The following is a 70,102-nucleotide window of genomic DNA, read 5'->3' as shown; positions in this document are numbered from 1 at the left end:
TACATCTAACTAACACCTCACAGCCTCATGCACCAGCCTAAGATCCAGACTCCAATGGTGGGCTGCACACACACAGGCACACAGGCGTGCAGGACAGACACATGGCTTCTGGGGGGCTCTGTGGTCTGGACTGGGTTCTCGCCAATGAAGCTGCCTCCTCAGGCCTTCTTAGGTCCCACCTCTGCTCTTTCTGTTTTGAGCATGGACAACCTGGGCAGTTGCCCTGCCCATGCAATGCCTGCCCCGGACCAGAACCTCGTGGAGAGTAGGCTCCTTGGTGGGAAGCAGCCACCTGGTTGGCCAGTGTGGCTCATGTCCAGCTGGCTCTGCCTCATCACCCTGAGCACTCCTTGCTGGCAGGGAGCAGGGACAGCAGGGCCGTGCTGGGCTGGAGGGGGCATGCTGGCTTTGCGGGCCTGTCTCGCGATCTTGGAGCCTCAGCCCTCCCTGCCCTGAGGACAGCTGACCACCGAGCCACTCCACTAGATAGGTGTGAATGGTGTGCAGTGCTGAGAGCCCCAGGCCTAAGAAGAGGAAGGGGAGGTGCAGCTGAGCCGGCGGGACGCACAGGGCTCCCTCGCTGCTGGAGCGGAGGACGCAGCACCGGGCACAGGCCCCTCTTCCCATGCGGGGACCTCTGTGCCCTTGTGGGTGCCCCTGGTCGTTCACTTGTGATTGTTTTGAAAGAAAGTCCCTCTGAGAATGGAGAAGTCACTTCAGCTCGCCTCCCCTTCTCGCCACCCAGCAGGGAGGCATTGCATCTGCCCTTCAGGGCAGCAAGGCAGAGGCTCCGGGTGCGCGAGCCCCTGTCCTGCACCCTCAGGGTCCTCGTGCCAGGCTGGCCACCTGGACCCAGAGGCGGAGTCTCCACGTGGGCAGTGCGCCCCTCGACACCCAGAGGTGCCCGTGCAAGCTCTGCTCCCAGCCAGCCTCCAGACCTGCCCCGTGGGGGCACTTCCTGTGGACTGGGATCGCCCTCCGCCTGCGGCGCCTGGCCACGCTCTCGATGCCCGCTGTGGATGCGCGGCTCTCCACTGCGTCTGCAGCCCTGGTCGCCCATCAGTGAGTGTGTGACCCCACTAAACGGCAAGACGGCAAACTCAGTGTATCCCCCGTGACAACACGTGGGACGAGGAGAGAGAGGGGCTGCTGCCCACGAGCACCCTCACCAGCAGCCCCGCCCTGGCCCCAGGAGCCGTCCCTTCCGGCTTGGTGGCTCCGCTGCTGGTGCTCTGTCCTCCACCTGCATGGCCAGGGCTGTGCTGCAGCTGCACTCGGTCAGGGGCATGCAGCGCTGGGCACCTGCAGCCCCTGCTGGTCCTCTGGTACTTGGGGCCAGGCTTCTACACACACCTCCAGCCGCCAGCCAACAGCGCCCAGGCCAAGCCCATGGCCGCCTCCTGCTCGTGACGACCCACTGCTCGACCCCCTGCCTGCACCCTGAGGAACAGGACGTACAGGCCGCTCAGAGGAGGGCGCTGACACCCAGGCCCGGCCCGTGTCCTAACAGGGACCTCTCGCCCATCTCCTGGGACAACGGCATGCACACCATGTCGCTGTCCAACCAGCGTCCACGCCCGCAGAGGAAGGGTTGCCTTCCCAGCGTCAGCCACCTGGTGGCCGGAACCCTGGACTCCAGAGTCTCAGCTCCGCGAGCCGCCTCGGCTCTCCAGATCCAGTGAAGGCTGGGGAACCACCCAACCCTCTCCCCCCGCTGACCCCCTTTCTCAGGTGCTTTCCCACAAAGGTGGCTGAGACCCCAGACACTGACCGTTCATGGCTCCAGATCCTTCCCTCTAGCTCTGGGAAACGGGCCTGTCATGCCATCACACTGTCCACCTCCATGGCCACTAGCTGTTGCTGCCGCCTGCCTGTCTTGATGGGCCTCTCCCCGCCCCTCCCACTGCCGGTCCCTGGTCACAGCCTCTGCTGCAGTCTCGCCTTCTGTGAGAGCGAGCCCGGGTTCGGTGACCAGATCCTGTGGTGCCATCTTCTCCTGGCTATTTAACGTGTATGTGGGTGGCGTGGCTTTCAACACCCTCCGTCTGCTTCAGCACTCATGCCACATTTTTTAAAAGAGAAGTAGACGTTATTAACGGTTGTAGTTTGGATGTGAGGTGTCCCTCCAAAAGTTCAAATGTGAAAAAATGCAAGAATGTTCAGAAGTGAAACTATAATATGATACAAAGCTGCTCCCCAGCCCTTTACGCCGCAGCCATTTCCCCACCTCCACCTTCTTGTCAGTCTGTGAACATCCTGGCTAGCTACTGGCTCATCAGTCAGCTTGCAAGTGTCCTTCTCCATTATTGGTTCCCTGCTAAACCGCGGAATTCCACTGCTTAAGGATAGTTACCCTGCCATTTTCTCTCCCTCTCTCCTCCTTACTTTCACGCTCTCTCCTCCATTTCACTCTCTCTCTTGCACACTCCCTCTCTCTCTTTTCCTCTCACTTTCTCTTACCCTGCAGGGAGACACTCTGCCTGTCTGCTTAATAAACCCTCTTATGTGAGTTCCCGTGTCCAGAGTGGTTTCTGGTTCTTACAGAAATGAGCAGATCGTGAGGTATGATCTAATTGGCGGGATGATCTACCTCACTGGATTAGCTGGGTGCTAACTGTGGGCAGGTAGGGCAAGGAAGTAGGCACTGGGCCTTTGGTGTCAGGGGCGGGCGCTGAGGGCCCCAGAGCCGCACCGTGGCCTGATCTCTAAGATGGCGCCTGGCAGCTTGCCAAACATAGCTGCACTCGTAAACAAGTTTTAGGAAGTAACTCTGATTGGCTGCTGTACGTGAGGCGATCCTGGTATCTGCCTGGAGACTGTTCCTTGATAGGCTGACTTTCCTGGTAGTCTACTCTCTGATAGGCTGATGTTCTCAATATAAGTCTGAGACTTGTGGAATAAACGGCTTTTTGGTTCCTGTGATCAAGAGCGTACGTGTTGTGATCGTCCCCGCGGGCGGTGGGCGATCATACTTTGGGACTTGTGTTTTTTCAGTGGCAAGAAGAGAGAGCTGTCTTTGCTTCCTGGCAGTCGTGAACTGAGCAGATTTTCATGCCCTTCCACCATGATGAGAATTCGGCCTCAACTCTGACCCAGAGCAATGGAGTTGGCCGACCACGAGCTAACCTCTGAAACCATCGACAAAACCAAACAAAGCTTGCTGAAACATTTAGAACAGACCTCAACAAGACTTCCTGGTGTTGAGTCAGGGTCTCACTAAATTGCTGAAGGTCTTATTAAATTGCAGAGGCTGGCCTCAACCTTACAATCCTCCTGCCTTAGCCTCTGGAGTCACAGGGATTGCAAGCATGCCCAACTGCACCTGGCCTCAACAAGATTTTCTGGTGAAGTCTCATTTAGTTTTGCTGCCACCTGCTCAAACCATCTGACCTCTCCTGTCTCCTGGCGTCTCCTGAGCTCCCTTTCCTAACATACCTCATCCCCCACACTTATCAAAACCTTGCTTCCTTAGTGCCCCCACCGTCCATCCTTGATCACTGATGGACACAGTCATCCAGTCTCACCATGACCAAAGTCACTTTGTGCTTCTCAATGAAAGTGTGAGAAATACCCAACACATCTTTGTAATCCATACCGATCGGTGATGGTCGCCTGCCTCTGCCTGCGTTGTCCATTGTAAAGATCTGAGAGGGCCTCCTGGCACAAGGGTCAGTGTGAGTCTCCCCACACCACGACACCTCTGACACAGGCCTGGCGGGCACGGATTGGACGGAGAAGCTGATGCACAAGTGCCCTGCTGGGTGTGCCGCAGACACGCCAGAGCCGGGGCGGGGACGGGCGGGGTCCCTTTGTTTGGGAGACGCCCACTTTTGATCCCTCATAAGAAGACAAAGGTCTCTGTTCACTAACCAACTCGCAGCCAAGGGCCTCCTTCTGCCGCTTTAGCCTCTACCCTGCTGCTCTCTGAAAGTAGATCTTGTCCAAAACTGGACTCCAGCCTCTGCCTCCGGCAGCCTCCCTCCACGAGCGTCGCTGTGCACAACGGGAACAGAAAGTCCTAGAGAAATACTTCCCCAGTCCTGCCCGGACCTGGCCTTCCTGAGTGGGATGGCGGGTGAGGTCCGGGGGGTTCGGCGGTGAGGAGCAGCTCGGTGCCAATGCAAGGACGCCACAGGCCAGCATGGCACGTATTGGGTCAGGGACCTGGGTGACCTCGCAGCTGCCCCGTCCCCCCACGTACTTCCCAGGGCTTCCCAGGACGCTCCCGCGAGATTTCAGGCGCCTGGCCCGGGCAGCTCTGCTGCCTCAGCCCAGCGGCAGGTGGAAGCTGAAGCCTGCCTTCGGCAGCCAGCCCCGCGGGCCCTGCAGCTCCTGGACAGCTCTCACGCAGCCTGGGGCGTCCCAGATGGAGCAGGACGGGACCCACGAGCCTGGGCCCTGACCCTGAACACCGGGAAATGTCCGGAAGAAAGACGAGTCGTTGGGCGTGTGTCCTGGGGGCTGGGATGTTCCCCGGAGCAGGACGGGAAGGGGGGAGGCTGGGAGGCAGCAGCAGGAACGGGCCTCCCCAGGCAGATCCAGGACCTGCATGGCGACAGCACCGCAGGGAGGCCAGCCTGGAGGCGCGACCCCGTGGGCCGGGGTGCGGCCGAGAGGCAGAGCCTATGAGGGGCTCTGTCACTGGCAAGGCCAGGAGCCCCCACCCCAACATGGCGGCACGTGAGGGCTCTCGCTAATGGCACCACCAGGGAGGGTGCAGAGAGGAGCTGTGCTCGCCCAGGGCAGGGCCACTGTGCGCCAGGAGCCACCAGGGCGCAGCTCCAGAGAGCAGAGCTGCAACCCGGCGAGCGGCCGCCCTGCCCGGGCCCACGGGGAAGGGCCCCCAAAGACCCTGCGCCTGGCTCCCTGCAGACCCTCCACAGGCCAGCCAGAAGGCACCCGGGCACCCTGGACGGTGAGCAGACGCGGAGCGGGCGGGAAAGCCAACATGAGGACACACAGGGGCACCGGGCCTCCGAGGAGGAGGTGACCCTGCCATCGGCTCAGCCTGGGGGGTGTGGGGCCTGTGTGAACAATCAGCCGGACAGGAGGAGACACACCGGAACATGAAGAAAGAGAGAACCAGGCAGCGGCCAGCAGGCCAGGGCCTGGAGGAAGTGAGGAGGGGCAGGTCAAAGGGCACAGAGAGGCAGGTCAAAGGGCGCAGAGCAGCAGATGCCAGGAGGAGCCGCCCGATGCCCTGCCGGGCAGCACGGGCTGGACCTCACCCCAGGCATGCTCAGGGTGGGCAGCAGGGAGACAGCGGGTGGCCCAGAGAGTGGACGTGCGTGGAGACCGTCCACTGTACACACACAGCGTACCCTGTGCGCTCAAGCACATGATAAAATTCAATCTGGAAGAGCTGACCTTCCTCTTCAGAGGGCCTCCCCGCAGGGTGCTGCACTCGCGTCCTTTCACTCAATGCCCTGCTGATTCTGAGCCTGTTCTCGCTGTGCAACCAACGCAACGGGCCCACGGGACGCTGCGTCGCCATCCGAACAGAATCTCGGCCCATGCCTGGCCATTCACTGCCCCGGCGCTTGACCAACGCCACCGGTCTCACCCTTGTACCAGTCCTGGAGGGCAGCACCAGGACTTCCTATGTTTGCAGGAGACACAGAGAAGGGAGGCCACCTGCCCAGAGACACACAGGCAGCGAGGGGCTGACTGGGCCTTTGGCCTCTGGGGTCTCCTGCTCCCCGGGGCCACCGCTCTGAGCTGCACTCTGACTTCGGGGCCACCCTCCCACCCCTGAAGAGTCGCCCCACAGCGTGCTGCGCCCCAGGGCTGGTCTCCCAGGAGCACCTGAATGGCAAGGCCCCAAACTCACGCGGGACCTCAACTGCCAGCCGCCCCTCGACACCGGTTAGCAGACCTTGGGGACACTCGGGGACACCTCAGGGACACCTCGGGGACAGCCTCCTCCTCCAAGGAGCAGAGCGCCTGGCTGTCTGGGCAGAAGAGCAGAGCCTCCAGCCCGGGCGGAGACGGGGGCCGACTTGACTGAGGGACGCTCGTGCAGGAAGGAGGCACAGGTTCGTTCTGGACGCCGCGTCCTCAGGAGTGGCCCCAGGAGCAGGGCACGGGCCGTCTGCAGGCTGGGTCGTGAGCCCACACCGCCTGCTGCCCAGGGCAGTGCAGGAGGGCCTTCCGGCAAGCCTGCTCTGAGGGGCAGAGAGCCAGGTCAGGTAAGGAGCCTGGCCCTCGGGGCTCGGCTGTGCATCCTGACCACGCAGAGCAGTTCCAGCCACTGTCCCCGTGCCCCCACGGAGACCCCTCGGGCTGCCACGGACCCTGCATTCTAGACCCAGCCAGCGCTCTGCGGACAGCGGGGCATCACGGGGCGTGGCTGGTCCTCAGCTCCAGACAGGGCAGTGGAGGCCAGCAGGGGTGACGGCATGAACACTGGTCTCTGCTGGACACCACCAGGGCACAGACAGGGGGCGGGGGTCAGCAAGGAATGGCCACAGGTCCAGCAGCTGACGCCACTCTGCGGTCACACCCAGGACGGGGGAAGCCGCCCACTCGGGGGACGCGAGCCCCCTGCACTCCCTCCCTCTGCAACCACCTCAGTCACAGCGAGGAGGGCAGCAGACAGGGACCAGCCCCGACCCCTGGCCAGGGAAGCGAGCTCCAGGCCGGCTCTCGGCAGCAAGCCCCAGCGTCCCAGGGCGCAGCGAGGGAGCAGGCCGGCCCTTGGCTCAGCTGGGCGAGTGGGAGCTTCCTGACCGCTCACCGTTCCGCAGGACCATGGCTCACCACAGCAGTGCTGGGGTCCCGCACAGACCCCTGCCCCACAGTGGTGAGGAGTGACACGTCCCGCCCGCGCCACTCCTCTAAGGGGGCGACTGGATCAGGAACCAAGAGGGAGGGCTGGCCCGGGGCCTGGAGCAGCCAGGCTGGACGTGGGAGGCGCAGCAGGCAGACTTGGGTCCAGCAAGCGGGGCTGAGAAGACAGCGGAGGCCGAGGCGTGCGGGGCTCCTCCAGCAGGGCTCCTCCAGCAGGGCTTCAGAGGAACGAGGTGGACAGCAGGCGTCCCTGCAGGGCAGAGGGCCAGGGCTGGGCAGTGTCCAGCTGTGAGGTTGAGAAGCTGTGGGAGTGTGAGCATGTGCATCCAGGTAGGGAGCGTGTGTGTGTGTGTGCACACCTAGGTGTGTGTGTGTGCGCCCAGGTGTGTGTGTGTGTGTGCCCAGGTAGGGAGCATGTGTGTGTGTGTGTGCGCCCAGGTAGGGGGTGTGCGTCTCTGTGCTCAGGAAGGGTATGTGTGTGCGTGCCCCCAGCAATGGGTGGGGGCACACAGAACCTCCTTTGTGAAAGTAACGCAAATCAAAACCACCGGGCAAATCATCTCACAGTTAGAATGGCATCAGAAAAGGAAGCAGTCCACGCTGGGGAGGAAGAGGAGAAAGCGGCACTCAGACAGTGCTGGCCGACACTGTGGAGAAAAGCCAGGTCCCCTGAAGAACTGAAGTAGGCCTACTGGGTCCAGCGTGGCTGCTGGGCATGTGCAGAGGGCAGGGTTGTCGTGCAAGAGGAAGCCCCACGCCCCTGCTCCCTGCTGACCACAGGGGCACAGCCCAGGTGCCCACCAGCAGAGGGATGAAGAAAGTGTAGGTGGGCTGTGGTTCACCACAAAGAAGAAACCCGCTCAACATGCGCAGCGGGGGAAGGAGACGCGCTCCCTCCACATCACGAGTCAGAAGGCGCTCTAGGGCCAAGCAGAGGCACGGAGAACGCATGAGAAGCGAGGAAGAAAACGAGGATGAGACCCTGTTCATAGCAAGATGGGTGGAGCTGGAGGACGCTGTTGGGTGAAACCAGCCGGACACAGAAGAAGGCCGTGTCCTCTCCCCGGAGGCTGAAGGGTGGACCTGAACACCCACTACTAGGGATGGGAAGGAGGTGGGGAGGGTCACAAGAAAATCACCTCCCGGTTTGGCGGCCCCCAACAGGTGCCGGCCAGAGCGGAAAGAGGGAGCCGTGCCTGGCCCACGCTACCCACCAGGGAGGACCCCGCCAGCCCCACGCCCCGCTGGCTGGGAATGCAGAAGCCCGGTGAGGCCCAGTTTCCCTCCCTGAGCAGAACACACCGCAGTGCTGGAGCTGGCTGAGGGAAATCTGAGGTGCAGGAGAAGCTGATCCGTTCCAGGCACTTGGATGGAAAGCAGCTCCAAGCACAAGAAAGACCAAGGCCTCCCTGCGAGGAGACCAGTCCTAGGGACGTGCACCAACGCCCGCATCTGGTCAGCCGGGGGCCCTGCTCACCGGGACCAGCCAGAGCGCGGTGCAGAGAGCAGCCAGAGCACTCAGTGCCTGCAGCCCCCAGAGGCTGAGACCCCGGGAGGAGAAAGCCGGCTGGGCCAGGGGGCAATGCCCCAGGGGAGCTCTGCCTGTGGAGCACAGGGACCTGGAGCCAAGGCCAGGGAGAGGCGGGAGCGCAGGACCAGGACCTTCTCTCCTCGATCCGTTTTATCACATTGCTTTTAGAATGGACTTTACGTAAAGAACCGAACCCCAACACGGAGGCGGTTTTCTTTTCCAGTGTCCTGGTTTCCCGTTGAGGCTGCTGGGCGCGGAACCTGGGGCCTCACACGCGCTGAGCTCTTGTGCTAACCCGAGCCATTCCCAACTCGAGTACTCCCCAGGTTTCTGCCCTGTCCATGGTGACTTCAGAAAATCCATTCTCCCACCATGAAAACGTCACGTGCTGACTTTCCTTCCAGTAACCAAAATTCGTCCTCCACAAATTACCTACGGAGAGGTTTTGGTTCCTCCCACGCTCCTCATGGAGCAACGGCGACCCCACCAGGGACTTGAGCACCGAGCTCCTGGCCTGAAGGAGCCAGGAGGGAAGCCCACACGTGAGCAGATGGCAGCCCAGGGGCACCTGACAGCCACAGCATGCGGAAAGCACCGAGTCCTTCCCTGAGGGGACGGCCCAGCAAAGCAGCCGCACACAGCGCGCTAGCTTTGGAGGCAGGCTGACCTCCCACTGAGCCACCCAGCTGTTCACACTGATTCCCCTCAACAGGCTCTGTTAGGGTCTCTCAGGGTCCCAACAGGCCAGGAGTCCACTCCAGGACGGAGCCGTCTGGAACTGCCAAAGCCAGTGCACAGTGGGCAGGGGACAGCCATGGGCTCCAGGAGGCAGGGGCACGGCGTGGAGCCAGAGGGAGCCCGGGAGCCCTTCCTGCTTGATCACCCCCTCCTCTCCCCACCACCTCCATGGACAGCGTGGGAAAGCCTGAGAGTGGACAATTCCCCACAGGTGTGCCTGCAAAGACCGGAAGCCGCCCAAGCCCAGGGGAACCACGGCAGCCTTCGCCCACCTCACACAAACCTGCGTTGGCTTCAGGGCCCCGTCCCTGGCCGCCCAGAGGTCGACCAGAGGAGCAGATGTAGAAACTGAAGTGTGGGAAGATGAGGTGGCTCAGGTGAGCCCACAGAGCAGGAGGGGACGTGGCCTGGCTCTGCCCCAACCCGGGTCTCTGCAGAGATCAGAAAGTCAGGCAGGTGGAGATGCAGATGCAGATGCAGAGGGGACGGTGACAATTTCCTTCTGACAGGACTCATTCTCCCCACCCTCTTGACTCATCACAGGTGCCAGAAGATGCCGCGACATGAGAAGTGACAACCAGAGCTTCTTGGGGGACCCTCCGAAGGACTTCATCCTCCTGGGGTTCTGCAGACCATGGCTGGAACTCCCTCTCTTCGTGGTCCTCCTGGTGTCCTCCGGTCTGGCCATGTTGGGAAACATTTCCATCATCCTGGTGTGCCGGCTGGATGCCCAGCTTCCTCAGCCCCCTGCCCTTCCTGGACCTGTGCCACACGACCACCACGGTCCCCCAGATGCTGGTCAACATGGGCAGCTCCAGGAAGACCAGCGGCTACAGGGCTGCACCGTGCAGTTCACCCTTTCCCACTGGCTGGGAGGCACCGAGTGCACTGTCTTGGCTGCCATGGTCTGGACCGGTACGTGGCCGTCTGTGAGCCCCTCAGAAGCCAGAATTAAGGACAGGTAGTTAGTGTAGAAATAGGAAGTCGGGTCAATTCGAGGAAATGAAGCCATGAAGCCATCTGCCTTTGGAAGTTGGAGACGCCCCTGGAAGAATGGAATGTCAAGGATCTCCGGAGCCCACTGATTACCAAATTTACCTGCCTTTATCAAGGACTGCAAGCATGGAGATGCTAATTACTGCCCCCTGGGCCCCTATCTGCCTGAATCACCTTGGCCCTCCCCCTGCCCATGGCTTTTCACTTAATGCAAAACCAGGCCTAGTCACATAGGCAGGAAAGAGAGATAAGGGGGGGAGAGAACTGGAGAACAAAAGAGAATTTAACCTATAAAAGATGTAGGGTGCGCTCACTTCTGGGGACTTTAGAACATCAGCCATGGCCCCCTTCTTCCTGCCGGGAGAAGTCTGTATTATTACCTTTAAATAAAACCTGCTTAATATGCTTGCCTTGGCTGCTTCTCTAGTGTTCAATCTTCAACATTAGAAGGAGCAGAACTCGTCACCAGTAAACAGCGGTATCAGATGTGGAGGTCCCACTGAGATTTATGATAAGGTAAGTAAGCTTCTCTCTCCACGCACCCCACATCTGTTTGAGGTGCATCTTTCTGTCTCTTTATTTTTGGAGGGCAAAATGGGCACCCGTCGGCTACTTAAATGCAGTTAGTGCAGCCGCCATTCTTAAGACTCGGGTGAGAGGTTTCCCGGCCCAGGCAAGTTTCCAATCACCTGCTCTGTAGGCATGTTGGACTCTGCTGAAGCCATTTCCTACTTTTCTGTCCAGGCCCGGAGCGCAATTGCCGCCAGTACACAGTGTCTCTAGTCCTGATCTGCCCAGGATGCGTGGAGGTGGAGGAAGGGTTGGAACAACTGCGGGGTGGCCCGGGCTACTCTTGGGTGGACCTCAAAGGTTCCTTCTCTGGACTCCCCCTCCCAACAGCCCTGAGGGGTATCCAGGCTGATCGGTAGACAACGGCACTGAGGGAAAGTGCCAATCACCTTTGCCTCCGTATGGGCCATACAGTGCACAACACTCCCGCACATCCACTCCCTCCTGGATGCTCCCCTTCCCTTGCTGGTCAGACATTAGGAATTCAAGCTGTAGGATTAAGGCCTGGGATGATTAGTATGAAAATGCCCAGGTTCCCTTTGTTCGCATAGTTAGCCTTCACTAGTCTAGATATCTAGAGCCTCCCCATTACTGTTCCTGTGCTTAAATGTGCTCACTGTGTTCTCTTTAAGCTGCAAGAGGAAGGCATTTAAAAACTCCTCCTGTGAGACCCTCCAAGCAAAGGGTGTTATACGCCTAACAACCAATAGGTGTCCCCTCACCCTCCGGAGATTCCTTTAGTCTACAGGGCAAGAAGATAGGCAAATGGCACACTTTTTACTTTTGTCATCATTTTTCATAATTAGGAGTTTATTTATAGTGGCAGGAGGAAAGCAGTAATGCCCTTAAGTCTGAATCCTCCCAGGGTCTCTAGCACAGGGTAAACTAGGACCCTACAACTTTGCCAAAGAAGGCCAGAAATAACTTTGGCAAAGCCAGGTAATGAGAGACGGGTTTTTCTGGACCGTAAGGAAGCTCAAAGTTAGGGAGACGTCCCTAATAACTCAGAAGGGAGCTTCTCTCTCAACACTATTGCCAGGTTCACCACTAGCCTGCATACTAAATTGCTAAATTGCAAATGATCAAGAAAAGTGCCTTTCATATGTTACCATGCTTGACAGCAATAATCTCTACCATGAGAGGAGAAAGCCTTGAAGAATCGCCTACTAAGGGAGGAAAATCAAGGGAACCCTCCCAACTTAAGACAGACAAAAATAAATTTAAGGAGGCTTTTGGAGGATCCTAATAAATATTGAGATGTTTTAAAACTTATGCCAGGTATGACTTCATCTGGAAAATTATGCTATTAACCATCTAGAGAACAGGCAGTTCACAGAAACCATCCTACCTGGGATTCAAATAATGAGTAGGATGCCTAAAAAACTATTATGCAGCCTTCAGGAAAGTCCTGCTATTTTCATGGAGAGACTTAGGAAAGCAATAAGAAAACACACCACTCTGAATCCTGAATCCATAAAGGGCCACCTACTTTTAAAGTATAAATTTATCATTTAGTCAGCCCCAAATATTTAGAGGAAATTACAAAAATTGGCACATGGCCCTGATCAATCCTCAGATGATCTTCTCCAGCTTGCATCTTCCATTTTTTAATAGACATCAAAAAGAAAGAAAAAGGAACATATAGGCAAGAAAAAGGACTTATTAAAGATCATTCAAACTGATAGAAACTTTTAATGCCTTGCAATAGCCCATGCAATTCACCCATTTTAGGGGTTAAAAAGCAAACTGCCTAGTCCAAAACCTTAGAATAATGAAGCAGTAATTTCCCCCACCCTGTAGTTCTTAATCCATACACTTTTATCTTGGATTCCAACTGCTGCTTGGTTTAATAAGTTAGATTTAAAAGATGACTTTTCCTGTCTATGCTGGACTCTGAATAGCAATTTCTGTTTGCCTTTGAGGAACCAGATACTGTATCTCAACTAACCTAGACAGTGTAGCCTCAGGATTTAGATGGAACCTCACCTGTTCTGGACAAAAGCTAAGGACTTAACAAAATTCAGAGATAAAACATTCTGTGATTGTTCTCCAGTAAGTAAAGTACATCCTTTATGTGCCTCCACCCAGGAGGAATATCAAAAGGCCATTGCAGAACTCCTAAACTTCTTAGCTAATAGGAATTATAAGATCTCAAAAATACAGCTTAATTATGTCATCAACAGGTTCAATACTACAGAAAATAGCCACTACAGGACAATATTCTGCCCCAGGAATATCAAGAAGGGGCCTTACTTCAAGCTCCTGTCCTCAGCTTACCTATGAAGCAAGATTTAACCTGTTTATCACAAAGGGGAAAATAAATCCTGGATAGGCAGCCATAGGCAACTCAATAACCAATGGCATATCTCAGTGAGGAACTTAGCAAAGTAGCTTCATTCTCAAAAGTAATGGAAAATAAGGTCTCATAATTTTCTTTGACGTCCAACCTGTCCTGATAGATGGCTAAAATGCCCTAGGCACAAGGTTTCTGTTAAAACCTGTTAGATCCTTTCAGATCTCAGTCAAGGCTTACATTGAAATGTAAATAAAGGAAGCATAAAGGCTCAGTAGGAGACCGGTCTCAAACCCAAGGAAAAAAAAAAGTAAAAAGAGTCTTACCTAAACTCCAGTAAAAGTAAATTTTATGATGCCTTACTAAAGTAATTAACGGCCGTATCATTTTTCCAGGACTCTTGTTTTTTTTAATTCTATATTTTTTTGAGCTCATGATTCTTTTGATCAGTTCTATTTTTTATTCAACTAGAGTTTTTGAACATCTGTTACATTGCAATGGACATTCACCTATAAAATTACAAGGCCTTTGATTTTGTGTTATTTGTATGTCGTGCTGTCTGATGTCATGTTTTGTCTCTATCAAAACTGAGCGCTCCTAAAATTAAAATTTAAAAATGGATCCAGATACTTTTAATTCATGTGACTTAAAGGTTCAATTCAAATTGGGTAAACTAATAAAAGTAAAATGTCTTTGAAAATAACTCGCAAGTCTCTAGGTGGTCAAGCTAATAAAATATTGATGTTAATAAAATGTCTAATATCAATTGTTTCTAGGACTTTTCTTCAACAGGAAAGAGCAAATACTGTTCAGGACACTTGTCTGATATCTTGGTTTTTACAGAATAAGTGAATTAGAGTTAACATGTATGGGATTACTCAAATGTGTTTGTAGAGACATCTGATTAATTTACAAAGTTAAAATGCTAATTGTTAAATAACATCAAGTACTCTTAACTCCTTAAATTCCATGGGGTATCATACTTAAACATTATTGGTGTTTTCATAGGTTGGTAAATAAAAGGGTTTAAACTTGCTTTGTGTCATCACTAAACTAAAAACAAGGTTACTAAGAGTTATGTCCTAACAAGTGCAATTCTATATGCAAAGGATCCCAAAAGTTTCAACTGTGTTTCAATTAGAGTACTATAAACAACAAAATATTTAATCTTATTAAAATAGAGTAATTTATCTAAATTCAGAAATTTCATAAGAGTTGTTTCAGAATGTGAACAAAAAGGGGTCAACAAATAGGAAAGAGAAAATAAAAGGTTCTGGGTATGGAAATATATTTAGTAAAAGGGAAAAGGAAATGTTTCTGGGTAAGAAAGTGTTTGTGTGATGAAATACATGAGGGTCTAAGTAAGTGCTAAGAAAGTCTGTGTATGTAAAGGGCAAGTTTCAACAAGTTTGCATGTAACTAAGTTGGCTGTATGTATGTGAGACAGTTAAGCTATTTAAGGTTTTTCCTAAGGTGAAATACTAATGTTCTGATATAAACCAAAGTTTAATCTATATGGTAAAATGACATGGTAAAATGACAAGGATTTGAAACACTAATTTACTCTTAACTTTGTGTCTATTAAGTTTTATTCTTTAGAACAATTAGTCTTAAAAATTGAGGCTTATACAATTATGGTTAAACAACTGTTAGAGTATTGTACTATGTTACAGAGTCTACATTTTTCTTTAAAAACTAAATTTGGTAAGATAAAAGTGTCAAGGTAATTGTGAAGTGGTCACTATTGTATATTAAATGTGTTCATATTTTTCAGGTATACAAGTTTTTAAAGCAGGGAATTTATCAAGCTGCTACTCTCCAGATTAAACTTGTCTGTAATGGTAATTTTAAACTTATAAAGAGTACATTTTAATTGGGGATTTATTTCTATCATTTAATGTTCTATTATAGGACATGCTATCAATAGGGTATATGTAAAATTTGTTACTTTTTACACTGAGATAAAGAATTTCAAATATAAATGTATTTTTAAAAGTTAGAGTCTGACTTGTTTAAAGGTTAATATTATGAAACATGAAGACATTTTGCCACTTTGACATACAAAAGTAAAGTTAAAAGCTCTCTCAGCCTTTCTTTGATTCATGTTTTAGATACAATGTTAAATTGTGTTAATTATAAAGTTTATATAGACTCAGGAAACAGTATATGCAAACTTCTTAAAATGACATTTAAAAAAGAAGCAAAGATCAACATCAAAATTAGAACACTTAAGATCTGTAAAGAGCCACGCCTTACCTGAGATACGACTCTGCCTCCCACCTTACTGTATGTTAGAGTGACTCCAAAATAAGTCAGACTTCAGCTTATTTAAAGTTATAATCAAAAGATTGGTTCTTGTTGTAAAAGTAGTGTGATCTCAAATAGGGGATATAATGTGGTTCTCAGTCAAAATTCAAGATAGCTATTATACAAGCTGAATATATTTTTACTCTTGCTAATTTCATTTTGTAAAACTGTTACCTGTTAATGTTTTGCAGAAGTAGCTGCTTCAAGAACACACAACCTAGGTAACTTTTGATAATAAGCCATCACCTATAGAACAGATAGTGGTAACTTCCAGTACTAATACAGACTCCAGCTAGATAAAAGGGTAAATAACTGTGAAGTCATGGACATTGAGTTAAAGCCCAGTACTCTTACTTTATGACTGGTGAGACTGGCTTGCTGGATGATTAAGATCAAACTTAGAGATTGGAATTAAATACAGAAGGCAAGATAGACCAGTATTTGGATCTTTTGCCCTCGGTCAGCCTGAACCCACGAACAAGAGAACTTCTCTAAGGAGTGTTGCAACTCTGGGTCACACAACCTCCTGATCAAGGAGATTGTTGAGACTAGAGGATGAAAACTCACTCAATGCATCTGCTGCAGAGGAGGGTCATGGAAAAAGGGAGACACCCCTAATACTTTCAAGGAAAGCCACCTCATCGAGAAGACCCTGCCTAACCAATGGCACTAATGGAGCTAAGAAGCTGCTCTTAAGTTCTCTATGAGTGACCCCTGTGGAAACTCAGCTGACTCTTTAACAAGACAGGAACCAGGTCAATTTGACCAGCTTGATCTTGGACACCCAGCAAAACAGTTAAAACCAAAATATAGCCATTCTTGGGCATTTAAAAGAAATAATAGTTAAATGTAACTTAAGTTGTACACTTGTATTAGCCCACTAGAATAAAGACTGGAAGCTACAAATGAAAGAAAGATTCTTCAGCAAATGTGCCTGATAACTATCAAGAGAAACTGCCAGAGTCAGAAGTTTTTAGTCAGTTTAAGGCCTGCAGACATTCCTAAGCTACACAGGTGGACTTAATCTATGTTTGCTCCTATGATTATCTATCCCTAAGTAACAGAAGTATAGAGATCTCTACTAAACACAGGTTATACCAGTAAAGGGATATTTTACAAAAATCAGATGACATTAAGTAGCTTAACTATATTTTCTGGGGATATCTATGACATTAAGAGTTAAATGTTGTGTTTACATTCCTGATAACCTGGACAATGTTAAAGTTCCCAAATAAAGGCCTTGTCCCCTCCAGCCTTTGCTAGGCCTAGTTATGGGAACAATTTCTCAGTTCTTCCACCTCCTGGTGAGAGATTGACTTCTGTCATTTTCACGATACTCAGTGGCATGTTCCAGATGCTGCAACATTTACTTAGTACTAATCTCATTTCAGTACTCATGTCTTTTTGTTCTTCTATCATAGAAGCACCCACCCCCAGATGACTTTACAACCTGCTCTTCCCCAACCAGACTTCTACCTTGGACCCCTCGATTGACCCGATTTTTAAAAAAGGAACTCTAAACTGCTTGCCCCTCGCTGCCCCCTTTCAGCTTCGAAGCAGCCAGAACGATCAGTGCCCCCTTTCTTTTCCTTACAGCAGTTAGGAGTTCCTAAAGCTAAAGGGGGGAATGAAGGCAGAATTAAGGACAGGTATAGTTAGTGTAGAAATAGGAAGTCGGGTCAATTCGAGGAAATGAAGCCATGAAGCCATCTGCCTCTGGAAGTTGGAGACTGCCCCTGGAAGAATGGAATGTCAAGGATCTCCGGAGCCCATTGATGACCAAATTTACCTGCCTTTATCAAGGACTGCAAGCAAGGAGCTGCTAATTAATGCCCCCTGGGCCCTTACCTGCCTCAATCACCCTGGCCCTCCCCCTGCCCATGGCTTCTCAGTTAATGCAAAACCAGGCCTAGTCACGTGGGCAGGAAGGAGAGATAAGGGGGGAGAGAACTGGAGAACAAAAGAGAATTTAACCTATAAAAGATGTAGGGTGCGCTCACTTCTGGGGACTTTAGAACATCAGCCATGGCCCCCTTCTTCCTGCCGGGAGAAGTCTGTATTACTACCTTTAAATAAAACCTGCTTAATATGCTTGCCTTGGCTGCTTCTCTAGTGTTCAGTCTTCAACGTTAGAAGGAGCAGAACTCGTCACTGGTAAACGGCGGTTCACCGCTGTCATGCATGCCCTCTGCCAGCAGCTGACAGCTGTGGCCTGGCTCGGCGGTTCCAGCGACTCCCTCGTTCAAGTGGTCCTGATGGTGCAGCTGCCCTTCGGTGGCAGCAGGTGCTGGACCTCTTCCATGAGGTGCCAGCCATAGCTCTCAGCGACGCCACACTGGCCGGCTGGTGGCTTCTTTGTCCCTGGCTCTCATCCTTCTCTCCTCTGGCTTCACTGCCCGCACCGTGCTCAGGATCCAGACCGCCAAGGGCCAGCACAAGGCCTTTGGGACCTGCTCTTCCCACCTGGTGGTGGTCTCGCTCTTCTACCTGCCCGCCACCCACATGTACCTCAGCCCCCCTCCCGCTACTCCCAGGAGCAGGGCAAGTTCACTTCCCTCTTCTATTCCATAATCACCCCCACACTCAACCCTTTCATCTACACCCTGAGGAACCAGGACCTGAAGGGAGCTCTCAGGAGACTCCGGGCAAGGGCCTGGAGGCCTGCACAGCTGAGGAGTCCCAAGGTGGCCGTCTCCACCACCCGGGAACACAGGCAGGTGAGTCGCGTGCAGAGCTCCCTCCACCCAAGGAACTACAGACACCGGTGAGAGATCACAGCCTCAGAACCCCCACCGCAGGACCTCGCGCCTGCCTGTGGTCCCAGCGCCCGAAACCCTGCATCTGCAGAGGAAGCCAGCCAGACGGTGATCCCAAGAGGCCCTGGCTTTGGAGGACTGTTTCCGTGGCCTGGTGTGAACCACATACGTGTTGAATGATTTAATTTCTAACTTCCCAATTCTTTCCCCTTTTCTTCTTTCTACATTTCTATTTCTCTCCTGTTTGTCCCTTTTTCAGTTTCCTTCTTTCCCCTTTACCCCTAAGCATACATAATAGGATTGTGAAACTATCTTATTTGCTTATAATAAATATAGGGTCTTCACTGATTTGAATTTCTGTAAATTTCAAAACAGTACAAGAATGAAGAGGATTACTTTCTTCCTGAGATCATGGTTTTGTTTTGTTTTGTTTTGTTTTTTTCTGTAGCTCAAATTTCCTTCTTTGTAAAGTTTTCTGGCCATTGACAGGGAACTAGTGAGAGCAAATCCACCAGGGACACTTCAGACTCCACATCAGGTTCCACAGACAGGATACAAGATGCCACGATCTCTTACAAAAGGATGTTTTCCCGCTGAGAACGCAAATTGTATGTACAACTGATGGCAAGAAAATAAAACTCCAAACAAAACTTCAAGGTGACCTACCAAATCCAACCAAGAGGACACAGAAAACCCAAACCGACCGGCCACAAGCAATGAGACTGAATCAGTAATAAAAAGCCTTCCAACAAAGAGAAGCCAGGACCAGATGGGTTCCCAGTTGAACTCCACCAGATCGTGAAAGAAGAATCCTTGCCAATGCTCCTCAGATTGTCCTGTGAAACAGAAAGGGGTGTAATGGTTAGGATATGTTGTGTCCCCAAAAGCTCCCACCAGAGCATGTTCGGAGGGGATATGATCATGAGAGCTGCAACCTCACCATGGGCTATCCAGCTAAAGGGTTGATGATTGGAAGGACTTCCGTGCTGGGTGGTGCCGGTGGCAGGCCGGTGTGGCTGGAGGGGGCGGCTGCGGGCCTGCCTCCCGCTACCTCTGCCTCCCTGGCTCATCCCCTGCTCCTGCTGCGGCTGAGTAACTCCCTCCACCACCTTCCGCTGGTCTCGGCCTCGCCTGGAGCAGCCAGTCAGCTGTTCCTCCGCCAAGCTGCTCCCCTAGGGCCTCCAGGTCGCAGCGCAGAGGCCGATGCCCGGGCACCCACGCACTTCACGAGGCCAGTACCACCGACACCCACCTGGACGGACGTGCCAGGGAGGGACAGCTGCAGACCGACACCCCATCCACGCACATGAAAAGCCTAAGGAGCGGGGTGTCTCCCAACCGTGACCTAGGAAGCAGAGGACAGCCACCTGCACCGAGAGGGCCGTGGGGCAGAGGCGTGCGCGCCCCGCCACCACGCGGATGCGCACCTGCACCGGCACGCGCACCCGCATCCACACCGCACGCGCACCCGCTCTGCGCACGCCCGCAGCACCAACCGGCTCTCAGCCCACTGCGCTCTGCGCCGAGAGCTGGACCCCGACGGCCCATGCCCGCTGCTTGGCCTGGGCAGAGAACCAGCCTCCGCAGGGTCGCTGAACAGACTGGAGCGATTCCTCTAGTGAGCAATGAAGGGCTGCCGTCCGAAGTTCAAAACTGCCGGTCACACCGACCCAGAAATGTAAATGCGTGCAAAAGTATGTCCCCGAAACTGGAGAAACCACGTGGAAATCACAACGGAACCTTCGATAAACGGAAAGCTGTTCTTAAGATATAAAAAATTTAAAATATATATATATATATATATATATATTAACTCGTGCGAGGTGAAGGGGACCTAGCAGTGCGGGCGGCCGCCAGTTCTGGCACCACACCCCAGGTAGCACGGCCACCACCCTGCTCAGAACTCACGCACCACCCCACGTAGCACGCCCACCACCCTGCTCAGGACTCACGCACCACCCCACGTAGCACGGCCACCAGCCGGCTCAGGACTCACGCACCACCCGCGTAGCACGCCCACCACCCTGCTCAGGACTCACCTACCACCCCTCGTAGCACGCCCACCACCCTGCTCAGGACTCACGCACCACCCCGCGTAGCACGCCCACCACCCGGCTCAGGACTCTCGCACCACCCCGCGTAGCACGCCCACCACCCTGCTCAGGATTCTCGCACCACCCCGTGTAGCACCCCTGCCACCCGGCTCAGCACTCATGTGGACCGTAGGGCTGTGCCTGTGGCCCCCAGTCATCTGGCAGGAAGCAATGGGAGGTCTGCCCTGCCCCTCCTGACCGCGGGGCAGAGCCCCCGCAGAGCATTCCACGTTTGCGGTGTGTTCCTTCATGTTGTGGGTTCATTCACAGTGGATTTGTTTGATATTTTCCTCCTGCCTTGTATTTGTCAAACCTAGAAAATAACAATAAATGTCTAAAACTTGCGAAAGAAGGGAAAATCAAGATGGTTTTCTGACAGTAAAGGCAAAAATAAAAGTTCACAAAGCTGTAGGGTTTGATTTTAAAATATGGGGAAGATAATAACTATTGCAGTTATCAGGACCACAAAGAATTTCTTCCACTGGATTTCCACAGAGGTGCTGGATACTCGTTCAGACTGACACAGAGGAGTGCTTAGTAAAGGCACAGGTGGGAGTCACGATTCAACAGGAGCAGCGTGAGGTGGACGCTAAGAAAGGCCGCCCAGGACCGGGCAGTGTGAGGAAGTGTTCTGGGAAACGCCTGTGTTGTTTCTCCAAACAGATGTGCTAGCGTAAGAACTGGTCTCAGCCTGGCACCCTGGCTCACGCCTATGATCCCGGCAGCTCCCGAGGCTGAGGCAGTGAAACGGAAAAGAACCAGAGTACCGCCATCTTGTTCTGGCCCAACTCCACTGTGTGCTTGCTGGCGATGTGCTCCTTTCAGCCTCCTGGAGCGGTGTCTGTCGACGGGACGTGGGACCTTCCCCGTCCCTACTGTGGCCCTGACGTATAACAAGAATGACTCTGAAATGTGTGATCAGAACTATTCTCCCATGTCATCAAAATAACTGACCTACACATGCCTCGGTTGTCCTTGTGGGTTTTGTGAACGTTGCCTTTATAAACTGTACTCCTAAAATTCGGGGCTGAGAGTTCTTTGGGCATTAGCCTGCTTCCAGCCACTGCTTGCCTGGCATGCTCCTTAAAAAACCCTTTCCCACTTTCAATTTGACTCATTATGCGTGCTGGTTTGTAATTCTCATGCACCCCATAACAGCAGGAGGATCGTGAGTTCAAGACCAACCTCAGCAACTTGGTGAGGTCCTGAGTAACTTAGTGAACTCTGTCTCAAGATAAAACTTAAAGGGCTGCCAGGGGTGTGGGCATGTGGCTCAGTGGTGAAGCGCCTCTGGGCTCAATCCCTGGTACAAAAACATAAATAAATAGCCAACGGTCTCAGATTCTCTATTCCTTACAGTAGAAGGTTTCCCTCCTGGTAAACCAGCACCCTCTTAGTGAGCAGCTAGACTGACAGAATGCAGCGGAAGCCAATCTCAGCCTTCCAGAAAAGGTTGTAGGAACCTGGTGCTTCCAGTTAATACCCTGTCTCTAGGGCCCGAGCCATCAAGAAACCCAACAGACCTAAGACTCCCAGGCCAGGGAGGCGCGCAGGGTGACCTTCAATGTCCACAGACAGCGAATGGATTAGGAAGTGTGCCCCAGGGGAATGCTGTCCCGGCTTGGGGAAGGAGGCAGTGCTGCCTTCGAGGAGGATGAATCTCGAGCACGGGTAGCTAGTGGAACAGCAGGGAAAGACGGCTGCAGAACTACAGCAGCCAGCCGCTCACCCCTTCCTCCCTTCCGCCACTATTAGAAACAGGAAGGAACAGACCCACACCGACACACAGCCTGCAGGCGCGACATCATGGACCTCCCAGATTCCAGAACAACACGAAATAAACCTATGATCTTCATTAAATAAGTAAATAAAGGGAAAGTTAAACCTACAGAAGCAGAAAATAGACTGGGGTGCCTGGAGAGGTGCTGGTCAAAGGCTGCAGGGTCTCGGAGAGGCCTCAAGAGCCCTGTGGACCCACGGCAGGTCCAGGCAACAACCACACACTCTTACCCAGGGCCTCTGACAAAAGAGGCACTGCGGACGCCAGGCGCTGTGCGTGTGACTGACTTAGCCATCCCACCACGCATCCATGAGGACGTGGGGCGCGTGCGTGTGACTGACTTAGCCATCCCACCACGTATCCATGAGGACGTCGGGTGCATGCATGTGACTGACTTAGCCATCCCACCACGTATCCATGAGGACGTCGGGCGCTGTGCGTGTGACTGACTTAGCCATCCTACCACGCATCCATGAGGACTTTTGGCGCTGTGCGTGTGACTCACTGAGCCATCCCACCACATATCCATGAGGACGTCGGGCGCGTGGTGTGACTCATTTAGCCATCCCATGACGTATCCATGTTTAAAATGCCCATCGTGTGTGCCAGGCACACGTGCGATTTTTATCTGTCAACTTAAAACTCAATTGAACATCTTAAAATGTGGTAGTAGTCAGGCAGCCCCACTTCCGTTAAGGTGATCAAGACGGCTTCTCAGAATGGGTGACATTCGGGCTGAACTGAAAAGATGAGGGAGACTCAGGCTTGTGAGGAAGAGGGAGGAGAACGTGACCTTGTGAAGAACAAGGTCCAAACCAAAGACCTTGTGTCCACAACAGCCAGAGAAAAAAGGAAATGACAGTCACAAGGCTGCAGGTCAGAGCAAGCCAGGACCTGGGGGGGAGGGCCTTCTAGGCACCAGCCTTCAGGAGGTGTCCCGGGTCGTGCTGGCAATTCTGGATTGGATGGAGTTCGCTGTCCCGGTTCTGCCCTTACACAGCCCTGTGGCAGGCACAGCTGGGATATCTCCCTGGGATCCTGATTCCAGTACCTCTGGATTGGATTCCAGTCCAGAAGTGGACTGCTGGGCTTCACGGCGATTCTTCTTCTAGGCGACTTTTTAGTTTCCAGTACCTCTGGATTCCAGTCCAGAAGTGGACTACTGGGCTTCATGGCTGTCCCGACCCACGGGACATCAACGCAGGATGGCAAACCTAAGAGAGAAGGAATGAAGGGACAAGAGACACAGGGAGTGACAGCAAGACAGGAAATTCTGATCAAGCTGCAAACTTTTATTGTTCTCACGGGTATTTATGCTGAGGGATTGAGGGGTATGACGAGACACAGGCTGGTTGGCTGTGTTTTTCTATTGGGCTCCTGATAAGGTGCAAGTTCACGCTGGCGGGAAGGTGAAATCCCGGAAGAGAAGCGGGGGCGGGCCACAGGCAGAACTATCAGCCGGGAGTGGGGAGGGGGCGCTCCGGGAATCGTCAGCCATCAGCTGCAGGGTGCCTGAGTCAGCTGCAGGGTGTTTGCAGGGGAGGCAACCGCAAAATGCTCCCTGGGCTGCTGCTTATCATAAAGGTCAGAACGTCCTCAGAATGAGAACTTCTTCTTGGTCCCTGACACATGGCGATTCTTCTTCTCGGCGACTGTTTAGTTTTCTTAGGGAAGTCCATCCTGAGTCACAGTGTGACCCTGAAGACCTTCCATCCCCCTCCTCCCTCCCTCTTCTGGTGACCACTGTTGAGAGCGGTGACAGAGGAGTGACTGAGACTGGGGGTCTCAGATGCCCTCATGTATCGCGTTCCCTCTGGCCGTAGAGAGAGACACGACAAACGTCTGAAGCTTTGGAAGTTTATTGTGCACAGTCTTCCTTTCTTTCCCTTTTTTCTAATCCCTTTCTCTCTTTTCTTTCTCTCGCTCTCTTTCCCTCTGCTTAACTCTCGCCTGCTCCGGTCGCTCCGCTCCTCCCGCTCGGCTCACACCTGCTTCGGCCGCTCCGCTTCTCCCGCTCGGCTCACGTCCTCGCTCGCACTCTTCTTCCTCGCTTCTTCTCCTACTCTCAGCTTCTTCTTCTCTCAGCTTCTTCTTACTCCCAGCTTCCACTTCAGCCGCCGCTTACTCCCCCACCCACCAAGCTTATATACACTTCAACCAATCAGGGGAGAGCGCACGAGGTAAACGCGCGGACAGCTGCAGGCATAGAATAGGTACACAAGGGGGGCATGCTCTAATCACATCGTTAACTAGCCAATCATTGGAATTCGCTGGTTGTTTACTGTATAGCTGGCCGCTTTTGGCTCAGCGCCAGGCGCCATCTTGACCGTGCTCAAGGCTGGGGGTCCCAGGAACCCCGACACTCATGACTGCAGATGCCCGTTGCCTGGGAAGGTTCCTGTGCAAGGGCACAGGATGCTCAGCTGCTGTGGCAGTGCCCTGCATGAGGAGGCTGTGCAAGAGTCCTACCAGCTCTGACCTAGATCTCAGGCACACAGCTCCTGGGAGGAAGGAACTCATGCCTGACAGCCACAGTGCTTCACCAGCTCCCTTCTCTAGTTCCTGCCCACCTTCTACCAACTTTAAACAATGGCCTTTCTTGAGAGCTACATCGATCTCCTAGCATTGCACTTTGCAACTGTGGATTGCAACTGCAGAAAAGCTACATAGATATTCTAGTCTCTGTAACTTTCCTGAAACAAAGAATAATGGTTGCATAGTCTTTAACCTGAAAATGAGACCTATGTAGAGATTGCTGGTGAAACTCTTTAGACTTGCGTCTCGATCAGGGAGAAGGCTCCACCTGATCCCAACTTAATCTTCAAGATCTGTGTCTGTGAATCTTTATATTCTAATCCCCCTTCACACCTCGCTGGACCACAGAGTTTGGTCCCACTGGTCAGAACACATGACCATCTGCTCCTCCTTCCCTCCCTCCTCTAGTGAGCACGATCTCCTCCTTCTCCCTCCTCTAGTGACCACCATCTCCTCCTCCCTCCTCTGGTGACCACCATCTCCTCCTCCTCCCTCCTCTGATGACCACCATACACTCCTCCCTCCCTCCTCTGGGGTCCTCCATCCCTTCCTCCCTCCTTCCGCTAGTGACCACCATCTCCTCCTCCTCGCCCCTCTGGTGACCACCTTGCCCTCCTACCTCCCTCCTCTGGTGACCACCATCTCCTCCACCTCCCTCCTCTGGTGACCACCATCTCCTCCTCCTCCCTCCTCTGGTGACCACCATCTTCTCCTCCTCCCTCCTCTGGTGACCACCATCTTCTCCTCCTCCCTACTCCGGTGACCACCATCTCCTCCTCCTCCCTCCTCCGGTGACCACCATAACCCCCTCCCTCCCGCCTCTGGGGTCTCCATCGCTTCTCCCTCCCTCCTCTAGTGACCACCATCTCCTCCTCCTCCCTCCTCTGGGGTCCCACATCTCCTCCTCCCTCCCTCCTCTGGTGACCACCATCTCCTCCTCCTCCCTCCTCTGGTGACCACCATCTCCTCCCCCTCCCTCCTCTGGTGACCACCATCTCTTCCCCCTCCCTCCTCTGGTGACCTCCATCTCCTCCTCCTCGCCCCTCTAGTGACCACCATGCCCTCCTACCTCCCTCCTCTGGTGACCAACATCTCCTCCTCCTCCCTCCTCTGGGGTTCTCCATTCCTTCCTCCCTCCTCTGGTGACCACCATCTCCTCCCCCTCCCTTCTCTGATGACCACCATCTCCTCCTCCTCCCTCCTCTGCGGTCCTCCATCTCCTCCTCCCTCCCTCCTCTGATGACCACCATCTCGTCCTCTCTCCTCCCTCCTCTGGTGACCACCATCTCCTCCTCTCTCCCTCCTCTGATGACCACCATCTCCTCCTCTCTCCATCCCTCCTCTGATGACCACCATCTCCTCCTCTCTCCCTCCCCCCTCTGATGACCACCATGTCCTCCTCCTCCCTCTTCTGGGGTCCCCATCTCCTCCTCCTCCCTCCTCTGGTGACCACCATCTCCTCCTCCTCCCTCCTCTGATGATCACCATCTCCTCCTCTCTCCCTCCCTCCTCTGGTGACCACCATCTCCTCCTCCTCCCTCCTCTGGTGACCACCATCTCCTCCTCCTCCCTCCTCTGGTGACCACCATCTCCTCCTCCTCCCTCCTCTGATGACCACCATCTCCTCCTCCTCCCTCCTCTGTGGTCCCCATCTCCTCCTCCTCCCTCTTCTGGTGACCACCATCTCCTTCTCCCTCCTCTGGTGTCCCCATCTCCTCCTCCTCCCTCCTCTGGAGTCCTCCATCTCCTCCTCCTCCCTCCTCTGATGACCACCATCTCCTCCTCCTCCCTCCTCTGGTGACCACCCCCTCCTCCTGCCTCCTCTGGTGACCACCACCCCTCCTCCCTCCACCATGCCTCTGCATCTGCTTTCTTCCTAGTGCTGATGTTTATAAACTGATGTTCTACCCAGCCACTTGGCTCAGGCTGCAGTTCTGATAATGTAGCGAGACCTCCCAGATGAGGTAGTCCCGTTGTGGCCTCTGTTCAGCTCTGCCTCCCCGCCTCTGATGGCAACCTCTTACACCTTCCTTGCAAGTTCCTGGTGCTCCGAGCCGCGTCAGCATTGTGGGCTTTGTTGTGTGGTTGAGGGCTCCTGGCAAGGCGCGCTCAGTGACACTGGGGCTCGCCGCCGATGACACCCATGCATGTACCCTCAAGGACCCCGCGGGGCTCCTCGCATTCCCTTTCCCGAGGCTCTTCCCCTCTTGGTGCTAGGACTCTGCAGCGTCCCCTCTTCTGCTGGTTATAAACGTGTGAACGGCTGTGCACCCCGTCTCCCTCCTGGGCTGGGATGCCTGTCTCTCTTGCCAACCTCCTGGCGCTGCTAACCTCGAGGGACCACCATCCCACCCTCGACTTGCAGGGGGCCAACCCTACAGCTTCCAGGTATGCGAGGGCTGCAGCCTCCTCTCTGCGGCCTCTGCCCTCTGCAGTGTCCTCCAGCTCCACACATGCATGTTATTACCTTATTTACTCTGTGTGCCCAAGGGTCGGTGGCAGGGAGGCAAGCGGCAGCATTTCACCAGGATGCAGAGGCATATATGTCGGTAAGAGCTCCTCAAAAGTCCAGGGCCAGAGGAAGTTCGCACGGGAATGTAAGTCACATAGCCTCCTTTCTTTATTTTTTATGTATTTCTTTACAAAGTGCTAGGTATCAGACCCAGGGCTTCACACATGCCAGGCAAGTGCTCTACCACTGAGCCACTCCCAGCCCTTTTATGTTAAGACAGGGTCTCACTACGTTGCCCAGGCCGGCCGTGAACTTGTGATCCTCCTGCCTGGTGGATATGAGGTGTGCCCCCAGATCTCCTTTGTTAACAGAGGAATCTCAGAGCTGAAATGGCAGATTAGGAGAGCGGCGGCCTAACAGTGCTTGGACCATTTGCTGGATTAGTAGTTGAAGAGAGACTGTACCGGGCAGTACCTGTAAGCAGGCAGGGGTGACTGAAGGGGCAGCCTCCCTGGAGGCCTGCCTGGGGGCCTAGGTCTTGTCCCCATGGCTCCTTCCTCCCCCCAGTCCTCCCAGAAGCCCGAGCTGAGCCTGCCACGCATTCCACCAGGACCTTCTGCCTCACCTGGGCCCAGAGCTGCAGAGTCAGCCGGCCACAGACTGAACCCAGGACAGCATGGAAGCACGAACTCTCCCCTGGGCTGTTTGTGTGTGGAACTGTGGTCACAGCCCTGGTGAGCTGGCCAACACATGGGCAGCAGCTCCTCTAGAGGGTCTCACCATCTTTAGAAAGCTGCTCGTCTGAAAGGCGTGTGTGAAGATGGGCTGGCTCTACAGCTGCAGGCCACTCCAAGTAGCCAGGGCTGGGTGGCTGGGCGAGGAAGCAGGATTCCCACCTCAGCCTGCTGTGTGGCCCCAACGTCGCCCAGGCTCACAGAAGCCCTGGATCAACCCTGCCCATGACCACGCTGTGCGAAGCAGGCCAGACGGCCAAGTCCAGGCAGGCTGCCAGCCACCCGCGCAGCAGGCCCGGTCGGCACTCGGTGCCCTGTGCCCTTCCCCCTGCCCACACAGGGCCGGAACTCCACCCTGTGAGTGAGGTGGCGCAGTTTCCACCAACCACAGTCGAGTCACTTTACAAAGATGTTCAAACGCACACAGCAGTCGACCTTCAGGAGTCTAGACAAATAACCCCAAAGACACTTTTTGGAATTAAAAAATCAATTCAATAACCAGATAAAAGTTTTCATATACATATCTGAATTTTCAACCAGCTAAAATAAACATGAATTATTTTTGTGAGAAAATATAACTGTTACAAAATTAAAAATAAATAAGTAGCTGCCGCAAAGTTTCACACAGCACATGGGTAGTTCCATGTCCTGGGCACTCAGTGGAAAGAGGGATGGAGGCTTAGGCAGAAGACAAGAGAGAGAAGGGGAGCCGGGGAGGGGACACCTGGGGGCAGGAAGAGGCAAAGGAAGAGGATGTGCTCCTGAAGGAGCTGACTCCATGAGCACCCTCCAGGGACACGGCAGCTGCAGAGCCCGCCGAGAGCCGCCCCGTCCAGGAAGGAGGGGCACCGTCAGTCGCCCTGGCCCTGAGGGCGCGAGGGCCAGGTGGAGGGCCTCCCCGGTGCGGGAGGGCTGGGCACAGCTGGGCAGCAGAGGCACAGAGCAGGTGCCTGGTGGGCACAGATGGGCAGCGGAGGCACAGAGCAGGTGCCTGGTGGGCACAGATGGGCAGCAGAGGCACACAGCAGGTGCCTGGTGGGCACAGATGGGCAGCGGAGGCACAGAGCAGGTGCCTGGTGGGCACAGATGGGCAGCGGAGACACAGAGCAGGTGCCTGGTGGGCACAGATGGGCAGCGGAGGCACAGAGCAGGTGCCTGGTGGGCACAGATGGGCAGCGGAGGCACAGAGCAGGTGCCCGGTGGGCCTGCGTCCTCCCTACCACAGAGGCTCGAAGACGACGGTCAGCTCCGGCCTTTCCTCCTGCAGCATTTCCAAGGCACGCTTCGCCTCGTGGTTGAAGTACATCTCACACAACCTGCGAAGGCAAGCAGAAAGCCTGGGTCGTCCTCAGAAGGCGCGTCAGCCTTCACTGTCACCCCAGCCCGGTGCATGCCTGCCGTCCCGCACCGCAGGAGCTGAGGCAGGAGGGTCACAAGCTCCAGGCCAGCCTGGCAACTAGGGAAGACCCTGTCTCAAAATAAAAAGTAAAAAGGGCTGGGGTGCAGCTCAGGGGCAGAGCACGCTGGCTCCGTCCCCGGTGCTGGAGAAACTCATCCCTCGAGGCCCCCCCGACCCACACGCCTTGCGCTCTGCGAGCTGAGCTGCAGGCCCAGCGTGGCTTCGGGGGCGTATTTCTGAGAAGGGTCTCACTATGCTGCCCAGGCTGGCCTCCAGCTCCCGGGCCAAGGACCTGCCGCCTCAGCCCCCCGAGCAGCTGGTCAACGGGTGCACACGGCTCTGTCCTGGACCTTTGCGTGAGAGCTCTTCGAACACAGCTGAAGGTGAGAGGACCACATCACGGCCCACGTGTCCACCCCAATCGGACAGGGCGGCCGCCCACGGCTGCGGCAACATCAACGGTGGCGGGCCCTTGCCAACGTGGCTGCAGGGCGGCTCCCACAGCCAGAGCCACGGCTGACCCTCTGCCTCCCCAGCCCTGTCTGGGCAGATCTCCGCTGTCCTGTGCTCTCCAGACGCTCACTTAACCCGGATCCCCACATCTGCCAGCAGGCGGGGAAGCCACTGAAGCGGCCCTGAGGCGAGTACCCCGTCTCTCGGGTCCCTCAGAGCCGCCCGTCCCACCTCATCCCAGCAGGCTCAGGGGCTCGTGGGACAGACTGAAGGAGTGACTGCCTTCACACCCACGTTGAAGCCCTGACCCCAGGGTGACGGTATCCAGTCAGAGACGGACAAAGTTCCAGGCGGCCCCTCACGATGGCGGACGCCTCGCAGGAGACTCCAGAGTGCTTGTCCCACTCCTTCCTCCCACCGCCACCTTCCGGCCAGGTAAGCACGTGGTAAAAGGCAGCCGTCTGCAAAGGAGAGGAAGCCCGGCCGGCGTCCGAGCCACCAGAACCTTCATCTGGGACAGGAGCCTCCAGACGGAGAACACGGCTGTGCTGTCACACCACCCGTCTGCCTTATTATGGAGACCAGAGCGAGGAAGACAGGCTCGCTGAGCTGTGGCTCCCCCGTCTGCCCTGAGCCTGTCCCTCAGGGCCACGTCAGTGACGCACAAATAACAAGGTCCCCAGCTGCATCCTGAGCAGTCCCGCCCTCTGTCCCCCTACTTGTCTTGGCCTGGAATGTCGTGGACGTGCCCACTGCATCCTCACAAAGAGGCGGCATTGACCTGCACCCCGGCAGGCTCAGCCTGGGGGCCGAGGAGCGGCCAGAAGTCCCTGGGCTCCCGGATGTGTATCGCAGGGAGACAGAAAGTAAACTAAGGAGAACGCGGCGCAGCCTGGAGCCGGTGAGCCCGCTGTGGAGGGAGGAGAGGAGAGGCAAGGGCAGCGCCCCGGGAGGAGGCCTCGCGCAGATCAGTCAGGGTGAGGGAGCAAGCGAGGCGGGCACTGCACGGGGCAGAGCTCCAGAGGCAGGGCCAGCACCAGCGAGGGTCCAGAGAGGGCTCTGTCTTTGCAGCCCGGAGAGGACACCCCTGCGATCGCAGCAGCAGGATCTCGGGTGGGAGAAGGTGGTCATCGGAGGCAGCTCAGCTGCTGGGGGACTCAGAGCCACCGGGGCCGCGGCTCCCGCTGCGAGTGCCCGGAAGCCCCAGAGCACCTGGCAAGAGGGAGGCCTGCCTCACTGCAGCTGCCCTGTCTGCTGCCCACGGAGCAGCAGGCACGGGCCCTGCAGAACGCACTGGCTCCGGGCTGTGCAGACCAGGGCCGACGGGGACTAGAGCCAGCGAGGGCCCACGGAGCAGCAGGCACGGGCCCTGCAGAACGCACTGGCTCCGGGCTGTGCAGACCAGGGCCGACGGGGACTAGAGCCAGCGAGGGCCCACGGAGCAGCGGGCACGGGCCCTGCAGAACGCACCGGCTCCGGGCTGTGCAGACCAGGGCCAACGGGGACTAGAGCCAGCGAGGGCCCACGGAGCAGCGGGCACGGGCCCTGCAGAACGCACCGGCTCCGGGCTGTGCAGACCAGGGCCAACGGGGACTAGAGCCAGCGAGGGCCCACGGAGCAGCGGGCACGGGCCCTGCAGAACGCACCGGCTCCGGGCTGTGCAGACCAGGGCCAACGGGGACTAGAGCCAGCGAGGGCCCACGGAGCAGCAGGCACGGGCCCTGCAGAACGCACTGGCTCCGGGCTGTGCAGACCAGGGCCAACGGGGACTAGAGCCAGTGAGGGCCCAGGACACTTCCAAGCGGAGGCCAGGCGGCACGCGACCCATGGACGCAGAGCTCACAGGCAAGCCGCGGGGCAGACGCAGGCATGGAAGAGGAGCTGTTGAAACAGCACTGGAGCATTCTTGGTCTGCGCAGCCGGGAAAGCAGGTCTCGGCTGCGACTGGGAGGAGCAGGGCTCCGGATCTGGACGCAGGGGGTCAAGGGCACATTGACCCTCTGAGGGGAGGGGTCAGAGAGACCTTCAGACTTGGAATTCACAGCCCGCCACGGTGAAGCCAGAGACTGGATGATTAAAGTAAGGGTGAAAGTGCAAGAGACAAGCCTTCGCCCGGCGACCGAGACCTGAAAATTCACCGGGCACAGGCCAGGACGATGACGCAAAGCAGGTGACAGCTGGAAAGCAGGAGAGAGGCCAGAGGAGAACGTGCCGACCGAGTTGAGCTTCGGAAACGTCTTAAGTGGGAAGCTCAGTGGCGGTGGTTCTAAGAAGCTGGGAGACGCTCTGGGACTCTCCGGCCAGAACCAACGCCCGCCAGGCCGAGGTCCTTCTGCTGAGTGTGGAATTGCTACTCTGTTTCCAGGCAGTTCATCTGGAGTCCAGACAGCAGCCTGCGTGCTCAGGCGTTGCCGCCAGCTCTGAGTTTGGCACCACCATCAGACCCGCTTCCCTGGGGACACGGGTGGAAAGCCTTCTTGGACCCACTGTGCCCGGCGCTCTGAGCCTCTGGACGCTGCGGAGCGGGCAGCCCAGGTCCTCTGCACCCCAGAGAAGGCCAGGCCCCAAGGAACCCTGAGAGCCGCCAGGTCTGGGGAGCGGCTGGGCAGGCCCTCTGCAGAGCACTCACTGCAGGTTCCGGAGGAAACAGCCCCGCTGCCTCAGGACCTCGCAGAGCATCATGACCCCCAGGTCGCCAAGGTCGTTGTTGCTCAGGCTCAGCTTCTGCAGGCTCCGATTGGAGGTCAGGATCATGGAGAGGTCCCAGCAGCAGTGTGAGGTGAGGCTGCAGTTGTCCAGTCTGCGAGAAAGACCACTTTGAGGAGACCCCCCGGCCTCCCCAGGCCCCAGGTGCAAGGAGCTCACCTGGCCTTTGCACCACCCAGAAGTTTCCTCCTGCCCCCAGATGGTCACGGGCCACTCCGGTGGACCTGGCCTCTCAGGGCCCTTCCCCACCAGGGGTCCCACCCCATCGAGGAGCCCGAGGACTCACTCCAACACCTGCAGCCTGCAGCTGGGGAGCAGGAGCCCCTCGCAGAGGAGCTTGAGGCCCGCGTCCCCAAGAGCGTTGCCGCGCAGGTAAAGGTGCGTGAGGCTCCGGTTCGTTCTGAGCACCGAGGACAGAGCCGAGCAGCAGGCGGACGTGAGGCCAGAGTTCACCAACCTGCAGACGGAGCAGAGTCCTCAGCAGCTGCCCCACCGGACCCCACAGCAGCCCCAACACAGGCGCGCCCATCGGAGCAGCTGCACCTCCAGCTCGAGGCAGCCGAGGGGTCCCCCGGGGCCGGCAGACCGCTCTCTGCAGACAGGGCAAAGCACAGGACCCGACCCCACCGCGCCTCCCTCCACAGGCCTCTGCGCGGCGTCCTCCGCACTTCCTCAGGAAAACACCAGAGTGGCCCGACCGCCAGCACCCGACACCAGGGACCTGCCCGCGTGGCTCTACTCGGCCATGACGCTCCACGCCTCTCGCAGACACAGCCCCGCGTCTCCTGGAGTCGCGGTGTCTCTCGAGGTCAGAGGGCAGACGTGAGCCACTGGCCGCTCACCTAGCAACTCGACGGCACTCCACAGGGAAAGGGCAAGGTCAGGGACAGCCCTCAGGCCACTTCCCAGGCCTGACAGCCCTGCCTGCCACACCGGCTGTCCACTCCCTCTGCCTTCCGCCCAGGGAGAGATCCTCAGAGCAGGAAGTCCGGGTTTGCACTGGAGCCACGCGGGTGAGGAGCTCCGACGGTCCACCCTGAGGTCAAGGTGAGCTCTCACCAGCGAGGCCGGGAAGGCTGGGTCAGAGGCTGTGTCCCTCCTGCTGGGAGCTCACGCCCAAGGCCACCCCAGCGGCAGCCAGCAGCCGTGGACACAGGCTCGGGCACATTCTAAGCTCTTTGGTCTACAATCAGGACTCGTTGCACCGTGTGCGTGAACACAGGACGAGATGAGAAGCAGTCCTGCCCACCTGCTTGTCTCCGTCCTCCAGGCAAGGGGGAGTGGGAGAGAGAGACGGGGACGCCAGACAGAGGGGACACACACCAGAGGGAGGGGCCCAACAGAGCCCCCGGGAGCGGCTCCGCTGCACTCCCTCCTCCAGGAAGGAGCCCCTCGGAAGGTCCTCAATGACCACACGCAGAGGGACACGAGGCACCACCAGCAGAGATGGGCAGACCAGAGGAGCACTGCCCAGGAAGGGCAGCACTGGGCACGCAGCAAGAGGTCTGTGAAGACACTGGCACTCAGGCTGGGCGGGCAGGGACCCAGCGCTGCCTTCGTCACCCAGGTGACGATGACGCAGTGCTGCAGCCAGCAGGACACTGGTGGCCACGGAGGCTGGGAGGTGGGGTGCATGCTGACAGGTTAGCAGCCAGACAGCGCCAGGCACCAGAGGCGCCACCAGAGGGCGCCACCGCCAGCTCACTCCTGCAGGGACCCAGCACAGGGCCCGGCCGGGCGCCACCTGGGTGAGTTTGTGGGGTCAGCCCAGGCCTTCTATTTATTGAATCCACCTGAACTCACAAGAGCGTCGCGCACTGACAGGGTATTTATGATGCACCTCACTGTGGAGGATGACGTTAAAGAGAATGATCTCGCTGAATTTCTACCAACTCAAGGGGGAAGTGTTTTACTTATTCCTACATTTACAATGCGAAAAAATGAGGATCAGAGTAATTGCTTAAGAATAATTGGGGGACTGAGGCAGGAACTCAGTGGCAGAGCACTAGCCAGTCACATGTGAGGTACTGGGTTCAGTATTTGGCACCACACAAAAATAAACAAAAAAAAGGTATTCTCTCCATTACACCTAAAATAAATAAAATAAATATAAAAAAGAAAAAGTGAGGGAGTAAGAGCTGAAAGTGGAGAGCGGAACTGGACAAATGTCACCTGAGGGGAAGAGTCCACAGGAGCGGGACAGTGGGCCCAGGCCTGGTCCTCAGCACCAACACCAGTTCCACAGGGAGGGGCCTCAGCTCAGGAAGAGTCCACAGGAGCGGGACAGTGGGCCCCGGGCCTGGTCCTCAGCACCAACACCAGCTCCACAGGGAGGGGCCTCAGCTCAGGAAGAGTCCACAGGAGCGGGACAGTGGGCCCCGGGCCTGGTCCTCAGCACCAACACCAGCTCCACAGGGAGGGGCCTCAGCTCAGGAAGAGTCCACAGGAGCAGGACAGTTGGGCCAGTATGACCCGTGGGGTGGCTGAGAGGGGCGGGCACTGGTCCCATGGGCTTGTGTTTAGTGGCCAGCATGCACCTACTCTGCATCAGAACCCTGTTTTGAGGATTTTTGAGGAAAGCCTCTATCCTGTCATTTTTGCATGTTTTAAAGTTTCCTTGGTGTTACGTTAAGGAAACCAAAACTAAGAGGAAGAAATGAAGGGAAGGAACTGAAAGTAAGGAGAGTTTAGGACGTCCTCTCCTTCACCCGCTGGCAGTCCCCAGCAAAGTCCCCATCCAGCAGGCCGGAAGGAGTGGGCAGGAGCTGGTCCAGGGGTGGGGTCATTTTGATATGGACCACGTTTTGCACGTACTCTGTGTGTCTCCTAGGTGACCTTGGGCAGGTGCAGGGGCAGGGGGCCCAGCATGGAACCACAGAGGAAGACCTGAAGTTCAAGAGGAGAAAACCTGGCTGTCCTAACACAACGTAGGCCCTGGAAGTCTCCACTCAGCAAGTCCACCTAAGGAATCCAGCTCCAGACTCACACTCGCCACCCGGGCAAGGGGAGGCTGAGACAGGAGGATGGCAACTCGAGGTCAGCCTGAGTGACTTCGCGAGGCCCTGAGCACCTTGGCCACTGGACGTGGAGGTCAGGGCCACGGGGCCCCCCCTTCATAGGCTCTGCTGCCTGCTGGCCCCTGGCCTCTCATGGCTCACACCACACCTCATCGGGCACCTGCTCCCTCGCGGCATGCTGGTGGCCTTCAGTGACGAGGCAGGAAGCAGCCCGCGCTGTCACTCCTGTTTGTCTCCTCTCTGCATCTGCCACCCCTCCCTTTGAGAACGTCTGTGAAGACAGACATTATTTATTTTGAAAGTAAAGGGGCCGAATCACACCGTGAACAAACCCAGCGCCACAAAAGCAGAGTGCCGCGGAAGAGCCGTGCAGGAGAAGCAGGGGCTCCATGAGCAGCCCTCCTCCAGGGAGGAGAGCGCCGGATGGGTGGGGCAAGGGAGGCCAGGGCCTCCCGAGCCCCGAGAGTCGGAACAGTGCACTGACAGAGCGCACCTCAAAACCCTTCTTACTCTATTTTGTCCTAACGCTGATCTAGCCAACACTGTGTCAGTAATATGAGTAAATGCGAGCTTTTATTTACAGAACATACCAAAGGGTCAAGACAGCCAGGAACGGGGCGCACACCTGTCATCCCAGCAACTCAGGAGGCTGAGGCAGGAGGATTGCAAGCTCAAAGCCAGCCTCAGCAACTTAGCAGGGCCCTAAGCAACTCAGTGAGACCCTGTCTCTAAATAAAATACAAAATAGGGTCGGGATGTGACTCAGTGGTTGAGTAACCCTGAGTTTAATCCCCAGTACCCACAAAAAAAGAAAGAAAAGAAAGGCACATGTGAGCCTAAGTGTAGGTTGAGAACTGGATGTGGAGGCCCCCAGGCAGGCAGCAAGAGTGCTGGAAATGACACTGGTGTGTGCAGGGAGTCACCACCCTCTCCCTCAGTGTCCTCAGGCACAGGCCTACTGTTACTAGAGCCTCATTGCCTCCTCTCAAGTCAGAGAAAATATCAGGCCTGGTGGCACATGCACCTGTAACCCCAGAGACTAAGGAGGCTGAGGCAGGAGGATCACAAGTTCAAGGGCAGCCTCGGTGATTTAGAGGCCTGAGCAACTTAGTGAGACCCTGTTTTCAAAACAAAAAATTTAAAATGATTTAAAAATTAAAGAGGGCTTGAGTAAAGCAACCCCCCCCCCCAAAAAAAGTCAGAGGCTCCTGTAACTCCTCTGTGTCATTTTTATGAACCCAACTGAGAAAACCCAGGTAAAGAACATGGAGGAGCAGAATACGTGCAAAGCACTGCCTTATTAGTGGAATTCTGTATTCTTATTCTGCAGAAATCCAGTCTCAAAAGCCTGACACAGCTTGCCAAAACCACGAGGCCAGCAGGCGTCCGGGGAGGCAGAGCCCGACCGAGACAGGAGCGCGCACGCGGCACAGGAGCGCATACGTGGCAGGAGCGCGCACGGCAGGAGCGCGCACCGAAGGAGCGTCCATGCGGCAGGAGCGCTCATGCGGCAGGAGCACCCGGCTTCCCGTCGGAGGCGCCTTCCTAGGGCCTGGGCCAGCCCGCCTTCGCCCAGGGGAGCCTGACCCGGCAGGGAAGGCAGTGGGCTGTGTGCGCTGAGGCTTTAGAGATGTCTGTGCGAGACCAGACCAAGGGCCAGAGTCGCCCTGGGCAGGGCTACAGTTGCTTCTCAGGGCCCTGGGGAGGAGGACGGGGACCAGGACAGGGAGCCAGAGCAGGCGCCGCAGGGACAGAGGCCAGGCTGCCATCACTGCATGCCCAGGGGGTCCACGCCTAGGACAGGAGGACTCCCTGACTCCCGGGCCCCTCGCCCGTGAGAACTGGGCTGCACCTCCCTACGGTCCCCCAAGGTCTCCCTTCTGGGGCCCCAGCCTCGTCTGCGAGGGCCCCGCCTCCTTCCGCGCGTGCTGGGCTGCACCTCCCTACGGTCCCCAAGGTCTCCCTTCTGGGGCCCCAGCCTCGTCTGCGAGGGCCCCGCCTCCTTCCGCGCGTGCTGGGCTGCATCTCCCTACGGTCTCAAGGTCTCCCTTCTGGGGCCCAGCCTCGTCTGCGGGGGCCCCGCCTCCTTCCGCGCGTGCTGGGCTGCATCTCCCTACGGTCTCAAGGTCTCCCTTCTGGGGCCCCAGCCTCGTCTGCGGGGGCCCCGCCTCCTTCCGCGCGTGCTGGGCTGCATCTCCCTACGGTCTCAAGGTCTCCCTTCTGGGCCCCAGCCTCGTCTGCGAGGGCCCCGCCTCCTTCCGCGCGTGCTGGGCTGCACCTCCCTACGGTCCCCAAGGTCTCCCTTCTGGGGCCCCAGCCTCGTCTGCGAGGGCCCCGCCTCGTTCCGCGTGTGCTGGGGCTGCATCTCCCTACGGTCCCCAAGGTCTCCCTTCTGGGGCCCCAGCCTCGTCTGCGAGGGCCCCGCCTCGTTCCGCGCGTGCTGGGCTGCATCTCCCTACGGTCTCAAGGTCTCCCTTCTGGGGCCCAGCCTCGTCTGCGAGGGCCCCGCCTCCTTCCGCGCGTGCTGACCGCGTCTTACCCCAGCTTCTGCAGGCTGCACTGTGGGTGCTTGGCCGTCTCGCAGAGGATCCGCATTCCTGAGTCGCCCAAGGCGTTTTCTCCGATGTAGAGTCTGGTCAGGGAGCGGCTGGCACTCAGCACGGCCGCGAGGTCCTGGCAACATGCTGACGTGAGGCAGCAACTGACCAACCTTCCAGGAGAGACGGTCACGGTGGCACCTCCTCCTCGCCCTGCAGGAGGGGCTCTTCCCGCAAGCCTAGCTGTGCAGGAGCCCGGCTTCCCTCTGCGGGGGCCAGCAGGCGCGGGCAAGCCCATCCAACCCTGCGACCTCTCCTGGCTCCCTGGGCGGTTCCACCATGGAGAGAGGATACGGCCTCGCCACCTGGGCTGCACGTGCGCAGGTCACTGGGCCACCCCTGGAGCTTTCCCCGTGACAGCCCACGGGCACCATCACCCTCCCGGCCTGCCGCCCGCAGCCCCTCCACCTCCTCCACCTCCCGCCTGTCAGCTCCCCAGGGCTTGAGTGCCAGGTCGCAGCCTGGCCCTGGGCCACTGCCCCGTCTCACTCGGCCTGCGGTGTGCGTGGGTCGGAATGCCAGGGCACCTCCGCCCGGGGGGCACCTGCGGGTCTCTCCCAGGTGAACGGACCCCCTCCCCTCCCTCCGCTGCTCCAGGACCCAGGTCTCCCGCGAGCGGATGGTGAGGGGCTCAGGTCAGGAGGCAGTCCGCTTTGGCGCGGGCTTTCTACCTCGTGAAGTCTCGCTCTTCCCCCCACCCGGCACGGCAGTCCTACCTCCCTCGGCCGCATCTCTATGTCCCCAGACCATCTCTGTGTCCCCACCAGGACTTGCACTGGCTTCCCCACAGGCCCCCTGGGTGGTTGGCAGCACCCACAGAGGAGGCCTCAGGGCCTCCGAGAGCGAGGCCCCCTCACGGAAGGCAGTCCCCGGCCTCGCGGCCGCGAGCAGGCACGGCAACTCACCAGAGCTTCTGCAGGCAGCAGAGCAGGTGCCTCAGGCCCACGCCCAGAAGCCGGACACCGAAGTCCCCCAGGGCGTTGTCACTCAGGTCCAGCTCCACCAGCTTCTGGTTGCTGCTCAGGACCAAGGAGATGTCGAAGCAGCACAGGTGGGAGAGGCCGCAGCGCCCCAGCCTGCAGCAGGACGGGGCAGAGGGCGTCAGGACGGCCTGTGCCTGGGCGCTTGGCCGCCCGCCCCCGCGCCTGGGCGGTGGTGGAGCCTTTGGGGGAGGGACCCAGTGGGAGGAGTGAGGTCCCTGGGCGGGTCCTGGAGGGGACCTGGGGCCCAGCCACCATGGCGAGTGGACCCTGCCCCACCCCAGGCCGGAGCAGGCTGGCCGTGGTGGACCCAGACCTCTGAGACCTCTGCTCCTGTTACCCCAGGCTCCTGTCCCAGGGTGGAGAGCGGGCGTCCAGCTCAGCATGCCCCCATGTGGCTCCAGGAGCCGGGTCCTCCGGTGCACGGGAACGACTCGGGCTCTCCCGAGGGCCATCTAAGCAGAGCCCCCGGTCCTGCTCAGACGCCAGAGGCCAGCTCTGCAGCGTGGGTCAGTGGGAGGACTGGCAGTGGACAGCCGGGCACAGTGGAGCGGCAGCACCGGGGCCCTGGCACCCGTCTCCGCAGGGGCGCAGGGGCCCGCTGTCTCCAGCCTCTCCGGTTCTCCCGACGGCCCATCACAGCGCTCCCTCCACAGGGAGGGAGAGACCCCAAAGCTGCAGGCACCCGGGGCCTGACTGTTGGATGTCGTTTGTCCCCACAGTTCCCTGTCGGGATCTGGGGCTCCAGCATGGTGACATCAGGAGGAGGGACCGTCGAGGTCGAGCCAGGTGCGGAGGTCACCAGGGTGCTGGCCTCCAGAGGGACGCGTCCTCCTCCCAGCACCCCAGTGCGTTCCCACAAGAGGGCGTCTGAAGAGCACGCTGCCCCCTGTCCAGCCTCCTGAACCACCGAGACTTCTCCCTCTGCCATACACTCCCGGCCTGAAGCCACCCACCAAAGACCCTCCCCTCAGCTGGCACCTTGCTGTTTGGACTTCCAGCCTCCAAATTCGTGAGCTAAATAAGCTAAAGTACCCCATCTTAAGCACTTTGTTGTAGCAACAGAAAACTCTGACCCCTACACACACACGCACACGCACACGCACACGCACACGCACACACACACGCACACGCACACACGCACACACACACGCACACGCACACACACATACACATGCACACGCACGCACACACACACGCATGCACACACACACACGCACATGCACACACACACGAACACGCACACACACGCGCGCGCACACACATACACACGCACACGCACGCGCACACACACGCACACACACACGCACACGCACGCGCACACATGCACACGCACACACACACGCATGCACACACACACGCACACACGCACACACACGAACACGCACACACACGCGCGCACACACATACACACGCACACGCGCGCGCACACTCACACGCACACGCACGCACACACACATACACACGCACACGCACACGCATGCACACACGCACACACACACGCACACGCACGCACACACACACACACATGCACACACACACGCGCGCGCACACACACGCACGCAAGCCCTCGCACACCGCCACCCCCGCCTCCACCAACAGCAACAGCTTGTCCCTGCTGTGGGTGCAGGAGCCCACTCCTTCCCAGCCAGGGGTCACATGCCCCGGAGCTCACTGCAGCACCTTCTCCCCGTCCCCATCTTCATACCAGCTGCAAGCACATGGCCGCTGGGTCTCTCCTCACCCACGAGCATCTGCTTGCCCCTGCCTGCGTCTCACCCCTAGATCACGTGGGGCACCCACAGCGGGCAAGGGACCCGGTCTTGGGGTGAGGCTGGAGAACCAGTGGTCGGTGCCCAGCAACCAGAGCCCTGGAGTCAGAGGAGGCTTCTGACTTATCAAAGGAGTAGCACGAGCGCCAGGCAGGGAAGGCGTGGTCAAGGCAGGGCCTTGCGAGCGACCCTCGTCTTCTGTGTGAACAAAGGGCTGGGCGGAGCAGGGGCAGAGACCACGGAGCCAGCAGGCACTCTGCAGATCCTGGTCAGTGTCGCAAAGACAGCTTCAAGACACACAGTGACCAGGGGGCCCTGCGACCTTCTCCAGGGGCGGGTGGCTGGAGCCGGGCCAGTGAAGACCGGGAGAGGGGACAGCGGCTGCATGCAGGTGAGGTGGGCGAGGCAGGGACGGGTGGGCGGCGAAGAGAGGCGGCGTGAAGGCCCCCTGAGCCCGGCACCGGGCAGGCAGCCGCAGTCCCAGCCACTCGGGAGGCTGGGGGTCTCCGGAGCCCAGGGGCTTGAGACCGGCCTGGGCAATGCTTTTCACCCCCAAAGAGAAGCAGCAGCAGGCTTCAATATCAGCCCCGTAGCTTGTCAAAAACGCAGGCACAGCTGACCGAAGCGGCAGCGGGGCGGCCACCAGGCTCCACCCAGACACGCGGATCTGACTCAGCACCGCCAAGCGGGGCTTCCTGGAAGAGCCCCAGCAGAGTCCCCGGGCCCTCAGTCTACGCAAGCTTGGTGACGAGGCCTGGCTTAGCTAACCTCGATTGCACGTGATGAAAGCCTCGCTCTCCCGCAGAGCCGGGCCTGAGGAGGTGCAGGATGCAGGAAGTCATGCCCTCTTTGGCCAAGAAGTCACTTTCTTTTCAGTTCCCCATCCCAAACTGCCCTCACTGTCCTGGCCACCTGCAGTGGACGGGACTGTGCCCTCTCCTGGAGGACACAGGACCTGTGTGCATTTGGAAGGAGGGACTCCCAACAGGTGACGGTGGGAGGAGGTCATTGGATGGACCTCTGACCAGTGTCCTTGCGAGGAGAGGCCACAGACACAGTTGGAGGACAAGCAGAAAGCAGCCACCAGCAGGCCCAGGACAGCGGTCTCAGGAAAGCCAACCTGCTGGCACCTGACCTGGGACGCTCTACAGACCGCAGGGGACCGGCCGGCCCCACGGCCGGCAGGCGGGACTCACCACAGCCTCTGGATGCTGCAGCCCGGCTGCTGGAGGGCCTCGCACAGCACCCGCATGCCCGGGTCCCCCAGGGCGTTGTCACTGAGGTCCAGCTCCGTCAGGCACCGACTGCTGCTCAGAACCGAGAAGAGGCCCCGGCAGAAGCTGGAGGTGAGAGAGCAGCGCAGCAGGCTAGGGGTCAGAAGGGGGCGAGAAGGGAGGTCGGCTTCTGAAGGCAAACGGCCAGAGACGCCAGGGGCCAGCTCAGAGACAGGCCCCCGGGTCGCAGAGTCCAAGACGTTCCTGAGGAACGCAGAGGCCCGGGCCAGGAAGGCCCGCGCTGCACACGGAAGACGGGTGAGCCACCATCCTGCCGCAGCCTGCCTGCCCTGGGCACGCGTCCCAAGGCCCGGGGGTCTCACTCTGGCATCTACCCCTCACATGCAACAGGGGACACAGAAGTGGGCTTGCTGCCCACGCTCTGGACGTCCAAGAGCAAGGGAGGCATGTTTGGTGCCAGCAAGGTCCCTTTCCTGCTCCGTTTGAGATGGCGCCCACAGTCACACAGAAGGGACTTAGGAAGTGAAGTAACCCGACCACCCCAGCGCAAGTCAGGGCCGCTGGCCCCAGCTCCCTGACCAGCCCCCAAGGGACGCTTTTGGTGACATCCTGATGCCAAGCCACGTGGGAGAACCTAAGAGTCAGCGTCACAGAAGGAGACAGCAGTGGCAGCTACGGGAACGGGGAGGGGACCCAGGGGAAAGGGCAGGCACGTCCAAGGAGGCAGGCGTCAGCGAGGGCTGCGGGAGCCCCAGGGCCTGGGGCACTGCCCGAGGACACGGGTGACAACGAATGTCCACGAGGAGACAGACACAGGAAGCAGATGCACTGGCGAGCCGTGGGTTGCCAACTAACCTGGTCGACCCCCCAGGGCCTGGTGTCGCTGGGTGGCAGAGCACAGGCTGAGTGTGAGCTGGGCAGGTTTGATCCCCAGCCCGCCAATCAAGCCGCTGCCTCCCGTGTCTGCCCGTCCTCTACCCACCAACCCTCCACCCACGCGTCACCCGTCCCTGCGTTATTTGCCAATTTAAAATAGATCCAACGCCAACGGGGGCCTCAGAGGAGGCTCCGGCCCCCGTTCCCCGTCCCCCTTTCCCCGTCCCCGCGTCACCAAGGCTTGTCTGGGGCCGCGTCGCCCCGCTGTCACCTGTACTCTTTCTGCAGGGACAGCCCTCCTTCTGTTCCCACCAGTCGCAGCAGCAGCAGGGCACCGTCCCTGCGCCCACAGGCCTCTCCGGCCACCGTGCCAGGGCCCTCGGTGCTCGCATGCTGGGGGTGGCCTGGGACTGAACCCCGGGCACTCTGCCACGGAGCTGCACCCAGAGCTTTTCATTTTTACTCTGAGGCAGGTTTGTGCTGAGTTGCTGAGGCTGACCTTGGGCTGGGGGCCTCCCGCCTCCGCCTCCCAGCCCACTGGGGCCACAGGGGCAGCGCCTTGTCCCGCTCCTCTGGTTCCTGGACCCCGACTCACAGGGCTGCTTTGCCCCTTGGGCACTGACCACTTGCCATGCATGCTGTGCTTGGGATGCGCACCTGGAAAGGCGCGTGCTGGACGGAGGAGCCTGGCGAGAGTGCCCGGGTCGTGAAGGCCCTACCCTGCTACAGAAGGACGGGGGCTGAGGTTCCACCTCTCACGCCTGCCTGTGCACACGCCCCCTCCTGCTCTTCCCCCTTCCCCCAGGGGACGATGCAGCACAAAGGTTCTCTCCGGGTCGGCCCCTCAGTCCGGACTTCCCAGTCTCCAGAACTGTAATAAATAAACCTTTGTTCTTTACAAATGTCCCAGCCTCAGACATTCTCTTTCAGCAGCTCAAGTACACTAAGAGAATGCACTGAGTAAACTACCAGCAATTTGCATTCGATTCTATACCCACCCAGTACTCCACACTGAACTGGCATGCCCCAAATATCTGTTTCTTATTTTATTGGTTTTCTTTGTCATTGAACTTATCCACCAGCCACAAGTCAATCTCTGACACTGAAGGGGTCTGGTAGAAATGGGCACTAGTGACATTATCATTTGGTGTGTTGCTGTATTTGCAGGATGGTTAAGAGAGGAGAGGAAGTAAGTACCGTGAAAAGGGGCCTGAAGGCAGAGGCAGCTGTGGCGCCTGTGGAAGCCATGTCTCCTTACCTGGGAGAAGAGGCGGCATGAGGACCCAGGAGGGCGTGCTGGCTGGCGTGGAGATGTCTGCTCTCCTCCTCCTCCTCCTCCTCCTCCTCCTTGGGCAAGGTGTGCAGGAACCCCAGGGAGAGTGTTTCCACGCAGCGACAGTTCTTGATGCAGAAGGAGGAGACCACGTGGTCCATCCTGGTGGAGAGGTTGATCTCCATTTTGGGGAAGTGGTCCAGGGCCCGCTGCACGAAGCCCTCCTCCTGCATCTCGTACAGGCAGTAGAACAGCTCCAGCTGGCTGGGCTGCACCTGCAGCTTCTTGGCCTTGGCTTTGGCTTCAATCCACTTCAGCAGCTCCACCCTGACTTGCTGAGAGATCTTGCAGCTCAGTTTCCTCTCCAAGTACGAGGTCCTCTCCTGGTTCACGAGGCCGAAGAGGAAGCGGACGACGAAAATCAGGTATCCCTTCTCGAACTTGCCGTAGTTCTCCAGCAGCACCCTGACGTCGCGGTGCGGAAGCGGCGGGCGGTGCGGAAGCAGCGGGTGCGGAAGCAGCGGGCGCCGCAGGGGCCTGCCCGCCTCCTGGTCCTCCTCCGCCTCCTCCTCCTCCAGCAGGTAGTACATGGCGGCGAAGAACTCCTGGAAGGTCATGTGGATGAAGCTATAGAGCTTCTCGCAGTCCACCTCCTTCTGGAACAGGTTCATCTGTAGGAAGGCCGACACGTCCCCCTCCTGCAGGCCGTGGTCCCTCAGGTCGCGCTCCTCGAAGAGGATCTTCTGGTTCCAGATTCCGTCCGCGGCCAGCGAGCAGAGGCCCCGCAGGTGGGCGGAGAGGCGCTGCTCCTGGCCGCCCCCGCGCGACTGCAGCAGGCTGGACAGGAAGAACACGTAGACGGCCGTGGTGGTCTTGGACGTCTGCGCCAGGCCCTGCCCGCTCTCCATCTGCTGCCTCAGCCCAGTGCACACGATCCAGCAGACCAGGGGGATGAAGCACATGGTGAAGAGGACCTCGTTCTCCTGGATCAGCCCGAAGGCCTCCCTGGCTTGCGCCTCATCCGAGAAGTACTTGAAGAAGTACTCCTTCCTCCTGGCCTCGGAGAAGCCCAGGATCTCCACGTGCCGAGGGCGGTCCAGCAGGTGCTGCAGCTTCTCCAGGGCCACGGGCCTGGTGGTGACCAGCAGAGAGGCCTCGGGCAGCAGCTTCTTCCTGATGAGGCTGCTCAGGAGGACGTCCCCCCGCTCGGCCTTCCGCCAGTCGGTGCAGACCACGCCCAGGTGCTCGTCAAAGGCGCCCTGCAGCTCGTCGAAGCCGTCCATGAGGAAGAGGATCCTGGAGGGCCTGCGCATGATCCTGTGCACGGGCGGGCTGGGGCCAGGGCAGCAGCTAACGATCAGGTCCCCCAGGCTCCTCGGGGTCACCAGGCTCACCTCGCGACAGTGAATGTAGAACAGATAGTCAAACTTGTCCTGGAAGAGTGTCCCCGACGCCCAGTCCAACATGATCTTCCTGGCCAGGATGGTCTTCCCGATGCCAGCGGCTCCCTGGAACACCACCGTGTGCACGGGCTCGGCGTGCTGGTCCTCGGGCTCGAACAGCAGCTCCAGCCTGACGGGGCTCATGGGGCTGTCCCACGCCTTGGCCCCGCCGATGGCCAGCAGCTCCTGCTCCCGCTGCTGCTGGCTCGGGTGCTCCTTGACCAGACGCAGCCGCGTGTAGCGCTTGTTGAGGTTCGCGCTCTCGCCCAGGCGCGCGTTCCTGTCCTCGATGCGGTGGAACCTGCTCCTCACGTGCCGCCGGTACTCCTCGCGGTAATCTAGGGCGGGGACAGAGAGTCAGGCCCCCGCGGGTTGCGTGGGTTGCGTGCGCCCTCAGAAGCGCGTGCACCCTCGCGAAGCTGCCGCTGAGATCCAAGACGGGAGGCAGGGAGCGCGGCCGCCAGCAGGGGGCAGTGTGCCTCCCGTGTGTGGAGCACAGGAGTAGATGTGAATGCTACTGTATTTCAAATGTGCCTCGATGCAGATCCACCTCTGCATTCCTTAAATCAACGGGAAAAAACAGGGACCTGTGGTCCAGAGGGAGTGGCAATGGGGACGGAGACACGGGAGGTGGCACAAGCACAAGTGAGTAGAGATCCAGGAAGCACTTCGTTTTCTAATCTTACTCCCTCCCTACAGCCTAGACTTTGAAAACATGAACCTCTCAGCACCCCCCTGGGCTCTGGGACCACAGGAGCCCTGCAAACCTGGGTCTGCTTCCTTGACTGATAGTGGATTTCCTGCGACAGCTCTTGCATCCCAAGGAGTAGGAGCAGGGTGTGCTGACCACACCTGTAATCCTAGGTACTCGGGAGGCTGAGGTAGGAGGATCACACAAGTTGGAGGCCAGCCTCAGCAACTTGGGAAGAAAAGGGCTATGGATGTGGTTCAGGCATACAGCACCTCTGGGTTCAATCCCCAGAGCCACAAGACAAAAATAAATAAATAAATAAAACAAGGAGCAGGAGCAAACAGGACTGTGAACCACCAGCCCCTGACCAGTCTGAAACCCAACGGGATCACCACCCATTACTTACCATGCTTCTTTTTACAAATCGAGATTCTGGAAAGACAGGTCAGTAAACTCTTCCACTCCTCTTCAGTGCTGTCTTCCTGGCACACCACAGTGGGATTGGGGACCCGTGTGTCTTCTGACACCCAGGGAAGGAAACAGAGCATCAAAAGCCAGGTTTTAGGCTGGGGACAGAGCTCAGTTGGCAGAGTGCTCACCTAGCACGCACAAGGTCCTGGGTTCAATCCCCGGCACCCCCCCCCCCAAAAAAAAGAAAGCCAGGCTTCCTAGGAAGCAGCCGAGAGCAGCCCAACACCAGCCAGGGCCGGGCCTGCCCAGATGTCACAGAGTCACCCCAGGGCTGCACGGTAATGGGCGCCCAGCCAGAAGTCCAGGCGGGAGCCTCCTGCGCTCTGGCTTTGGAACTGGCCGCACCCACCTGCCAGCCCGGGGGCCCACACCGCCTCCCTCCTTGAGCCCCTCCCAGGCCGGGGGTGCACCAGCCACGGTGCCAGGCGGGCCCCTGTCTCCACCTGCCTAACTGGGAGGCCAGCCCAGGGCCTCAGCGTCTGCGGCAGAGATGGGTCTTCCCTGCCTGCCGCCACCTGTGATCCATCTCACCCACGCCCTCTGCTCTCACATCTAGACTACTGGGGTTTCCAGGGCAAGAAGGACCCATCAGGTTCGGGCTGACGCAGCCATGGGAGGCCTGGCCGACCCTAGACTTGCCCAGGGAGCTCAGGACACCCGCCGGCTCCAGGGATCCCGCAGAGCTTCCTGGTTGTGTGGGGGAGGCCCAGGTGCCCTCTCTGTGCAAAGCTCCCAGGTGAGTCAGTCCTACATGGACCAGAGTTGAGACTCAGGTCTCAACGGTCACTGGCGACAATCCCAAGGAAGCTACTCATGGAGAAAACGAGCCTGGGAGGGCACAAGCTGGCCCCGGCACAGCCACATGTGGGCAGAACTGGGAGCCAGGCGGGAGGCTCCCGAGCCCGCCTGCTCTTCAGAAAGCAGGCGCAGTGCAAGACCACCCCAGAGCCACGTCTGACTCAGCCCACGCCCGCCTGAGTCTCACCAGATTTAACCGCGGCCCAAAGACTCCAAAGGAGGACTCTAACTTTTCCACTCAAAATCCAGACGTGGAAGCCAGCATGGCATCAGAGTTAAGAACTAGACTTTGAACCGAGTGCCGAGGAGCACGCCTGTCATCCCAGCAGCTTGGGAGGTTGAGGCAGGAGGAGCGCCAGTTCAAAGCCAGCCTCAGCAAAAGTGAGGCCCTAAGCAACTCGGCAAGACCCCGTCTTAAATAAAATACAAAATAGAACTGGGGGTGTGGCTCCGCTCCTTACCTGCTGACTCCCACCCCTCCTTTCCCTGCCCTGGCCTAACGCCCCAGGGACTTCCTGGGTGACAGCCCGCCTGTGCGTGGGGCCAAGAGCAGCGGTGTGGGAAAGGCTTCCCACAAACCTCATGATTCCGCGAGGACAGAGCTCCTCCTCGGCCGTGCAAGGTGGGCTCGACTCGTGGACCCTGCGAGTGACGCTGGGCTCAGAGCGGGATGCAGGCCCCGCCGGCCCCGCTGGAGAGGCTGGGAGGGCAGCCGATGGGGCAGCAGCCTGGGTGACTGCACTGGGTCTTTTGAGGAGTTAGGAAAAGCAAGCTGCTTTCCTGATCTTCTCCTGGCTCTCCCACAGGGAAGACGGACGGACAAGCCAAGATAACAAGAAATTCCTCCAAAAACACTAACTTCTGTGATTGGAGGATGCAATCAACCGGAAAAGGCAAAACCCAGAGGATGGGAAGAAGCACTGGCAAGTCATCATCTGATAGGGTGAAATCAGAGTGTGGAAAGCGCTCCTAGGAGTTCACAGGGAAAACCCACCGAGCGAAAGGACTTGAGCAGGACTTTCTCCAAAGAAGCAGCGCACATCACCAGCAGCCCCTGGGAAGTGCCCAGCATCCACGCCCCCAGGGAGGGCAGACAACTACAGGTAGGGCCAGGCTGCACAGTGGGTGGCGCGTGTCCAGCACATGCAAATGCCCGGGGTTTGATCCCCAGCAACAGGGAAAAGCAAAAACAGAAAGAAAGTATAATGAGGTATCAACTCAGGCTTATTCAGATGATAACTGGTTTAAAAATGGAAAAATAATGGATATGGAGAAATCGGGACTCTCGCCCCCATTGGTGGAAATATAAAACTGCAGCTGCCATAAAAAGCTGTGTGGGCTCTCCAGAAACAAGCAGGTGGCCACAGGCGCCCTAAGTCACCTGCAGGCATACACCCAAAGGAGCAGGTCTGGAAGAGGGCCTTGCACTGGAGCTCACAGGGCCAGGAGCGAGCAGGAAGGGTGTCCACGGACAGCCGAGTGCACAGGGGAAGGCCCTGCAGTCCCCAAGAAGAGAGAAGCTGTGCAGGTGCAGTGGCCACCCTGTGACCCCAGTGGCTCAGGAGACTGAGGCAGGAGCATCACAAGTTCAAGACCAGCCTCAGAAGCTTAGTGAGACCCTGTCTCAAAACAAGAAATTATAATCAACAGGGCTGGGAATGCGGCTCCGTGGTAAAGTGCCCCAGTACTGAAAAAAAGTACTTTTAATAAAACAAATTTAAGCCAGGTGCAGTGGTGCATGCCTATACAGCCAGAGGCTCTGGAGGCCGAAGCTAGAGGATCGAGAGTCCAAAGGCAGCCTTAGCAAGGCCGCAACAACTTAGTGAGACCCTGTCTCAAAATAAAACATTTCTTTAAGAAAGGGCTGGGGATGTGGCTCAGTGGTTAAAATGCCCCTGGGTTCAACTCCTGGTGCCAAAAAAAAATGTCAAGAAGGACGCTCTGGTCTGGACTGCCACCCGGGAGGCGGCAGGACAGAGGCCGAGCGAATCAGCCAGTCGCAGGAAGACCCCCCGGCGCGCCCACCGTGAGGAGGAGCAGGAGGCTCGGGAGCAGGATCGGTGCTGCTCCCGGGAGGGGGCCTGGGAGGGCCCGGGGGCCAGCAGCGTCCACTTGGCGAGTGACCGCTCTGAAGGCCCGCTGCTCAGCAGCACGCGTCCTCACCACTGGACTGCACCCGCGGTGAGGAGGGCGCACAGCCGGGCTGGCCGCCCCGCCAGGGGCCGGGCGCACCTCCCACTCACCCTGCTCGGGCTGCTCCTGCCTGGCCTTCTCATAGAGGTCCCTCCTGTTGATGGCCGCGAAAATGCACAGGGCCATGGCCCAGGCCCGCTCCTCCCCGTTGAAGTCGATCATGAGCGTGGCCAGGTCCACGGGGTCCGCCCGCTCCGTGTGGCCCCTCGGGAGCCGGGCGCAGCCCTTCTGCAGAGGGAAGTCCTCCAGGTGCATCTTGAACTTCTTCAGATCCGCGTCCTCCAGGTCCTCCAGGTAGCGCGCCAGCCGGCAGCGCACGCTCGCCATCCTCGGGGCTGCCGCGCAGGGGGGCAGGCAGGGAACGGCCGCGGCTGAGAAGGGTGAGGGAGAACGGTCGTCAGAGGCTCAGGGACGCAGGGCACCCAGGCACGTACAGCTCAGGACACTCGATGGCATGGAAGCGGCTGGGCTCGGGACACCTCGGCCGACTCTGCTGCTGGCCTGATCCCAAGCCCGTCCTGAGCCATGGAAGGCCGGCCTCCCTGTGGGGTGGAACACCATGCCCGTTAGCAGGAGCCCATCGTGGTGCCCCGGACGCCCTGCCTGAGAGAACTCTGGCCCCTGGGCACAGCCGCCACTTCTCAGCTCAAGGAAGTGAGAAGGGTCACTTCCTTCTTGGGGAGGCTGGGCTTCTCCTCTACCCTGACCAGGCAGGCCAGGCCTGAGCCGTGGTCCTCAGGGCAGCGCTGGGCTGGGGGACGGAGGAGCAGCCCAGGCCACTCCAAAGGCCGCCCCCCTCCAGGGCCACTCAGCACACGGCCCACAGGAGTGGAGACACGAGGGAACGGGCAGGGGTGACCTCGCGTCCCCTCCAGGGCGCTGCCAGCTCACAGAGTGACTGTGATGACCCTCGTCCACATGGGGCTCCAGGGGGCTGGCCAGGGCACTGGTTCCACTCCTCCTCGGACCTCCATGGGGCCCGGGAGCTGTGCGCCCGTCCACGGTCATCGCAGGGCGCAGAGACTGAGGCTCAGCACCGCCGGGCAGTTCAGGCAGGAGGAAAGAGCCAGGTTTGGACCAGCGCACGTGTGGGACGTGCCTCCAGCGCATGCGAGGAGCTGCAGCCAGGCACTCAGACGCAGGCGGAGGCCAGAGCGCACCCTGGCCTCATCCCAGATGCAGCTGCTTCCCCCGGGGACCTCAGCTGCACGCAGGCGGATCGCCAGCTGTGTCTGTCCGTGCGCCGACCCCCAGGCGTGGACCCACGGCCAGGCTGGCTCTGTTAGCAGTGTTCTCTCCCAGGCAGGCAGGGGCAGGGAAGGGACAGCAGCCTGACCTGGAGGCCCCCGAGCTCGGCAGTCTCTGCTCCCCCCTCCCGCCCCCGGGACCTCGGAGTCCATCCTGCATGCCTCCTCGGGGCTCTCCAGCGGCTCCCAGCTAGGAAGTCCTCCTCCTCCTCCTCCTCAGGATGGGCCAGAACTCGGTGTCCCCTAAGCCCCAGCCGGCGCACCACCTGGTCTTTACTTTGATTGCCCCTTGCTTTCCAACAGGTGCCTGTCCTCTCGGGCATCCACCCATCAACTGCCCGGAGGGGATGCTGGCCGCACCTGCCAGATCACAGGGTGAACTGAGGCTGTGCCCCCGCCCTCCCCGACACAGGACACGGCACTCTCACACACAGACTGGGGCAAGGGCAGCTTGGGACGTAGAGGACAGTCCCAATCCACTAACCCAGGCAGATCCTGCCCCCTCCGCCTCACCGACCCTTCCTCCCGAGTGCTCCCAAGCACCCTGCTCCAGAGCTGGACTCACCCAGACACAGCGTTGGGAACAAGCGGGGAGGAAGTGAGATGAACTTATAGTGGTCACAGCCCAGCAGGGCAGGAAGGATGTGGTCTGGGCATGGAGCGAAGAGCTTGCATCACAGCAGAGGCAGGACTGAGGCTCCTCACGCCGGATTTCCCAGCTGCATCTGCAGTGCTCCTAGCCAGCCTGGGCTGCAGCAGGGTGCACCCTCCGCCAGGCTCCGGGAGACACAGTGAGGGCCCGGGGCTGCGGGAGCAGTTTCCTCCCACACTCAGCACCCTGCAGGTGCCAGGACCTCCGCTGAGCACAGGGAAGAGAGACCCCCAGGAGGGCAAAGCTGGCGAAGAGGGAACTCAGGGTGGCTGGTTTCAGACCCCAGAACAGACCCCAGGCGGTGTTCTCCCCCCCCCCCGACTTTCCACTCACTGCTCAGCTAAACCAGAGAACACTTTTAGATACAATTTCATATGCAATAAAAATATTTGCAGGGTATGATGGTGCATGCCTATGATCCCAGCTATTGGGGAGGCTGAGGCACGAGGATTACAAGTTTGAAGCCAGCCTGGGCAACTTAGTGAGACCCCGTCTCAAAATTTTAACAAGTGCTGGGGATGTAGCTTAGTATTCAACCCCTGGGGTGACCCCGGTGGGCATCACTCCAGAGAGGATGCAAACATGGCCAACAGGTCTTGCAAAGTGCTCAGTACTGTCCTCAGGGAGGTGCACATCAACCCCAGGGAGCCAAGTGACTGGAATAATCACCAAGACGACACAGGTGAGGGGCGGCCCGAGCATTGAGAAAGGGGAGAAGGTGAAGGGCCACCCGGAAGCCAACGTGGAGGCTCCCACGCCCCGTGAGAGCAGACGCACCACGGACTCAGCATCCTGGGGACCAGGAAACGACGCCCCTCACCAGCACCCCCTTGCTCCCTGGGGGTCACAGCATTGCTCAATGGAGCCCAGGAGTGGAAACACCCAAGAATCTATGCAAATCGCCCAGTCGCAGGCACTCTGGACGGCAGCCCATGGTGGGTGTGGACACTGCCGCCCAGCTTCGTGGCTACTGCGGCAGAGACCGTCCCCTCTGCTCCCCACGGCAGCCCTGTATTCCAGCACCCCCTTCCCATCAGCACTTGCTAGAATCACTTGTATTTTATTTTTTGAAGCCATTCTAAGAATTGCACGGAACTGCAGAATTTAATAAGAAATCTTTTGAAAAAGAATGGTGCAGTGGGTGAACTGGGGGCAGTCATTTAAAGAACCTGAGTCACTCAGCAAGGGAAGCTCCCGAGAAGCGGGCGCACTGGCTGCCCTCGCCACAGAGTTCCCCACTCGGCTGCCCGCTCCCGGCTGTCCCTACCCAGCCCTTCCTGTGACAGAGTCCAGAGCTAAACCAAGGTGCGGGTGGGTGTTCAGCGTAGCTCCAGTTTGTCATCACAGTGGAAACTGGCCAGAGAAAACCCGTCGCTGCGCGTGATGATGCGTCCTGAAAACATGCAGAGCAGGCGTGGAGATACCAACACGAGCGCAGTCCGGTCACAAAGCAGGTCCCGGGGTGCTCGGTGACTCATCCCCGAGAACAGCCACTGTGCGCCAGGAAGAAAACCAGCTGCGTCCCGACACCCAGAGCCCCTTCAGTGGGGCCAGCTAGAGGCAGGGACGGGCTCCAAACCTAGCTGACCACGGGTGATTTCCACTGAAACACTGCAGGTATCCCAAGAAAACGCAGATCTGCAGTGAGAAGCCAAGAGCCCTGCGAGCTGCAGGTGGACAGCCAGCGAGGGAGGAGGCAGGAGTGCAGCCCCCGAGGGCCCGGGGAGCCCCTGCAGTGGGTCCCAGCACAGCAGGGAGGGCAGAGAGGACAAGGACCCCGCCCACCGGAGGTCAGCTGTCACTGCTGTCCAGCCAGGTGGCCAGCCCACCCTGCACCAAGCCCCAGGTCAGCCCTGCAGCTCCAGCCTGGAGGGCCTGGAGGGCCGGGGCAGTGAGGCTGCACTCCAGCCTGGGGTGGAGGCGGCGTCCCTTCCACGCCTGTGGATGGCTCAGGGCAGCCTGGGGGAGCAGCTCTCCAAGGCTGTGGGGAGGCCGGCCGTTTCCATTTGCCCAGCCCCGCCCCTCCCCGCACAGAGGCCACTCTCCAGGGGGCCACAAGAGTCCAATCGCGCTGATTAGTAACTGCAGCTGCACTTGTGGCATATAAGGGCTCAGTAGCCACACGAGGGGACAGGGAAGAGAATGGCCCGTCCGCCCTTGCAGAGAACTCTGCGGCCCATCGCTCTGCACAGCTCTGGTCGCCGGCAATGGTGTGATGTTGTTCCGTCAGGCAAGAGGAAGTTGATGGAAATAAAGCTTCTGCAGGAGGCTGAGGCAGGAGGATGGCAAGTTCAAGGCCAGCCTCAGCAAATTAGTGAGCAAATAAGCGACTTAGTAGGACCCTATCTCAAAACAAAAATGGTTGGGGTGGGGCTGGGTGGTGATGTCCTGCCGGGTCCAATCCCTGGTACCAAAACAGAAAAAGGCAAAGAAGGAGAAAGAAGAAGGAAGGAAGGAGGAAGAAGAGGAGGACTTGCCCAGCACGGGCCCCAGCACAGGCGGGGCTACCCACGGGTCCTCCCGGCTCCGCCAGCCCCCGGAGCGCACCCGCCCTCGGGCAGCGCTCTGCTCCGCACTCCTCTTCCGACACCTGTGCACCTTCCTCCCATGCCCACTGACCCGTGCCAGGGCACAGACTGCCAGGGCCCAGGAAGCGGCACCAGCCAGGGGGCAGGAGGTCTCCCTCCACCACACGGGAGCCAACGTCTGCCACCAGTTTCCTGTAAGAGCCAGAGGCCTGTCCCAAGGACCGTGTCCCCCAGGCCACTGAGAAAGCTGGGCACACGGACACTCTGACTCTGCCCCGGGGAGCTGAGCCAGCAACTCGGGCGAGGACCCCAGTCCCGCTTCTCCCTGACACACAGTGACCGGCTCAGGGTCACCTCGGGCCAGGCTGGTGCGCCAGTACTCCCTGCAACGGGGGAGGCCGAGGCAGGCCGCTGAGTGAGACCCTGTCTAAGGTAAAACGAAGAGGGCTGGGACGTGGCTCCTGCTGGAACACCCGGGCCCAACCCGAGAGCCTCAGAAAATCAGTCTTTAAAAAACACAGTGAAAAGGTCCCCTGTCCACCGACTCTGGGAGAGTCCCCTTCAACTCAGCAGGGCTCCCCGCCACGGCTCCCAGCAGCCATGAGCAGACCAGACCCTGAGCGTGGCCTGGGAGCTCTGTGGGGGCCCTGCTTCCACAGCTGGGCCAGGTCCTTCCAGTGGAGCTGGGTGAACCGGGCCCTGGCTTGGATGCAGCCCCTCGTCCCCTAAGCTCCGCCACCCTGTGCCAGTGACCCACCTGCTCTCACTGCCACCAGGACCACACTGCCGGCGAGCGAGGCCCCTACAAGCCGGGCGTCGGCCCCTCTGGCCTCTGTCTGCTTCCTCCACTGGCCACGCACCTCGGCCCCACTGGAACCAGGACACCCCCTGGATAAAACTCATGGACACAGCGAGTTTCCACCCTGTGAAATTCGTGGAACCAGAAGCATTTCAGAGGGGAGACGTCTTCTGCCTGGGAATGTCTGCCTATGAAGAACCAGATACCTCTGGACTGGACGGCGTCTGAATGAACCCTAAGCCCCTGTGCCTCACGCGCACCTGCCGTGTGAGCCTGCAGGAAGCTGCACCCACAGGGCACCTGCACTCTGACCGACCAGCCTCAGGGGTGGAGGGTGGGATCCCGCTCATTGCTCAAGACTTGGGGTCGTAGACTTCTGAGTTAAATAGTCAGCACCGGGGCATAGACAACCTGAGGCATTGGCTGAGTGGAAAAGGTCTCAGAAGAACCAGACTGGATCCCTCTTCAGAGAGCGTCTTGGTCGGCTCGGCATCGCTGGTCGACCGCTGAAACCAACAGTCGGGCAAAGCCTGGTTTTGCCTCATGGGTTCAGAGGGCTCAGTGCAGGTCACAGCCTCCCTGGCTTCTGGGCCTCCAGAGGAAGACAGTTGTGGTGGGAGCACAAGGCAGCGAGGCGGCTAGCCTCAGGGTGGCCAGAGGCAGACAGCATGAAGGGACGGGACAAGATGCAGGCTACCTAGCTGCCCGGTCCCTACCCCTCCAGCAGGCTCAACCTGCCACAGTGCCCACCCCTCGCGTGAGCTCCCGGTGCATTGAGGGAGCTAACAGTCCAGTGGCTTCCCAAGGCCCACCCTGAGGGCTGCTGCCAGACTGGGAGGAGCCTCAGCCCAGGAGCCCAGGGGATGCTCAGGTCCAAACACAGAGAGCCAGAGTGGAGGGTGCTGGGCAGGGAAACAGGAAATTAGTCAGCGGGTACAGATTTTCAGTTTTGCAATATGGAAGGAGTCCTAGAGATTGCACAATGGGGTCAATGTGCTTAATACTCCTGAACTATACTCGTAAAACGGTTCACATGATAAATTTTGTGGGGTTTTTCACAAAATAAAAAAATAAAGGTGGCGATTTTATACCTTCCCAGTCCTGGTTCATATTCTCTTCCTTTGTCTCCCCGCACCTCCCAGAGAGAGCAAGGAAGAGATGTGGAAGAGAAATCCTGGCACTCATCAGCACCGGTTTCACTTTACCAGTTATACCTAGGTAAAGTGCAGATGGCTAATGAATATCTTTAAATGACAGATAGTCCTAACACAAAGATCGTTACAAAAGCATAGAGAGAAGAATGGAGAACATACACCCCCTTCCACCTCTTGGGTCACTCCCGAAAGAGGTGACTGGGGCCAGGGGCCACAGGAGGGCTCCCGCTTCAGGGGGCCTGGGGTGGCCTCGGTGCAGTAGTGGCCCATCATGCCCATGCTGGGGTCCTGTCCAGTCCTGCAAAACAAAATACAAAATCCGTATCAATGAACCTCAGCAATCTGTCCCAAGTTCTGGGAAAAGCTGGAAAGACTTCCTTTTAGAGAGGGGAGGACAAGGCTCTGCCCTCAGTCATCTGAAATCAGCCCAGAATACCAAGGCAAAGCAGAGCCTGCACTCCTGTGGAACCACCTCTGGAGGGGACGGTCCCAGCTGCTTGGAGGCTGGGGCCAGGGCAGGAGGGAGGCCCCTGAGACCTCGGGAGAGGAAGAAAACAGGGAGGGAATCGGCAGCCCAGCCCCCTCTTCTGGTGGCAAAAGGGGGATCTTGGACAAACACCAAAACCTCTCACCACCCTGGCTGCAGTCAGGGCTAGGCAAGCCGGGGAGGTGAAAGAGGATGTGCACGCAAAGGCAGGCCGTGGTCACCGTGAAGGGACGCTGGGTCCATGCTAGCCTGACCCGGCTGATGTTGCTCAGCTGAAGAGGTCAAGCCACGTGGCCAGAGGTCTGCAGCATGCAGGGTGTGACGTGACCAGGACTTCCTGTTAGCCTGAACATGGCAAGAAAAGGGGTTCACTGCCGGCCCAGCTGTGCCCCAGCCCTGGGCTTCACCCCCATCCCGCCATGGCAGTCGGAGACATGGTGGGTCCCTTCCCAGAACACTGTCTCCAAAGGCAGCAAATAAGCCCCGTCAACAGGGCACCTGGCCCTTCACTAAAGACGGCAGTCTTTGCACAAAGCCCCGTGCTTCCGTTTTGTGCTGTTTGTGCACTGCTCACTGAGATCCACCAGCAGGCCCAATAGCAGCTACATCACTTGAAAGTAGAGAGGGGCCAGCGTGTCCCAGCACCCCTGCAGAGAAGGTGCAGTGTGGCATCTGCCACTCTACTGCCGGCAGCGTACAAGCCCGCCCGACACCGCTGCTGTGCTGCCTGCCTGCCTTAGAGAAAAGAAGGATCCGGCTCCCCACCCAAGCTCACAGGCCCCTGAACTGTCCCCACAGACACCCCAGAACACGGGCTGGGCCCTCGTCCTCCAGCTGCCCTTCAAAAGGGGAGAAATGTCTCTCGAAAGAAAAGCGATCCTTTCCTTAGCGAAGCCATCACGGGAACTGCAAAAAGATAATGCAGGAGGGAAAAATAAAAGGAGAGGAGCACACGGCAGACAGAAGGCCATGCAGAGCCACCTGGAGCGCCCGCTTGGCCACGGCTGACCCCAAGCACCGGGAGCCGTCCTCAGTGGAGGACAGTGGCAGGTGGTGGGACTTTTTTGCAGTGCTGGGGATTGAACCCAGGGCTTCGGGCATGCGAGTCAGGCACTCCAGCAACTGAGCTACACCCCAGCCCCAGGCGGTAGGACTTTGGAGCAGCGGGCCTCCCGTCCTTGGGATGCACCTGGGAGGGATGAGACCGCTCTCCTGGGATCCCTGAGCGCCAGCGGCAAACATAGGAAGCAAGGTTCCCACCTGGCAGTCCAGGAGACGCAGACGGGAACTGCACTGAGGGCCCACCTCACACCTCCTGCGGCACCGCCAGGGCACACGTGAGCACACGGGTGGGAGGACGTGGGGCTGTGCACCATCGCGGCTGGAGGGGCTGCAGGCCCAGAGCGCGCCTCAGAGCAGCGTGGACAGCCCCCCACCCGGCAGGAGGACCCCAGGTGAAAGCCAGCCTCAGCAACTTAGTGAGGCCCAAGAGTCTCTAAATAAAATATTAAAAGGGCTGGGGATGTGGCTCAGTGGTTAAACGCTCCGGGCCAAGCTCAGTACCAAAGAAAAAGTCTGCCGAAACGTGCTCCTCTCCAGGAGGATCAGGCCTCCAGCAAACACAGAGCAGGAGGCAGCAGCCTTTAGAGGCTGCCAGACAAGGAAGCAGACCCCAGGCCGATCCGCTGCTCCACACTCCTGACCCAGGCAATGGGACAGGACCCAGAGAGAAAAGACAGAGGAGGCTCAGCAACGTCTGGGCAGCAGGAATCTCTGCAACACGGGGCTTTCATGTTGTTTTCTAGCTGCCCCGGCCGCCTCTTAGCAATTACTGTTAGTGTTATCATCACCATCATCAGTTCTGCGGACGGCGCCCAGGTCCTGCCCAGGCTGAGCCCTCTCTACCTCTGACCTGCACCAGCCTCCTCTTACTTATTAGTATCATCATTATTACTGTCATCAGTTCTGGGGACGGAGCCCAGGTCCTGCCCAGGCTGAGCCCTCTCTACCTCTGACCTGCACCAGCCTCCTCTTACTTATTAGTATCATCATTATTACTGTCATCAGTTCTGGGGACGGAGCCCAGGTCCTGCCCAGGCTGAGCCCTCTCTACCTCTGACCTGCACCAGCCTCCTCTTACTTATTAGTATCATCATTATTACTGTCATCAGTTCTGGGGACGGCGCCCAGGTCCTGCCCAGGCTGAGCCCTCTCTACCTCTGACCTGCACCAGCCTCCTCTTACTTATTAGTATCATCATTATTATTGTCATCATTGCTGGGGACGGAGCCCAGGTCCTGCCCAGGCTGAGCCCTCTCTACCTCTGACCTGCACCAGCCTCCTCTTACTTATTAGTATCATCATTATTATTGTCATCAGTTCTGGGGACGGAGCCCAGGTCCTTCCCAGGCTGAGCCCTCTCTACCTCTGACCTGCACCAGCCTCCTCTTACTTATTTGTATCATCATTATTATTGTCATCAGTTCTGGGGACGGAGCCCAGGTCCTGCCCAGGCTGAGCCCTCTCTACCTCTGACCTGCACCAGCCTCCTCTTACTTATTAGTATCATCATTATTATTGTCATCAGTTCTGGGGACGGAGCCCAGGTCCTGCCCAGGCTGAGCCCTCTCTACCTCTGACCTGCACCAGCCTCCTCTTACTTATTAGTATCATCATTATTATTGTCATCAGTTCTGGGGACGGAGCCCAGGTCCTGCCCAGGCTGAGCCCTCTCTACCTCTGACCTGCACCAGCCTCCTCTTACTTATTAGTATCATCATTATTATTGTCATCATTGCTGGGGACGGAGCCCAGGTCCTGCCCAGGCTGAGCCCTCTCTACCTCTGACCTGCACCAGCCTCCTCTTACTTATTAGTATCATCATTATTATTGTCATCATTGCTGGGGACGGAGCCCAGGTCCTGCCCAGGCTGAGCCCTCTCTACCTCTGACCTGCACCAGCCTCCTCTTACTTATTAGTATCATCATTATTATTGTCATCAGTTCTGGGGACGGAGCCCAGGTCCTGCCCAGGCTGAGCCCTCTCTACCTCTGACCTGCACCAGCCTCCTCTTACTTATTAGTATCATCATTATTATTGTCATCAGTTCTGGGGACGGAGCCCAGGTCCTTCCCAGGCTGAGCCCTCTCTACCTCTGACCTGCACCAGCCTCCTCTTACTTATTAGTATCATCATTATTATTGTCATCAGTTCTGGGGACGGAGCCCAGGTCCTTCCCAGGCGGAGCCCTCTCTACCTCTGACCTGCACCAGCCTCATCTTACTTATTAGTATCATCATTATTATTGTCATCAGTTCTGGGGACGGAGCCCAGGTCCTGCCCAGGCTGAGCCCTCTCTACCTCTGACCTGCACCAGCCTCCTCTTACTTATTAGTATCATCATTATTATTGTCATCAGTTCTGGGGACGGAGCCCAGGTCCTGCCCAGGCTGAGCCCTCTCTACCTCTGACCTGCACCAGCCTCCTCTTACTTATTAGTATCATCATTATTATTGTCATCAGTTCTGGGGACGGAGCCCAGGTCCTTCCCAGGCTGAGCCCTCTCTACCTCTGACCTGCACCAGCCTCCTCTTACTTATTAGTATCATCATTATTATTGTCATCATTGCTGGGGACGGAGCCCAGGTCCTTCCCAGGCTGAGCCCTCTCTACCTCTGACCTGCACCAGCCTCCTCTTACTTATTAGTATCATCATTATTATTGTCATCAGTTCTGGGGACGGAGCCCAGGTCCTGCCCAGGCTGAGCCCTCTCTACCTCTGACCTGCACCAGCCTCCTCTTACTTATTAGTATCATCATTATTATTGTCATCAGTTCTGGGGACGGAGCCCAGGTCCTGCCCAGGCTGAGCCCTCTCTACCTCTGACCTGCACCAGCCTCCTCTTACTTATTAGTATCATCATTATTATTGTCATCATTGCTGGGGACGGAGCCCAGGTCCTGCCCAGGCTGAGCCCTCTCTACCTCTGACCTGCACCAGCCTCCTCTTACTTATTAGTATCATCATTATTATTGTCATCAGTTCTGGGGACGGCGCCCAGGTCCTGCCCAGGCTGAGCCCTCTCTACCTCTGACCTGCACCAGCCTCCTCTTACTTATTAGTATCATCATTATTACTGTCATCAGTTCTGGGGACGGAGCCCAGGTCCTGCCCAGGCTGAGCCCTCTCTACCTCTGACCTGCACCAGCCTCCTCTTACTTATTAGTATCATCATTATTATTGTCATCATTGCTGGGGACGGAGCCCAGGTCCTGCCTAGGCTGAGCCCTCTCTACCTCTGACCTGCACCAGCCTCCTCTTACTTATTAGTATCATCATTATTATTGTCATCAGTTCTGGGGACGGAGCCCAGGTCCTGCCCAGGCTGAGCCCTCTCTACCTCTGACCTGCACCAGCCTCCTCTTACTTATTATCATCATCATTATTATTGTCATCAGTTCTGGGGACGGAGCCCAGGTCCTGCCCAGGCTGAGCCCTCTCTACCTCTGACCTGCACCAGCCTCCTCTTACTTATTATCATCATCATTATTATTGTCATCAGTTCTGGGGACGGAGCCCAGGTCCTGCCCAGGCTGAGCCCTCTCTACCTCTGACCTGCACCAGCCTCCTCTTACTTATTAGTATCATCATTATTATTGTCATCATTGCTGGGGACGGAGCCCAGGTCCTGCCCAGGCTGAGCCCTCTCTACCTCTGACCTGCACCAGCCTCCTCTTACTTATTAGTGTCATCATTATTATTGTCATCAGTTCTGGGGACGGAGCCCAGGTCCTGCCCAGGCTGAGCCCTCTCTACCTCTGACCTGCACCAGCCTCCTCTTACTTATTATCATCATCATTATTATTGTCATCAGTTCTGGGGACGGAGCCCAGGTCCTGCCCAGGCTGAGCCCTCTCTACCTCTGACCTGCACCAGCCTCCTCTTACTTATTAGTATCATCATTATTATTGTCATCAGTTCTGGGGACAGAGCCCAGGTCCTGCCCAGGCTGAGCCCTCTCTACCTCTGACCTGCACCAGCCTCCTCTTACTTATTAGTATCATCATTATTATTGTCATCAGTTCTGGGGACGGAGCCCAGGTCCTGCCCAGGCTGAGCCCTCTCCAGCCTCCTCTTACTTATTAGTATCATCATTATTATTGTCATCAGTTCTGGGGACGGAGCCCAGGTCCTGCCCAGGCTGAGCCCTCTCTACCTCTGACCTGCACCAGCCTCCTCTTACTTATTAGTATCATCATTATTATTGTCATCATTGCTGGGGACGGAGCCCAGGTCCTGCCCAGGCTGAGCCCTCTCTACCTCTGACCTGCACCAGCCTCCTCTTACTTATTAGTATCATCATTATTATTGTCATCAGTTCTGGGGACGGAGCCCAGGTCCTGCCCAGGCTGAGCCCTCTCCAGCCTCCTCTTACTTATTAGTATCATCATTATTATTGTCATCAGTTCTGGGGACGGAGCCCAGGTCCTGCCCAGGCTGAGCCCTCTCTACCTCTGACCTGCACCAGCCTCCTCTTACTTATTAGTATCATCATTATTATTGTCATCAGTTCTGTGGACGGAGCCCAGGTCCTGCCCAGGCTGAGCCCTCTCTACCTCTGACCTGCACCAGCCTCCTCTTACTTATTATCATCATCATTATTATTGTCATCAGTTCTGGGGACGGCGCCCAGGTCCTGCCCAGGCTGAGCCCTCTCTACCTCTGACCTGCACCAGCCTCCTCTTACTTATTAGTATCATCATTATTATTGTCATCATTGCTGGGGACGGAGCCCAGGTCCTGCCCAGGCTGAGCCCTCTCCAGCCTCCTCTTACTTATTAGTATCATCATTATTATTGTCATCAGTTCTGGGGACGGAGCCCAGGTCCTGCCCAGGCTGAGCCCTCTCTACCTCTGACCTGCACCAGCCTCCTCTTACTTATTAGTATCATCATTATTATTGTCATCAGTTCTGGGGACGGCGCCCAGGTCCTGCCCAGGCTGAGCCCTCTCTACCTCTGACCTGCACCAGCCTCCTCTTACTTATTAGTATCATCATTATTATTGTCATCATTGCTGGGGACGGAGCCCAGGTCCTGCCTAGGCTGAGCCCTCTCTACCTCTGACCTGCACCAGCCTCCTCTTACTTATTAGTATCATCATTATTATTGTCATCAGTTCTGGGGACGGAGCCCAGGTCCTGCCCAGGCTGAGCCCTCTCTACCTCTGACCTGCACCAGCCTCCTCTCACTTATTATCATCATCATTATTATTGTCATCAGTTCTGGGGACGGAGCCCAGGTCCTGCCCAGGCTGAGCCCTCTCTACCTCTGACCTGCACCAGCCTCCTCTTACTTATTATCATCATCATTATTATTGTCATCAGTTCTGGGGACGGAGCCCAGGTCCTGCCCAGGCTGAGCCCTCTCTACCTCTGACCTGCACCAGCCTCCTCTTACTTATTAGTATCATCATTATTATTGTCATCATTGCTGGGGACGGAGCCCAGGTCCTGCCCAGGCTGAGCCCTCTCTACCTCTGACCTGCACCAGCCTCCTCTTACTTATTAGTGTCATCATTATTATTGTCATCAGTTCTGGGGACGGAGCCCAGGTCCTGCCCAGGCTGAGCCCTCTCTACCTCTGACCTGCACCAGCCTCCTCTTACTTATTATCATCATCATTATTATTGTCATCAGTTCTGGGGACGGAGCCCAGGTCCTGCCCAGGCTGAGCCCTCTCTACCTCTGACCTGCACCAGCCTCCTCTTACTTATTAGTATCATCATTATTATTGTCATCAGTTCTGGGGACAGAGCCCAGGTCCTGCCCAGGCTGAGCCCTCTCTACCTCTGACCTGCACCAGCCTCCTCTTACTTATTAGTATCATCATTATTATTGTCATCAGTTCTGGGGACGGAGCCCAGGTCCTGCCCAGGCTGAGCCCTCTCTACCTCTGACCTGCACCAGCCTCCTCTTACTTATTAGTATCATCATTATTATTGTCATCAGTTCTGGGGACGGAGCCCAGGTCCTGCCCAGGCGGAGCCCTCTCTACCTCTGACCTGCACCAGCCTCCTCTTACTTATTAGTATCATCATTATTATTGTCATCAGTTCTGGGGACGGAGCCCAGGTCCTTCCCGGGCTGAGCCCTCTCTACCTCTGACCTGCACCAGCCTCCTCTTACTTATTATCATCATTATTATTGTCATCATTGCTGGGGACGGAGCCCAGGTCCTGCCCAGGCTGAGCCCTCTCTACCTCTGACCTGCACCAGCCTCCTCTTACTTATTAGTATCATCATTATTATTGTCATCATTGCTGGGGACGGAGCCCAGGTCCTGCCCAGGCTGAGCCCTCTCTACCTCTGACCTGCACCAGCCTCCTCTTACTTATTAGTATCATCATTATTATTGTCATCAGTTCTGGGGACGGAGCCCAGGTCCTTCCCAGGCTGAGCCCTCTCTACCTCTGACCTGCACCAGCCTCCTCTTACTTATTAGTATCATCATTATTATTGTCATCAGTTCTGGGGACGGAGCCCAGGTCCTGCCCAGGCTGAGCCCTCTCTACCTCTGACCTGCACCAGCCTCCTCTTACTTATTAGTATCATCATTATTATTGTCATCAGTTCTGGGGACGGAGCCCAGGTCCTGCCCAGGCTGAGCCCTCTCTACCTCTGACCTGCACCAGCCTCCTCTTACTTATTAGTATCATCATTATTATTGTCATCAGTTCTGGGGACGGAGCCCAGGTCCTGCCCAGGCTGAGCCCTCTCTACCTCTGACCTGCACCAGCCTCCTCTTACTTATTAGTATCATCATTATTATTGTCATCATTGCTGGGGACGGAGCCCAGGTCCTGCCCAGGCTGAGCCCTCTCTACCTCTGACCTGCACCAGCCTCCTCTTACTTATTAGTATCATCATTATTATTGTCATCATTGCTGGGGACGGAGCCCAGGTCCTGCCCAGGCTGAGCCCTCTCTACCTCTGACCTGCACCAGCCTCCTCTTACTTATTAGTATCATCATTATTATTGTCATCAGTTCTGGGGACGGAGCCCAGGTCCTGCCCAGGCTGAGCCCTCTCTACCTCTGACCTGCACCAGCCTCCTCTTACTTATTAGTATCATCATTATTATTGTCATCAGTTCTGGGGACGGAGCCCAGGTCCTTCCCAGGCTGAGCCCTCTCTACCTCTGACCTGCACCAGCCTCCTCTTACTTATTAGTATCATCATTATTATTGTCATCAGTTCTGGGGACGGAGCCCAGGTCCTTCCCAGGCGGAGCCCTCTCTACCTCTGACCTGCACCAGCCTCATCTTACTTATTAGTATCATCATTATTATTGTCATCAGTTCTGGGGACGGAGCCCAGGTCCTGCCCAGGCTGAGCCCTCTCTACCTCTGACCTGCACCAGCCTCCTCTTACTTATTAGTATCATCATTATTATTGTCATCAGTTCTGGGGACGGAGCCCAGGTCCTGCCCAGGCTGAGCCCTCTCTACCTCTGACCTGCACCAGCCTCCTCTTACTTATTAGTATCATCATTATTATTGTCATCAGTTCTGGGGACGGAGCCCAGGTCCTTCCCAGGCTGAGCCCTCTCTACCTCTGACCTGCACCAGCCTCCTCTTACTTATTAGTATCATCATTATTATTGTCATCATTGCTGGGGACGGAGCCCAGGTCCTTCCCAGGCTGAGCCCTCTCTACCTCTGACCTGCACCAGCCTCCTCTTACTTATTAGTATCATCATTATTATTGTCATCAGTTCTGGGGACGGAGCCCAGGTCCTGCCCAGGCTGAGCCCTCTCTACCTCTGACCTGCACCAGCCTCCTCTTACTTATTAGTATCATCATTATTATTGTCATCAGTTCTGGGGACGGAGCCCAGGTCCTGCCCAGGCTGAGCCCTCTCTACCTCTGACCTGCACCAGCCTCCTCTTACTTATTAGTATCATCATTATTATTGTCATCATTGCTGGGGACGGAGCCCAGGTCCTGCCCAGGCTGAGCCCTCTCTACCTCTGACCTGCACCAGCCTCCTCTTACTTATTAGTATCATCATTATTATTGTCATCAGTTCTGGGGACGGAGCCCAGGTCCTGCCCAGGCTGAGCCCTCACTACCTCTGACCTGCACCAGCCTCCTCTTACTTATTAGTATCATCATTATTATTGTCATCATTGCTGGGGACGGAGCCCAGGTCCTGCCTAGGCTGAGCCCTCTCTACCTCTGACCTGCACCAGCCTCCTCTTACTTATTAGTATCATCATTATTATTGTCATCAGTTCTGGGGACGGAGCCCAGGTCCTGCCCAGGCTGAGCCCTCTCTACCTCTGACCTGCACCAGCCTCCTCTTACTTATTATCATCATCATTATTATTGTCATCAGTTCTGGGGACGGAGCCCAGGTCCTGCCCAGGCTGAGCCCTCTCTACCTCTGACCTGCACCAGCCTCCTCTTACTTATTATCATCATCATTATTATTGTCATCAGTTCTGGGGACGGAGCCCAGGTCCTGCCCAGGCTGAGCCCTCTCTACCTCTGACCTGCACCAGCCTCCTCTTACTTATTAGTATCATCATTATTATTGTCATCATTGCTGGGGACGGAGCCCAGGTCCTGCCCAGGCTGAGCCCTCTCTACCTCTGACCTGCACCAGCCTCCTCTTACTTATTAGTGTCATCATTATTATTGTCATCAGTTCTGGGGACGGAGCCCAGGTCCTGCCCAGGCTGAGCCCTCTCTACCTCTGACCTGCACCAGCCTCCTCTTACTTATTATCATCATCATTATTATTGTCATCAGTTCTGGGGACGGAGCCCAGGTCCTGCCCAGGCTGAGCCCTCTCTACCTCTGACCTGCACCAGCCTCCTCTTACTTATTAGTATCATCATTATTATTGTCATCAGTTCTGGGGACAGAGCCCAGGTCCTGCCCAGGCTGAGCCCTCTCTACCTCTGACCTGCACCAGCCTCCTCTTACTTATTAGTATCATCATTATTATTGTCATCAGTTCTGGGGACGGAGCCCAGGTCCTGCCCAGGCTGAGCCCTCTCCAGCCTCCTCTTACTTATTAGTATCATCATTATTATTGTCATCAGTTCTGGGGACGGAGCCCAGGTCCTGCCCAGGCTGAGCCCTCTCTACCTCTGACCTGCACCAGCCTCCTCTTACTTATTAGTATCATCATTATTATTGTCATCATTGCTGGGGACGGAGCCCAGGTCCTGCCCAGGCTGAGCCCTCTCTACCTCTGACCTGCACCAGCCTCCTCTTACTTATTAGTATCATCATTATTATTGTCATCAGTTCTGGGGACGGAGCCCAGGTCCTGCCCAGGCTGAGCCCTCTCCAGCCTCCTCTTACTTATTAGTATCATCATTATTATTGTCATCAGTTCTGGGGACGGAGCCCAGGTCCTGCCCAGGCTGAGCCCTCTCTACCTCTGACCTGCACCAGCCTCCTCTTACTTATTAGTATCATCATTATTATTGTCATCAGTTCTGTGGACGGAGCCCAGGTCCTGCCCAGGCTGAGCCCTCTCTACCTCTGACCTGCACCAGCCTCCTCTTACTTATTATCATCATCATTATTATTGTCATCAGTTCTGGGGACGGCGCCCAGGTCCTGCCCAGGCTGAGCCCTCTCTACCTCTGACCTGCACCAGCCTCCTCTTACTTATTAGTATCATCATTATTATTGTCATCATTGCTGGGGACGGAGCCCAGGTCCTGCCCAGGCTGAGCCCTCTCCAGCCTCCTCTTACTTATTAGTATCATCATTATTATTGTCATCAGTTCTGGGGACGGAGCCCAGGTCCTGCCCAGGCTGAGCCCTCTCTACCTCTGACCTGCACCAGCCTCCTCTTACTTATTAGTATCATCATTATTATTGTCATCAGTTCTGGGGACGGCGCCCAGGTCCTTCCCAGGCTGAGCCCTCTCTACCTCTGACCTGCACCAGCCTCCTCTTACTTATTAGTATCATCATTATTATTGTCATCATTGCTGGGGACGGAGCCCAGGTCCTGCCTAGGCTGAGCCCTCTCTACCTCTGACCTGCACCAGCCTCCTCTTACTTATTAGTATCATCATTATTATTGTCATCAGTTCTGGGGACGGAGCCCAGGTCCTGCCCAGGCTGAGCCCTCTCTACCTCTGACCTGCACCAGCCTCCTCTTACTTATTATCATCATCATTATTATTGTCATCAGTTCTGGGGACGGAGCCCAGGTCCTGCCCAGGCTGAGCCCTCTCTACCTCTGACCTGCACCAGCCTCCTCTTACTTATTATCATCATCATTATTATTGTCATCAGTTCTGGGGACGGAGCCCAGGTCCTGCCCAGGCTGAGCCCTCTCTACCTCTGACCTGCACCAGCCTCCTCTTACTTATTAGTATCATCATTATTATTGTCATCAGTGCTGGGGACGGAGCCCAGGTCCTGCCCAGGCTGAGCCCTCTCTACCTCTGACCTGCACCAGCCTCCTCTTACTTATTAGTGTCATCATTATTATTGTCATCAGTTCTGGGGACGGAGCCCAGGTCCTGCCCAGGCTGAGCCCTCTCTACCTCTGACCTGCACCAGCCTCCTCTTACTTATTATCATCATCATTATTATTGTCATCAGTTCTGGGGACGGAGCCCAGGTCCTGCCCAGGCTGAGCCCTCTCTACCTCTGACCTGCACCAGCCTCCTCTTACTTATTAGTATCATCATTATTATTGTCATCAGTTCTGGGGACAGAGCCCAGGTCCTGCCCAGGCTGAGCCCTCTCTACCTCTGACCTGCACCAGCCTCCTCTTACTTATTAGTATCATCATTATTATTGTCATCAGTTCTGGGGACGGAGCCCAGGTCCTGCCCAGGCTGAGCCCTCTCTACCTCTGACCTGCACCAGCCTCCTCTTACTTATTAGTATCATCATTATTATTGTCATCAGTTCTGGGGACGGAGCCCAGGTCCTGCCCAGGCGGAGCCCTCTCTACCTCTGACCTGCACCAGCCTCCTCTTACTTATTAGTATCATCATTATTATTGTCATCAGTTCTGGGGACGGAGCCCAGGTCCTTCCCGGGCTGAGCCCTCTCTACCTCTGACCTGCACCAGCCTCCTCTTACTTATTATCATCATTATTATTGTCATCATTGCTGGGGACGGAGCCCAGGTCCTGCCCAGGCTGAGCCCTCTCTACCTCTGACCTGCACCAGCCTCCTCTTACTTATTAGTATCATCATTATTATTGTCATCATTGCTGGGGACAGAGCCCAGGTCCTGCCCAGGCTGAGCCCTCTCTACCTCTGACCTGCACCAGCCTCCTCTTACTTATTAGTATCATCATTATTATTGTCATCATTGCTGGGGACGGAGCCCAGGTCCTGCCCAGGCTGAGCCCTCTCTACCTCTGACCTGCACCAGCCTCCTCTTACTTATTAGTATCATCATTATTATTGTCATCAGTTCTGGGGACGGAGCCCAGGTCCTGCCCAGGCTGAGCCCTCTCTACCTCTGACCTGCACCAGCCTCCTCTTACTTATTAGTATCATCATTATTACTGTCATCAGTTCTGGGGACAGAGTCCAGGTCCTGCCCAGGCTGAGCCCTCTCTACCTCTGACCTGCACCAGCCTCCTCTTACTTATTAGTATCATCATTATTACTGTCATCAGTTCTGGGGACGGAGCCCAGGTCCTGCCCAGGCTGAGCCCTCTCTACCTCTGACCTGCACCAGCCTCCTCTTACTTATTAGTATCATCATTATTATTGTCATCAGTTCTGGGGACGGAGCCCAGGTCCTGCCCAGGCTGAGCCCTCTCTACCTCTGACCTGCACCAGCCTCCTCTTACTTATTATCATCATCATTATTATTGTCATCAGTTCTGGGGACGGAGCCCAGGTCCTGCCCAGGCTGAGCCCTCTCTACCTCTGACCTGCACCAGCCTCCTCTTACTTATTAGTATCATCATTATTATTGTCATCATTGCTGGGGACGGAGCCCAGGTCCTGCCCAGGCTGAGCCCTCTCTACCTCTGACCTGCACCAGCCTCCTCTTACTTATTAGTATCATCATTATTACTGTCATCAGTTCTGGGGACGGCGCCCAGGTCCTGCCCAGGCTGAGCCCTCTCTACCTCTGACCTGCACCAGCCTCCTCTTACTTATTAGTATCATCATTATTACTGTCATCAGTTCTGGGGACGGAGCCCAGGTCCTGCCCAGGCTGAGCCCTCTCTACCTCTGACCTGCACCAGCCTCCTCTTACTTATTAGTATCATCATTATTATTGTCATCAGTTCTGGGGACGGAGCCCAGGTCCTGCCCAGGCTGAGCCCTCTCTACCTCTGACCTGCACCAGCCTCCTCTTACTTATTATCATCATCATTATTATTGTCATCAGTTCTGGGGACGGAGCCCAGGTCCTGCCCAGGCTGAGCCCTCTCTACCTCTGACCTGCACCAGCCTCCTCTTACTTATTAGTATCATCATTATTATTGTCATCATTGCTGGGGACGGAGCCCAGGTCCTGCCCAGGCTGAGCCCTCTCTACCTCTGACCTGCACCAGCCTCCTCTTACTTATTAGTATCATCATTATTACTGTCATCAGTTCTGGGGACGGCGCCCAGGTCCTGCCCAGGCTGAGCCCTCTCTACCTCTGACCTGCACCAGCCTCCTCTTACTTATTAGTATCATCATTATTACTGTCATCAGTTCTGGGGACGGAGCCCAGGTCCTGCCCAGGCTGAGCCCTC

The 70,102-nt window shown here is 57.0% G+C and overlaps 1 protein-coding gene and 1 pseudogene across 6 annotated transcripts; one reads left to right on the top strand and one right to left on the bottom strand.

Moving 5' to 3' along the window:
- The first annotated feature begins 9,621 nt into the window (after positions 1 to 9,621).
- LOC124974001 (olfactory receptor 2B11-like) lies at positions 9,622 to 19,599 on the top strand (annotated as a pseudogene).
- An 8,451-nt stretch (positions 19,600 to 28,050) lies between these two features.
- Positions 28,051 to 49,964, bottom strand: Nlrp3 (NLR family pyrin domain containing 3). Of its 6 annotated transcripts, XM_047537595.1 has the most exons (10): positions 49,528 to 49,964; positions 46,422 to 46,535; positions 43,868 to 45,662; positions 41,695 to 41,865; positions 38,652 to 38,822; positions 37,689 to 37,859; positions 32,419 to 32,589; positions 32,056 to 32,226; positions 28,771 to 28,890; positions 28,051 to 28,729 (listed from the first exon to the last, which is right to left on the bottom strand). In XM_047537595.1, exons 1-9 carry the CDS (start codon positions 49,802 to 49,804, stop codon positions 28,791 to 28,793), a joined length of 3,141 nt encoding a protein of 1,046 aa, XP_047393551.1. In that variant the 5' UTR covers positions 49,805 to 49,964; the 3' UTR covers positions 28,051 to 28,729; positions 28,771 to 28,790. The 6 variants fall into 6 exon arrangements, with proteins under 6 accessions (XP_047393551.1, XP_047393550.1, XP_047393553.1 ...); XM_047537594.1 differs by having other exon boundaries at positions 28,051 to 28,890; XM_047537597.1 differs by having other exon boundaries at positions 28,051 to 28,890; positions 38,652 to 38,762.
- Between the last annotated feature and the right edge of the window lie 20,138 nt (positions 49,965 to 70,102).

This window comes from Sciurus carolinensis, unplaced genomic scaffold, assembly GCF_902686445.1.
Source record: "Sciurus carolinensis unplaced genomic scaffold, mSciCar1.2, whole genome shotgun sequence".
Taxonomy (NCBI): Eukaryota; Metazoa; Chordata; class Mammalia; order Rodentia; family Sciuridae; genus Sciurus; species Sciurus carolinensis.
Note: the sequence above shows the minus strand (reverse complement) of the source record. Positions and strands in the feature narration are given on the sequence as shown.

Excerpts from the sequence above, each read along its gene's own strand:
- Nlrp3 (XM_047537594.1), bottom strand. The coding sequence starts at position 49,804 with ATGGCGAGCGTGCGCTGCCGGCTGGCGCGCTACCTGGAGGACCTGGAG. Across the intron at positions 46,536-49,527 it reads GCAGGAGCAGCCCGAGCAGG|AAGACACACGGGTCCCCAAT; the intron begins GTGAGTGGGAGG and ends CCTGGGTGTCAG. Across the intron at positions 37,860-38,651 it reads TGCTGCCTGCAGAAGCTCTG|GTTGGTCAGTTGCTGCCTCA; the intron begins GTGAGTTGCCGT and ends CTCTCCTGGAAG.